The sequence below is a fragment of the Elgaria multicarinata genome, chromosome 12, assembly GCF_023053635.1.
Source record: "Elgaria multicarinata webbii isolate HBS135686 ecotype San Diego chromosome 12, rElgMul1.1.pri, whole genome shotgun sequence".
NCBI classification, from domain to species: domain Eukaryota; kingdom Metazoa; phylum Chordata; class Lepidosauria; order Squamata; family Anguidae; genus Elgaria; species Elgaria multicarinata.
The window spans coordinates 7,275,969-7,348,057 of NC_086182.1; the positions used below are offsets into that span (position 1 = coordinate 7,275,969).

The 72,089-nt window shown below is 45.5% G+C and overlaps 2 pseudogenes; both read left to right on the top strand.

The window, feature by feature from the left end:
- Positions 1 to 1,126: 1,126 nt before the first annotated feature.
- On the top strand, positions 1,127 to 9,957 carry LOC134407602 (pituitary homeobox 3-like; annotated as a pseudogene).
- Positions 9,958 to 14,137: 4,180 nt separating this feature from the next.
- LOC134407603 (pituitary homeobox 3-like) lies at positions 14,138 to 51,810 on the top strand (annotated as a pseudogene).
- The last annotated feature ends 20,279 nt before the right edge of the window (positions 51,811 to 72,089 follow it).

Genomic DNA, 72,089 nt, shown 5'->3' on the forward strand with positions numbered 1-72,089 from the left:
TCTCGGGCAGGCATACATACATACACACACACACACACACACACACACACACACACATACACACACCCTTGTTTGCAAGTACTTTCTCCCTTGCTGCCATTTCTGCCTAGGATTCCCTACTAGAACACCTGCTCCAAGCCACCACTTTCATGGAAACATAATGTTGGAAGGAATCTCGGAAGTCACTCAGTCCAGCCCCTTGCTCAGTGAAGGATCTGCTAGTCTTCCATTCAAACAAAAGCCAAAAGGGACTTCAAGTGATTATGTTTGAAAACATCTCAGCATCCCAGATTAGGCCTTTCTCTCTAGAGGTCAGGATGGAGAACATTGATTGTGAAGATGTGTTTCCTACCAGGTAGGGTGAACCACTAACTCTTCCCTGCCTAGCTCAGTTCTTGGTGGCAGCCCTTGGTCTGCTCTTCCAGCTTCCACCATGACATCATCTTTCATCATCATATTCCACTTTGAATATTCTCCTTGCCCCCACCTCACAATCCCCAGGGTTACCATAGGGACGGACATAAACAATTTTGCATCATCGCAATCCTATTCCTTACTGGACATTTGATCAGTTAGGAGCGTTGGAGTTAGTCTCTTCAGAGATTGGCAAATATTTTTGACAGTCGCCTTATCTGGAAATTTGCTTTCGTGATGGCAGGTAGGAAATTGTGCCCTCTTGGCATTTAGAAGGATCCTTCTCTTTTCCAGGGGGCTGATGGAGAGACAACAGCTGTGAGATTACGGATCCATAGTTCATGGGGGATAAAGTTTTGGGGCAGGTTAGAGAAGGTAAAATGTGAGAGCAGCGATAAGAGAAAGTGGAACAAGGAAGAAGCAACTCCACAGCCATAGTCTTGGGCACAATCCAGCAAAATCAGCCATGACCCCCCCAGTCCCAGCAATGCCAAGGGGCTTCAGTTAGCCATGCCTAAGGGTAGCACCGGACTTTCAGTGGGAATTAGTCTTGACTAACATTTCCTGTGCCCTCAATGACTTCATTTCATTCTGATGCATTGGTTTACTTATTTCTGTACTACAATAAAGGTACAAAGCACTTTATTGAATAAGCAAACTAGACAGATCCCTGCCCCAAGGAGTTGCAATGTAAATTTTGCCAGTGGGAGCAATGACACAGGAAGATGAGGAAATGCACACAGACTATGGCAGGTCCTACTTCGTTTTGGTCAAGGAGGTGCGTTTTAAAGCTGACCGAAGGTGGTGCCAATTCTGTAGAAAACGTTAACGCAATCTGCCCTCTCCTCATGTGGTCCCAGGCTTTCCAACTAGCATTAAGGGATAATTAAAAACAAACAAACAAACATCTCCCACAGGGCTGTGGAACAGGGCAGGAGACTTTGGGGCAGTTCAGAGTGGTAGAGTCAAGAATGTACATGTGAATAAAGTCATCCATGAATGGATTCCTGAAAAGGCTTTAAAAGACAACCCCTCCGGCTGGGGTTTCCCATGTCTGTAACTGCACGCCACATGGTAGCTTTCGAGAAAGTGTCCAAGGGAGCTGGGAGCTCTTCCGTTTTAATTATTCCAGAGCAAAAACTTCTGGAAAGACAAAGAATGTTGGGAAAAGAGTAATCTTTAAATAAATAGTGCTCTATAACAAGAATCGTTCATAGTTTTAATAGGTGAATTTAAAAAGAGAGGTTTATTTAGCTGGTGCCCACGTCTGCACGAAATATTCAGATTAATCCATTCACATTTGGGAGAAGCCTTCAGTGTACACAAATGCATATTTCTCATGCTTGTTGTGGTTTGACTTACTCTTGGGCTCCGCTAACGGACTCCCCTCCCGGCACCTTCCGTTCAGGCCAACTGCCCGTCCCTTTGGACTCCTTTCACATCATAACATTCTGTGGCTTGGTAGAATCTTGGGGTTACCGTGGGGACAGCAGTAATCCAGTCCATAAGGTCCCAGTTCCATGGGTCCCTTTTTACTGGAAGCTGGCTTGAGTCAACTCCTCAGAACAGGTTGCTCTGAGGACTTGTCAAAATATTTTGCCTTGATAATACTGGCAAAGTTGCTTAAAGAGATCAGAACTATCAATTTCATCATCATCATCGTCGTCGTCATCGTCGCCCATCCTATTGCCAGCACATGCATATTAAGACAGCAAAGTCTTAATATGGTGCTGACAAGAGTATAATGTTGGTACGAGGTGGACCTTGCTGAGAACGTTCCACTATTGGGACAACCACCAAAAGGGCTTTTTTCCTTGTTGCCATCTCTTGGACTTCCCTTGGAGAAGGTATTCAGAGGGTAAGTGTCTTGAGCATCAACCCCTCACAAAAACACAAAAACCCTTTATGGGAGCCTTGTGAGGAGCACTGAAATGATGTCTGTGAACACTCAAGACCAGCTAAATCTATTCAATTGCCCTAAGGGCTGACAGTTGCTCAGGCTGATCAAGAGGTACAATTGTTAATTCCCCTGCCCATTTCATTTGTGTTATAGATCAAGCCCCAAATCCACAGCCACAGGAAGGCTCAAACCGTCAACCTCAGAGCATCCCAGTGGTGACTGCCAGCTCTACAGTGGGAGGAGGTCCTCACAACATCTATGGAACATCCATGCCATGTCTGAGCTCCGCCTGGCTGCAGCCTTCAATCTCAGCTCTGCCCATCCGGCTGAACCCAGGGAGTGCCAGCACCTACAGCTCCCTGCCTCCACAAACATCTCACCTGCAGGGAGTTTTGAGGAATCAGAATCAGCTGCAGATTCCCAGCTCAGCAGTTCTTTACCCTCCTGCCCATGGGTGGGGAGCCACTGGCCACCTCCCTGGGCCGTTCTATGGGGCACCAACATCTCAGTACAGAGGCCTTCCCAGTGCCAGCCCCGTGGAGCAGCTGTATGCCCCCTCCCACCTCCATCCTGGGGCCAGTCTTCAGCTAGTGCAGATACAGCCTCCCAGGCAAGGACATGTCCAGCCAGCCTCTTTCCAGCCTCTGTACAACCATGTGACCTTGGCCTCCATACCTTTTAGAGAGAGGAATCCCGTCGTTCAGGCGGACAGAGCTGTCCCTGCATCACCAGCCCCAAACAACAAAGTGGTTTTGGTTCTCAAAGAGGTGGAGCCACGAACCGTTGTGACACCTGCTCCAGACAGAGGGTGTTACGCAGCACCATCAAAACCCAGCAATGCCAGAGCAACAGAAGCAGGCGCCACAGGTATGGATGACCTTTGCAAGGAGTGCAAGTCCATAGGGACACCCATCCCAGGCCCAATTTACATAGCTGATGATGGCAGCTCTCCAGCTGCAAAGCCAAAGGATAAGGGGAAAAACAAGAGGCGAAAATCTCAGACCAGTAAGTGCAAAAGTCCAGATGATGGAAAACTGAGCCATGAAGGGAGGGCGCATGAGATTATCAGCAAACGAAAATGTAATGATCCCGGATCGAAAAACGTCAGCAAAATCCCCAGGATCTCTGTGGAGCCAGGAGCCAGTAAATTGAATTCTGATAAAAGCCAGTCCAATAATCTACCTTCAAAGGCACCTCAGACTAAGGGGAAAAGAAAAGTGGTTTCATTTGAAGGAGAACTTTTACAAAAAAGCCCTGGAACAAATCGGGAGTCACATATATCTAAACACTCAAAATATGAGGGAACAGAAAGCACTCTGGGATGTGAGGAAAAATGGACCAGCCACAAGCATGAGAACAAGACACTACAGCATGTGCTATCTGAGGCAAAGGGAGGGAAAAAGCTTCCCCAGAAGAGAGACCAAACATTGCCAAAGAAGGGGAAAATAGAAGTCTCCGTATCCGGACCTGATCTTTTGAGAAAACTACAGAAAAGTCTTGAGGTAGACCTGAGCAGTTCCCAATCCAACAATTTGCAGACAGGTAAGAATGATTCAAAGTACGGGGGAAATCAGTCACAAGGCAAAGGCAAGGCAAAGGTAGACGTGAATCTCCCTGCGGTTAAAGGGGTAAAAAAAGATGCCCAAATGGAACGGGAAAAGGCTTTGGAGCAAATGCCTAGGCGCAATCTAGCTTTGCGCATGATGGACTCTGTGCAGGTCTTCTACCCCCTGGGGAAGAACAAAGCTCCATCCCCCCGTATTAAGAAGATTCCTCCAATTAGTTCTTCCAGCACAATCCCCGAAAAGCCGTCCACCGCAACAGCAAGACCTCCGTCTAAACCACTTGCAAGGCCGCCACCGAGCTCACTATCCAAAGCACCACCTGGCTCCTTGCCAAAGGCCCCATCCAGTTCACTGACGAGACAACAACCAGCTTTACTGGCTAAGCCACTGGTACAGCCAGTGAGGAAGCCAGGGCCGAAACTGATGCTTGACCCATCATTCCTGCAACCATATGAGCCAAAGCCATCGTCCTCTCAGGTCTCCCAAGCCAGCGGGCGGAGAGCGCAGGCCAGAGGGGCTGGGAAATCAGCTGGTCTCTCTTCCAGGCCAGCTGTTGTTGTAGCAGGATGCGGGTGGACACCCATCAGCGCGTGCTCCTCGACGCTCGTGAAACGTCAGCCTCCGGGTGACGACCCTTCTGCATCCCCACCGTACGAAGGGGCGACATTCATCCCGTGGAGAACGCCCCCTGATGACCTGGAAATTTCGGAACCTATAACAGAAGAACAACGACCCATCAGAGAAATGATGAAGCGACGAGCTCAGAGGGAGAGGGAGGAGGCAGCGCGCTGGACATCGGTGGGGCGAGTGCAGTTTTTTGTGGCGCGGGAGAAAGAAATGGACATATCCATTCGGTACGGCTACCCTCGGCGGTAATGAGCACAAGCACCCCGCTTTATTGACCAGGAGGGCGAACAGAAGAGTCACTTTTTCATAATTTCCCTTTTTGCACTAAACTGTCATCTTAATTATGAATCTTATTGTTGTTTTTATATAAGGGCCGGTAAAATGTCCGTATCTGCTTCAGTTCAGTATATTAAAAGCTTGAAAGCAGTATATTAGAAGCATTGGACTGGCTTCTATACTAGGACTTATTGTATGTTTATATCTCCTTTACATAGTTCAGTGTTTAAATCTATAGCTGGGCTCCTTAATGTTTAGATCAATTTTCCTACTAGAGATCATAATGGGACATATAAATTAATATTTATATATGCATTTATTATTATTATTTACCTTAGGTGCTTGCTCTATTGCTTTATTCAATTTATATCTTTATGCCTAGTTTTTATTTAATAACACTTTTTACATTCTATGAATGAAACTTGTTTCTACTACTTTTGAAGATCATTTTATATTATATAATTGTATATTTATATACACATAAAATAATATTAGTATTATAAAAGTATTGTTGAATAAAGTTAATATTATGATCTTTTTATATGCTTTACACTTAATATTTCCTACTAGTTATGTTACTTTAAACAATTTCATATGAATTGCATTACAGGCATGAAAGTGATTCATATTCTAGGTTATATTTTAATGTATTAAAATCTTTGTTTGTGGATTATGTTAAAAATGATAAAAGTAGTTAGTAGTTTAGGGTGGATTCCTGCATTGAGCAGGGGGGTTGGACTCGATGGCCTTGTAGGCCCCTTCCAACTCTGCTATTCTATGATGCTATGATTCTATGATTCTATGCGTTGCAGCAGGTAGCGTTTCACAGGGGCCACAGTTATCTTCAAGTTTGTTGCTTCCAAACCTTAAAAAAGAATGGTCCTATCCTCATGTGAACACAAGCACCTTTCAATCCCAGTTGTGCTAAATCAGGAGTCCCAGGTTTTGGGGGCCTGTGGGCACATCTGGCCTTTGAAAAATGCTCTCTGTGAGTGGCTAGTTACAAACTGGATGCCGGAGGGGGAAGTGGCCAGTCAAAACACCTTGGGAGTGGAACTTTCTGTCTCATAAGAACATCAGAAGAGCCCTGATGCTGGATCAGACTGAGGGTCCATCTAGTCCAGCACTCTGTTCACACAGCCAAGAACCAACAAAGCAGGACATGGTGCAACAGCACCCTCCCACCCATGTTCCCCAGCAACTGGTGCACACAGGCTTACTGCCTCGGATACTGGTAGTACATAGCCATCAGTACTAGTAGCCACTGAAAGCCTTCTCCTTCAGGAATTTATCCAACCCCCTTTTAAAGCCATCCAAATTGGTGGCCATCATTACATCTTGTGGTGGTGAATTCCATAGTTTTAACTATGCACTGTGTGAAGTCTTTTTATTTATCCTGAATCTCCCACCAATCAGCTTCATGGGGTGACCCCATTGGGTTCTAGTATTTTGAGAGAGGAAGAAAAATGTCTCCCTCTCCACGTTCTCCACACCATGCATCATTTTGTACACCTCTGTCACGTCTCTTCTTAGCCTCCTTTCTGCCAAGCTAAATAATCCCAGTTGTTGTAAACTTCTGTCATAGGGCAGATGGTCCAGCTCCTTGAGCATTTTAGTTGCCCCTTTCTGCGCTTTTTCCAGCTCTATAATATCATTTTTAGGTGCAGTGACCAGAACCGTACACAGTATTCTAAGTGTGGTGACACCATAGATTTGTATAAAGGCAGTATAATACTGGCAGTTTTATTCTCAATCCCTTTGCTTATAATGCCTAACATGGAGTTTGCCTTCTTTACAGCAGCCGCACACTGGGTAGATATTTTCATCGAGCTTTTCCACCACAATCCCAAGATCTCTTTCTTGTTCGGTCACTGCCAGCTCTAATCCCATTGGGTTATACTTGAAGTTGGGTTTTTTTTGCCCCAACGTGCATCACCTTACACTTGCTTACATTGAACCCCATCTGCCATTCGGACGCCCACTCTCCCAGCTTGGAGAGATCCCTTTGGAGCTCTTCACAATCCCTTTGTGTTTTAACAACCTAAAATAATTTGGTGTCATTGACAAACTTGGCCACTTCACTGCTCACTCCTAATTCCAGATCATTTATGAACAAGTTGAAAAGAATTGGTCCCAATCCCAATCCCTATGGGACCCCACTATTTACTTCCCTCCATCGGGAGAATTGACCATTTATTCCTACTCCCTGCTTTCTGTCCTTTTAGCTTCATCACACCAGGGTTATACTGTGCAATCACTGCGAATTGCGTGCAAAGGACTCTGAAGTTTTCCAGTTTATAATCTGCTTTGACCGTGAAGTACTCCCATGCATCCTACTTTAATTGTGCTTCATATATAAAAGAATCGTCCTATTTTGCTACCTCTTTAGGAGCGAATCTTTTATTGTTCTCTGAACGGCCACTGGGGGCGCAGGATGATTTGAAATATTTAAAGTACAAATTAAACAAAAGCTTACATCTGCGTAAGTTTTAAAGCTAAAGACACCAAAATAGGCACAGTAACAGATATTAAGGAGGGCTTTAAGCATACCAAATTTGAATCAGATTGGGTCATCTGTTGATTTATTATTATTTTTTTACATTTCTCCTTTCCTGGTATGCAAAGGATCTTAAGAGTGCTGCTGCCCGGGGTGAGATTTAGCTAACAACAACAATGACAGATTTACACTATGGGGATAATTTGAGGGAAATGGGTACGTGGGATGAAGACCTTAAAATACTGGGAGAATAAAAGGGTCTTCACCTGGCATCTAAAAGAATATAGTGAAGGTGCCAGGCGAACCTCCTTAGGGAGCTCATTCCACAGCCGGGGTCCCACAGCAGAGAAGGCCCGACTCCTGGTATCCATCTGCCTCACTTCCGTTGGCAGGGGCACACGGAAAAGGACCCCTGAGGATGACATTAGGGTCCGGACAGGTACGTACATATGGGAGGAGGCATTCCTTCAGATAGCCTGGCCCCAAGCCATTTAGGGCTTTAAATGTTCATACCAGCACTTTGAATCAGGCCCGGACCTGGACTGGCAGCCAGTGAAGCTGGAAAAGGACTGGCGTGATGTGGTCTTGTCGGCCAGTCTCTGTTAGGAACCATGCTGCCCTGTTTTGTACCAGTTGAAGTTTCCGGACTGTTTTCAAAGACTACCCCACGTATAACACGTTGCAGTAATCCTAATGAGAGGTTATGAGAGCATGGATAACTGTAGCTAGGCTATCTCCGTTAAGATAAGGGTGCAGTTGGTATATCAGCCTAAGTAGATAAAAGGTGCTCTTTGCCACTGAGTTCACTTGTGCCTCAAGTGACAGCTCTGGATCCAAGAGCACCCCCAAACAATGAAGCCGATCCTTTAGGGAGAGTGCAACCCCCTTCAGAACAGGGTGAACATCACCTAGCAAGACAGGCGAACCACCCGCTAACAGTACCTCCGTCTTGACTGGATTGAGTCTCAGGCCGTAGCTAGACCTAAGGTTTATACCAGGATCATCCCGGGTTCGCCCCTGCCTGAGCACTGGATCCCCTGTGTGTCACCTAGATGAACAGGTCTGACCCCTGGACGATCCAGGGATAAACCTTCAGTCTAGCTATGGCCTATGGCTTGCCGCTAACCTAGATGTAAAGGAGGAAGCAGAATCACAATGAGAGCAAGGAAGAACCAAACACTCTTATCCGCTTTCAACTGTCTCAAAGCACACCGAAGAGCCAACAATACAAACTCCAAAAGTGGGATGGGATCCCTGAGTGCGTTCAAGCTCAAGCTTTGCTTGTTGACTAGAATTTCTCTTTTTGAAACGCAAAAGGTAGGTTTCTCAGCATCGATTTCGGGGCGCCCCAAATCGCAGTCAGGGCGTCCCAAACGTTAAGTGTGGATCCGCCCCGAAAGGACCTCCAGATCCTCCTGTTTTGAGGGCTGAGTGATATGCAGAGATATCCCAGGATAGTCCCTGCCACCCAAGATTAAACCCCCACCCCCGTGTGTCTGGGCATGCTGGGCTGCAGTCCCCCATTTTTATTTTCTAAGAATGCCTGTGGGGTCCACATCGGATTCTTGGGCAAGATGATGCTGGAAGGCTATCTTATTTTGCAGCATGCCAGTCTCCTAGTTTTAAAAAAAAACACCACCTTTCTAAATTAACATCTTTTTTAAAATATATATATCAGGAAGTGTAGGGAGATTGGCAGGCACTATGTCGTAGACCCCAGTATTAGTGCCTAACCTACATTTCTCCAAGTTATTCTCCTCTTGTGCTGGTCTCACCCAACTCCCATTAAGAGAATGCACACCATCATGTTGGAAGTGGCTTCCTGGCCTCGTCTGTCAGGGGTGCAGATATTGCAGAAAGAATTTAAACACTGCCTTTAAGAGTACAGTTTTCTACCTCCCTCCCTCTCTCTCTCTCTCTCTCTCTCTCTCTCTCTCTTTGTCACTACTTATGTTAGTCACATTTTTTTGACTGGAGATGTCCATTGCAAAGTTCAGAAAAGTGCGAATTTCAAAGGATAATGGATTTTCAGTTTGGTTTGTGTATTCCTTTAAAAGTGCAATATTAGGCAAAGTCTCCTAAACACTGCCTTTAAGGGTACAGTTTTCTCCCTCCCTCTCTCTCTCTCTCTCTCTGTCTCTGTCTTTCTCTCTCTCTTTCTCTCTCTAGGTTTGGTTTAAGAACCGGAGAGCCAAGTGGCGGAAGAAGGCGCGCCACCAGCAGACGGAGCTCTGCAAAGGCCCTTCGGCTCGCAGCTCAGCGGTTTGCCTGGGAGCCCTTCTGAGGACCTCTACCCAAGCTATGCCTACAGCTCCTGGGCCCCCAAGGGACTGCATGCCACCCCCATGCATGGCAAAGGGTTCCAGCTCTTCAACTCCATGAACCTCGATTCCTTTCCACCCCAGGGTGTGTTTCCTGGAGCTGCAGGAGCCTCCGTGCCTGGCGTCCCCTCTCTGGAGTCCTTCAACAGCCTGGCAAGCCCTCCTGGGCCTGCTGTCTCAAACGTATGGCACTGGTGCTTCTTCCCCGTACATGTACAGGGACCCCTGCAGCGCAAGCCTGGCTGGGTTGAGGCTCAGAGCGAAACAGCCCCAGCTGCCGCCCCTCAACTGTGGCTCTCCTCCAAAGCCAGCCGTCACCCCAGCTCCAGCCAGTATAATTTGGACAGGCCAGTGTGACGTTGTGGCCCAAAAGGAGGGCCACTGTTGTGCCCTCTTCAGACTCTTACCATGAGCTTCCCTCTGTAAGTTCAGGGGAGGAGGGAGGGTGGGTGGGATCCACCAGTTCTGGAAAGAAGGGCTTCTATTTCCATGCAGATTTTTCAGAAGTGCTCAGTTTTCTCCAACTGACTAAAGCATCAAAATGAGTGAGAATCAGTATTTTTAGCTTTTTAAAGTTTTTTGTTTTTTTAATTTGTTTTTTAATGTGATAGCAATTTTGGGAAGGTGCAAACTTTTTCTCCAAAATGTGCTCCCATCTGCACGGGGGGTTGCGAACGGGGCAGTCCTTGATCTGGGATGCCTGGGATTCGGGGGCCTCTCGCTTTTCTTCTGAGGAGGACTGTTCCAGTAGGGGCAAGACGTCTCTCGATTTGCAAACGGTGGCCGAAGTAAAAATTACATTACCAAAACACGATATCTGGGGAGAAAAAAAGCAATTTGTCACCAATCATATCAATAGAATACAATAAGAAAGAAGCAACCATTCAATAAACATAGATTAGATTCAGTATTACTGGGAAATAGCCAGTACAGAGCAAAGTGAAAATCAACAGACCAAAAAGTAAACAACAATAAAGGCAATCCACACGACTTATGTTGGTCACATTTTTTTGACTGGAGATGTCCATTGCAAAGTTCAGAAAAGTGCGAATTTCAAAGGATAATGGATTTTCAGTTTGGTTTGTGTATTCCTTTAAAAGTGCAATATTAGGCAAAGTCACATTAAATGAGAACTGGACTAATTTCTCCGCCATCCCTACAAGTAAGTTCACCCTCCGAGAGCGACCTACCATGGTTGTCCACAGAAATTTTTCAGGTGGTGGGTTGGGGAAGCTGGTGAGTGATTATAATTCATACACATCAGCCTCGCTTCTCCTCATGTGTCTGCACATGTTTTGTTGCTTAGAATCATATACCATGATCCTACACTCTGTGTAGGACAGTAATTCCTACACAGAGTGTTGGGAAATCCTCGGAATTTGTCAGCATGTAGATGTATACTATATTCTAGGTAATTTGTACACATCAATGTGAGAGTTGGAGTGCCTGGTTTTAAAGGGCAAGCTAGATATAGTGGGTTTATTGGAAACCTGATGGAATAAGAACATAAGAAGAGCCGTGTTGGATCAGATCAAGGGTCCATCTAGTCCAGCACTCTGTCCACACAGTGGCCAACCAGCTGTTGACCAGGGACAACAAAGCAGGACATGGTGCAGCAGCACCCTCCCGCCCATGTTCCCCAGCAACTGGTGCACACAGGCTTCCTGCCTCGAATACTGGAAGTTGCACATAGCCATCAGAACTAGCCTTCTCCTCCAGGAATTTATCCCGCCCCTTTTAGACCCATCACCACATCTTGTGGTGGCAAATTCCATAGTTTCAATATGCACTGTGTGAAGAAGTACGTCCTTTTATCTGTCCTGAATCTCCTACTAATCATGGGATGATCCCAGGTCCTAGTATTATGGGAGAGGGAGAAAAGTGTCTCCATGTCCACATTCTCTGCACCATGCATAATTTTGTACACTTCTATCATGTCTCCCCCTTCCATTCTTTTTTCCAAGCTAAACAATCCCAGCTGCTTTAATCTTCCCTTGTAGGGGAATTGCTCCAGCCCCTTCATCGTTTTAGTTACCATTTTCTGCACTTTTTCCAGGTCTACAATATATATATATATTTAGGTGTACAAAATCATGCATGGTTCTATGCATGTCTACTCAGAAATAAGCCCCAGTGCAACAGCTTCCTAGGATGCAACGGGGACACGCTACGAATGAGTCTTCTATGGCAGGAACCAAAGAGCCCGTTCCTAGTGTGCTTTTCCTTTCTGTTTTTTTTTCTGGTGGCGTAGGGACCCCACATTATTTGTGTCCCCACTTTAAGGCTTTCCACTTCATAGGAAGGGGTGTGGTCTGAGAAGAAGACTCTGGACTAAGGCATAAAAGGCTTCCGTCGATTCACAGATTTTGATGAACCAAATTGCTCACTGGGAGCTGTCCTAGGTGCTGCAACATCCAGCTGACCTTGCTGTCCACTGGTGGGCTCCTGCTTCAGACTAGAAAAGGGTGTTGTGAAAAAGAGGTGCTGAAAAAGTTGCAGACACCAACTCCGAGGAGGGATTGCACTAAAAAGTGGTTACTTCAAATTACAGATTTCATCTTTAAGATTCTTTATTTATTACATTTCTGTACTGCCTAGTAGCCAAAGCTCTCTGGGTGTTTTACAAAAGATTAAAAATGTAACAATGCAATGTAAAATATAAAATAAAAACATTTACATACAAAAACAATTTAAAACAATCAACCCTAAAAACCACAAGATGGGTTAAAAACCCCGTGGTACTCACAAGAAATGTATGAACCAAAGCGGACATCTCTGCAATCGTCATTTCATCACTATCCATCCAAGATATTACTGCAGGGGTGCTCAACCTACAGCCCCCTCTTTTCCCTGCAGATCAGCTGATCAGCGAGGCTTTGGGGGAAAGACTGCCACTATTAGCAATACTGAGACAGTAATCCAGATTGGTGGGGGAGGAAGCTTTCTTCACCACTAAGCAGGGAAACTTCATTCTTATCTCTGATCAGAGAATGAAGATAAAAGTGTTTTAAAAGCATTTAAAAAACAGGGGAAGGCTGAACAAGACCATTTATTTATTTATCACTAGGATCTCAGGGCGGTGTACAAATACAATTATACAACAATATAGAACAGTAAATATACACAGCGAAAAACACATTAAACCATTAATCAAGCTGAAAGCAGTATAGAATATAAAAGCAGTAAAACCAATTAAAACCATGTGCAAGCTTGGTGAATTTAGCCATCAAGGCTTTGTTAAAAAGCCATGACTTTACTTGGTGCCGGAATAAAGTCAGCGTCGGTGCCAGTTGGGCCTCCAGGGGGAGGGCATTCCATAGCCGGGGCGCCACAACAGAGAAAGCCCTCTCCCATGTCCCACCATAGCATATGTCTTGTGTTGGTGGGACGTGGAGGAGGGTTCCTCCAACAGATCTCAAGTCTCGGGCAGGCATACATACACATACACACACACACACACACACACACACACACACACACACACACACACCCTTGTTTGCAAGTACTTTCTCCCTTGCTGCCATTTCTGCCTAGGATTCCCTACTAGAACACCTGCTCCAAGCCACCACTTTCATGGAAACATAATGTTGGAAGGAATCTCGGAAGTCACTCAGTCCAGCCCCTTGCTCAGTGAAGGATCTGCTAGTCTTCCATTCAAACAAAAGCCAAAAGGGACTTCAAGTGATTATGTTTGAAAACATCTCAGCATCCCAGATTAGGCCTTTCTCTCTTGAGGTCAGGATGGAGAACATTGATTGTGAAGATGTGTTTCCTACCAGGTAGGGTGAACCACTAACTCTTCCCTGTCTAGCTCAGTTCTTGGTGTGCTCTTCCAGCTTCCACCATGACATCATCTTTCATCATCATATTCCACTCTGAATATTCTCCTTGCCCCCACCTCACAATCCCCAGGGTTACCATAGGGACGGACATAAACAATTTTGCATCATCACAATCCTATTCCTTACTGGACATTTGATCAGTTAGGAGCGTTGGAGTTAGTCTCTTCAGAGATTGGCAAATATTTTTGACAGTCGCCTTATCTGGAAATTTGCTTTCGTGATGGCAGGTAGGAAATTGTGCCCTCTTGGCATTTAGAAGGATCCTTCTCTTTTCCAGGGGGCTGATGGAGAGACAACAGCTGTGAGATTATGGATCCATAGTTCATGGGGGATAAAGTTTTGGGGCAGGTTAGAGAAGGTAAAATGTGAGAGCAGCGATAAGAGAAAGTGGAACAAGGAAGAAGCAACTCCACAGCCATAGTCTTGGGCACAATCCAGCAAAATCAGCCATGACCCCCCCAGTCCCAGCAATGCCAAGGGGCTTCAGTTAGCCATGCCTAAGGGTAGCACCGGACTTTCAGTGGGAATTAGTCTTGACTAACATTTCCTGTGCCCTCAATGACTTCATTTCATTCTGATGCATTGGTTTACTTATTTCTGTACTACAATAAAGGTACAAAGCACTTTATTGAATAAGCAAACTAGACAGATCCCTGCCCCAAGGAGTTGCAATGTAAATTTTGCCAGTGGGAGCAATGACACAGGAAGATGAGGAAATGCACACAGACTATGGCAGGTCCTACTTCGTTTTGGTCAAGGAGGTGCGTTTTAAAGCTGACCGAAGGTGGTGCCAATTCTGTAGAAAACGTTAACGCAATCTGCCCTCTCCTCATGTGGTCCCAGGCTTTCCAACTAGCATTAAGGGATAATTAAAAACAAACAAACAAACATCTCCCACAGGGCTGTGGAACAGGGCAGGAGACTTTGGGGCAGTTCAGAGTGGTAGAGTCAAGAATGTACATGTGAATAAAGTCATCCATGAATGGATTCCTGAAAAGGCTTTAAAAGACAACCCCTCCGGCTGGGGTTTCCCATGTCTGTAACTGCACGCCACATGGTAGCTTTCGAGAAAGTGTCCAAGGGAGCTGGGAGCTCTTCCGTTTTAATTATTCCAGAGCAAAAACTTCTGGAAAGACAAAGAATGTTGGGAGAAAAGTAATCTTTAAATAAATAGTGCTCTGTAACAAGAATCGTTCATAGTTTTAATAGGTGAATTTAAAAAGAGAGGTTTATTTAGCTGGTGCCCACGTCTGCACGAAATATTCAGATTAATCCATTCACATTTGGGAGATGCCTTCAGTGTACACAAATGCATATTTCTCATGCTTGTTGTGGTTTGACTTACTCTTGGGCTCCGCTAACGGACTCCCCGCCCGGCACTTTCCGTTCAGGCCAACTGCCCATCCCTTTGGACTCCTTTCACATCATAACATTCTGTGGCTTGGTGGAATCTTGGGGTTACCGTGGGGACAGCAGTAATCCAGTCCATAAGGTCCCAGTTCCATGGGTCCCTTTTTACTGGAAGCTGGCTTGAGTCAACTCCTCAGAACAGGTTGCTCTGAGGACTTGTCAAAATATTTTTGCCTTGATAATACTGGCAAAGTTGCTTAAAGAGATCAGAACTATCAATTTCATCATCGTCATCGTCGTCATTGTTATCATTATCATCAAGAAATCTTACTCAAAAAGGACTCAATCCAATTTACAAGTTTAAAACACAACATTTAAAGCAATTAACCATTCAAATAGCACTGCCCCGTAAAAAACGAAAACATTAATGACAACCATAAACAGTTCAATTGACTTATGAAACAGCCCATCCTATTGCCAGCACATGCATATTAAGACAGCAAAGTCTTAATATGGTGCTGACAAGACGACAATGTTGGTACGAGGTGGACCTTGCTGAGAACGTTCCACTATTGGGACAACCACCAAAAAGGCTTTTTTCCTTGTTGCCATCTCTTGGACTTCTCTTGGAGAAGGTATTCAGAGGGTAAGTGTCTTGAGCATCAACCCCTCACAAAAACACAAAAACCCTTTATGGGAGCCTTGTGAGGAGCACTGAAATGATGTCTGTGAACACTCAAGACCAGCTAAATCTATTCAATTGCCCTAAGGGCTGACAGTTGCTCAGGCTGATCAAGAGGTACAATTGTTAATTCCCCTGCCCATTTCATTTGTGTTATAGATCAAGCCCCAAATCCACAGCCACAGGAAGGCTCAAACCGTCAACCTCAGAGCATCCCAGTGGTGACTGCCAGCTCTACAGTGGGAGGAGGTCCTCACAACATCTATGGAACATCCATGCCATGTCTGAGCTCCGCCTGGCTGCAGCCTTCAATCTCAGCTCTGCCCATCCGGCTGAACCCAGGGAGTGCCAGCACCTACAGCTCCCTGCCTCCACAAACATCTCACCTGCAGGGAGTTTTGAGGAATCAGAATCAGCTGCAGATTCCCAGCTCAGCAGTTCTTTACCCTCCTGCCCATGGGTGGGGAGCCACTGGCCACCTCCCTGGGCCGTTCTATGGGCCACCAACATCTCAGTACAGAGGCCTTCCCACTGCCAGCCCCGTGGAGCAGCTGTATGCCCCCTCCCACCTCCATCCTGGGGCCAGTCTTCAGCTAGTGCAGATACAGCCTCCCAGGCAAGGACATGTCCAGCCAGCCTCTTTCCAGCCTCTGTACAACCATGTGACCTTGGCCTCCATACCTTTTAGAGAGAGGAATCCCGTCGTTCAGGCGGACAGAGCTGTCCCTGCATCACCAGCCCCAAACAACAAAGTGGTTTTGGTTCTCAAAGAGGTGGAGCCACGAACCGTTGTGACACCTGCTCCAGACAGAGGGTGTTACGCAGCACCATCAAAACCCAGCAATGCCAGAGCAACAGAAGCAGGCTCCACAGGTATGGATGATCTTTGCAAGGAGTGCATTCACCTTCTGAAGGGTATCTCCTGTTGCTTACGTGCTTCTCCTAGCCGTATAGTTACCAAGGTTTTTCAGAGGGATTTGTCCACACTCTCCTGTTCTTTTCTGGACGTTTTGGGTACATATTGATCTCTGGGGTGATAATCCAAACTAGGCCTAGCCAATGTGCCCAGGGACTGGCACATGTACTGTAAGATTCACTTCTGGAGCTTGTGCAATGTGACTGCCTTCTCTGGCAGATGGCATCTGTTGTCTTCTGGACAGTATTGAATGAGTTTCATATTTCATATAACTTTATTGCATATTAGCCACTGGGCCATTCGCAAACAGATAACACAATAACATACCCACCGCGAACTTGCCACAAGCCAGCGGAAGTGCTACAAATAAGAGTAACTAGGATAACAATCGTCCAGGTTATATTTACAATGTTAACCAACATATAGTATTGGATATTAAAATTAATCGTTTGAGACAATCAGTAGTTCCCGGGCCTCCATCACCCGGTGTACAAATTTCGCAGTCCTAAAAGATATATAATAGTCTGTACCAGCCAAAAGAGTAAGGACTACCCCTTTAGAAGTCATGAAATTAAACCTGGGAATTAAAGGCTCCAGGTATTGTTTCCTCAGCTCCGCATACCTTGGGCACTCAGCTAGGAAATGAATTATATCCTCGGCTTTAGGGCAACCTGCTGGGCAATCTACATTGGGGCTAGGGTGCTTTTTAAAGCATGCCTTCACCTCCATCAGCAGGAGGGAATTTAGCCTGCACCGAGTAAATAGCCATCTCAGCTCTTGTGGCATTCCAGAAGTTAAATATAGGGGAGCCTTTCCCGGAGCAGTAATGATACTCTTATAGAGCCCATTTGAGCGGCTCACTTCGACCGCTGCCACAGATGACTGAATATCACAGTCATACAGCCTTCTGGCAATCTCATCCTTGGCCCCGTCAAACCCCCTCGTAAGGAGGAATGCTTGCGAGAAACCCAATTTGGAGATGGAGTGTCTCATCCTGTCTGCCCATGAATCCTTCCCCATATCGTCATATGTGGACAGCACCAATGGAGGGGCCAGGTGAAACACTATCTTTAACCAGAAGGATATAGCTGCTTCTTAGCATCAATGTATGGATTGAGAGACATGCAGTTTCCTATACCCTGAGATGTAGATCTAGGAACTCCAAGGGTCCTGGATGGAAATTTGTGCTGTACTACTGCTAATGGTGTGATATCTCCATGGGCCCAAATGGGAGCTCCATACAGAATCTGAGGGAGTAGTTTGCTTTTAAGCAGTTGTAACAGTGGTGCTATCCACTGACCTCCTGCTCCAGCTGCGAAGAGGAAAATGGCATTAGCTGTTACATTGGCCGCTGAGGCTGCTGCACCCAAATGCTCAGACCAGGATCCGGAGCTTTGAAAAGTTACACCTAAGTATTTATATTTATTCACCTGATCAAGAGGGTGACTGTCTAACTGCCAATGATATACTTTCCTCCTTTTCCCAGAAACTAAGATTTTGGTTTTATCATGATTAACCTGAAGGGCTTCCTTCTTGCAATATACGCTTAGCGCTCTCAACATCCTGCGCATCCCCACTTGCGTATGTGATAGGAGAACAGCGTCGTCTGCATACAATAGCACCGAAATGTTCCTATCCTTTAGGCGGGGTGGGAAGAAGTTATGACTAGTTAGGGTAGGGACAATATTATTTAAATAGAGATTGAATAAAAGGGGAGCTAGCAGGCATCCCTGGCGAACTCCTTTATTGGTAGGGATGGGGTCTGATAGGTCACCGTCCGCGGAGGATCTCACGCATAAGCTAGAGTTTTGGTGCAGCCCCTGTATTCTCCTGAGTAGCCTCTGGTCAATGTTTAAGAGTGAGAGCCTCTGCCAAAGGCGGGGACGCTGTATAGAGTCAAAAGCCGCTTTAAAATCTACAAATGCTGCGAAAAGTGAGTGATAAGGAGGGGCTGTGTATTTCCCAACTAGATGTTTTAGTAAGAAGCAGTGGTCTATTGTAGATCTGCCACTTTGAAAACCTGCTTGTTCTTCGGCCAGGAGGTTTTCATCGGCCACCCACAATTCCAATTTATCAAGAAGATGTCTTGCGTATAGTATGCTGGAAATATCCAGCAGGCTAATGGGGCGATAATTTTTAGGCTCTGACTTGCTCCCTTTTTTATAAATGGGCACCACTATTGCCACTGACCAATCTTTGGGAAATTTGCTAGATCTGTCAATTGTAGTAAATAGGGCTGCCAACACTGGTATCCACCAGTGAGGGTAGTCCAACGGGAAGTCTGGTGGGATACTGTTCCTCCCCGGGGCCTTACCCCTCTTTAGCTTTCCTATCAGGGCGGCTAGTTCTTCACAGGTGACGGGGGCCCAGCTATTCGACAGCAGATCTTCCTCCTGCAGAGGGGGTAAGCAGGCAGATTCGTCATAAAGGAGCGATCGGAAGTGGAGTTCCCATTCCTGAGTGGTAATAGCGGTATCCATAGTGGGGGTCTCAGAATGTCTTATAGTTGAGATAAGGTGCCAGAATCTGGAGCTGTCATTGCTTTCAAGTGCTGAAGACAGTTCTGCCCATTTCGTACTAATATATTCCCGCTTCTTATCTCTGACTAGCATTTTGTAGTTCTTACGCAGTGCCAGGTAGGAAGGGGGTAGCGGGACTATATCCATATCTCTTAGAAGTTTATGTTGTTTGTTAATTTCCCTTTTGAGTTGTCTGCAGGCCCCGTCAAACCATGGGTTACCCGCCTTTAGCCTCTGTTTTTTTGGGTAGACTTTCCGTAGTAGCTGTGGCTCAGTTGCCGCTGTGATCTGGGCGTAGGAATCTATTACTATCTCTGGGTCATTAGAACTGAGCAGCGTGTTTCTCAGGACCTGAAGATTCGCAGAGCACCATAGGTCTTCCAAGGCTCTTAAGTCCACGTTTGCCCATCTTCGACGGCATATTACATAGCTGCCTGAACTTCGGATTGCAGTTTTATTTCCATTGTTTTCCAAAGCTTTTTTTACGTATCCCAACTGTACGATCAAAGGCTGATGGTCATTACGTGGGTAGGTGTCAACCTTAAAGGACATTATCTCTCCTAATGCTGCTGGCGAGGCTGCAACGTAGTCAATAACACTGGCGCCTAGGTGGTTAATGAACGTGAACTCGCCTTTCCTGTCCTCGGGGCAGGAGCCATTAAGGACAATAAGTCCAGTTTGAAGAATCGTTTGAACAAACCTCTTCCCTTGTATATTTATTGTTGAGTCCTTAGAATGTCTATCCTCTGTAAATGGAAGGTCATCCGGTATAAAGTAGAATAGTTGTTTTATTGCGGACCAGTCCGTACCTATCCGAGCATTGAAGTCACCTGCTAAAATCAGAAGAGCTTCAGGAAACTGAATTTGCAAGGACAGTAAATACTCAGGGAGATTCTCCCAAGTGTCCTCGCTATAGTGGGCCGATTTCCAGGGGGGGATATAAACATTTACCAGAATATATGATGTAGAGTTAATTTTTAAAAAATATGGCCAATGCCAGAGATTGTAACTTACTAATAAGGTAACTTTCACAGTTCAGAACTGATGAAATACAACAGGCTAGACCCCCCCCCCATGGTCGCCCTGTGACTTTACCAGGAGTTGCAGGAATTGCATAAGTTTTATAATTTCTCAGGCAAATATCCCCAACACACCAAGTCTCTTGTAGGAGTATTATATCAAAGGATCTGAGGTAGCTGCTGAAGGTGGGATCGGTTTTTTTGTTGGCCCATCCTGAGATATTCCATGAGACACAATTTATTGGGGTTCGGCCAACTTTATTTTGTCAGGAGGGGTAATCAGGTGTTATCCGCTCTATCAAGGGGTCCATTTGTACAGAGCCATTTGAAGAAAGGTGAGCTTTTTGTGGTGGATTTGCCTTATGTTGGAATTCTGACACTGGGATCGCTGGAATGTTGATTTTGGCTACCACTATTTTCTGATGACTTTGTGGTATCTGTTGGACATTTTTATCGTTAGGAAAGGTCTTGGTAGTGCCTAAAGAGGTTATGGGATCCAGAATATCATTACCTTTGAGTGAGAGGCTGTAAGGGGCAAGAGGCTTGGGCACTGCTCCCGATGAAGCCTGCTCAGCACCTCCTATGTTGGTGGATGGATAATCCAACACCTGAGACGTTAAGTCAATGAGCATCTCTGAGTTAGATCGGTCTGAAACTTTGCGATGACTAGTTTGAATTGTGGATGGTTGTATGGAAAGTTTCCTTCTGAGCACCTGTCTAATCAGTGGCGTTTGTAGAGTGGTTTTAAAGACTCTTCTTACCCGGACACCAAATTTGGCCAGCCGGTCGTTTGCTGAAAGAATTTCTCTCGCCAGTGCTGAAGAGCTAAAGGTTGCTACGCATCTCCCAAGATGGAAATTACCTGGGAGTGTAATTAGGGCACAGATACTCCTTGGATGAATTTTCATATTTAGCAGTACGTTTAAATTATTCGCCACCCTGATTTTCCCTTGCCAGCTTGGAGGCACACCATTTGGGAACGGAGAGATCTCAAAGGCCACCTGGTTTGGCACTAGCATTAAATTCCCCTAGGTTTCAGATTTTTTTGATTCTGTTGATTCTCTGCCTTCTGCTGGGCTCAAATTGTTTTGGATCTGAGGAAACAATCTGGTCGGAGGGGCCCTAGGCTGGTGGGCCTGTGCTTTTTTGCTCCTTTGATTTGTTTCTTGAGTTAGATTTACATCTTGCTCTGTTCTGGACCGCAGATCCTTAAGAAGCTGGAGTATCTCATCAAGTTGTTTTATGCCTTTAACGATGGGGGATAATTTATCATCTATATCTCTTAGAGTCCCGAAAATATTAGTAAGAGTTTTGGCAATTAAAAAGCTCTGGTCCACCATTTCGTCAATGATTGATTCCTTTACATTCCTAGGGTGTGAACCAGACGCTACTTGCTCTTCCTCATTTATTCCCAACTCACAATCCTCTTTTTCTCTCCCTTGATGCTCATCATTTTCTTCCGTTGAGGTGGCCAAGACTGCAAACTGATTTGTAGTTAAAATGGGGAATGAGGGGGAGCTAGGATTGTCGGGCAAGAAGTTGTCAATTTTTAATTGCTTTGAGAGAGGGAATGTTGGGGACTCAGGTTGGTCTCTCCTCCTCTCATTCTTGCTTCTCATTTCTAACAGAGTTAGCAGAATCGTTTAACATACAGAGATTGTAAACCTTTGAAAACCTTTACCGGAGAAGAGAACTAGACATAAAATTTAAATACAAACACAAACTAGTAGATTAGCAGCTGTGGTTTCTCAAGACGCCGGTGTTCTATCGGTGGACGTTTGCAATGAGTCAGCTAAATTTGACCTTGAGACGGCCAGCATTCCGCTACAAAGCATATGTGATAGCCGAAGATAAATATAATATGCGATTTAAAAGCTTGAAGGTTGATAAAACAAGGTTGATTTAAAAGCTAGAAGGTTGATAAAACAATTAAAACAGTTAAAATTAGTTACGATAAACAGCAGAAGGAGTCAGATAACCAGCAAGTACGTCCTCGGCCGCAAGGTGGACCTTGCTGAGAACGTTCCACTATTGGGGCAACCACCAAAAAGGCTTTTTTCCTTGTTGCCATCTCTTGGACTTCCCTTGGAGAAGGTATTCAGAGGGTAAGTGTCTTGAGCATCAACCCCTCACAAAAACACAAAAACCCTTTATGGGAGCCTTGTGAGGAGCACTGAAATGATGTCTGTGAACACTCAAGACCAGCTAAATCTATTCAATTGCCCTAAGGGCTGACAGCTGCTCAGGCTGATCAAGAGGTACAATTGTTAATTCCCCTGCCCATTTCATTTGTGTTATAGATCAAGCCCCAAATCCACAGCCACAGGAAGGCTCAAACCGTCAACCTCAGAGCATCCCAGTGGTGACTGCCAGCTCTACAGTGGGAGGAGGTCCTCACAACATCTATGGAACATCCATGCCATGTCTGAGCTCCGCCTGGCTGCAGCCTTCAATCTCAGCTCTGCCCGTCCGGCTGAACCCAGGGAGTGCCAGCACCTACAGCTCCCTGCCTCCACAAACATCTCACCTGCAGGGAGTTTTGAGGAATCAGAATCAGCTGCAGATTCCCAGCTCAGCAGTTCTTTACCCTCCTGCCCATGGGTGGGGAGCCACTGGCCACCTCCCTGGGCCATTCTATGGGCCACCAACATCTCAGTACAGAGGCCTTCCCAGTGCCAGCCCCGTGGAGCAGCTGTATGCCCCCTCCCACCTCCATCCTGGGGCCAGTCTTCAGCTAGTGCAGATACAGCCTCCCAGGCAAGGACATGTCCAGCCAGCCTCTTTCCAGCCTCTGTACAACCATGTGACCTTGGCCTCCATACCTTTTAGAGAGAGGAATCCCGTCGTTCAGGCGGACAGAGCTGTCCCTGCATCACCAGCCCCAAACAACAAAGTGGTTTTGGTTCTCAAAGAGGTGGAGCCACGAACCGTTGTGACACCTGCTCCAGACAGAGGGTGTTACGCAGCACCATCAAAACCCAGCAATGCCAGAGCAACAGAAGCAGGCGCCACAGGTATGGATGATCTTTGCAAGGAGTGCATTCACCTTCTGAAGGGTATCTCCTGCTGCTTACGTGCTTCTCCTAGCCGTATAGTTACCAAGGTTTTTCAGAGGGATTTGTCCACACGCTCCTGTTCTTTTCTGGACGTTTTGGGTACATATTGATCTCTGGGGTGATAATCCAAACTAGGCCTAGCCAATGTGCCCAGGGACTGGCACATGTACTGTAAGATTCACCTCTGGAGCTTGTGCAATGTGACTGCCTTCTCTGGCAGATGGCATCTGTTGTCTTCTGGACAGCATTGAATGAGTTTCTGAGTGGCAGAATGCTTGAAAACTGGTATTCTATGGGAATTTCATTCTCTTGTTCCAGGGTTTGAAGCGTCACAAGGAAACGAGGGGACAGCATCAGAAATCATCCACTTGACCGGTGTTCCGACATCTCAGGCGCCCCAGGAACCAGTTCTATTAAATCAAGCCCAAGTTCAGAACACTGCGCTGAATGGTGAGCGTTGAAAATTCAGATGACGAGTCTCTACCCCAGTGTGGTTTGCTGGTTGTATGCCTCTTCAGGGCACAGACTCACCTAACTTTTCCTAATGTCAGTTTCCTTTGGGCCTCGAGGAATGCAGCTCACTGAGGATCTCTATTAGGGGATGGAAAATGCGCAGATAATTGACAGGGACCTGCTGGACCCAACTAATTTGCAGGATTTCCCCTGCTTTATTTCCTTTCCCAATATTGTGTGTTTCTTTATTTAATGTTGAGATTTTAAAATTGCCCCCCACCAGAAAGAGAAACACGAAAGGCATCAATAGGGTAAACTGGCAACAGCTTTATTAACATGACATAGTCGGCAACTAGAGGAAACAGCTTAACCAACAGCTAACGGCTTTCCAGTACAGGCCCCTTTATTTCAGGTGAGAGGTGGCAGAACAATTCTCCTGCTTTCCACCTGATCTGGGCGATTCCCCTCTCTTGAAGCCTCAGGTACACTCCCTCCCTGCCTACACTGGAACTGCGAGCAATACCAAAAGGAAGATGGCCCATCAGCCACATTAAGGACAGCAAGGCTCCCCCACCTCCCCCACAGCATGAAGTAGGTGAAAAGGGAGCTCACTAGATGCCAGTTGCAAGGCTTCCCAAAAAGTCCTGCTGAGCCCCAGAACCAGTGAGTCCTCCCATGGCGCACTGCCTATGGAGGGTTGCGTGAGAAATGGTCTGAGGAGGTTGGAGGCAGATCGTCCCATGTTTCTGAGAGGAGACTCTTCAAGTCCTTGAAAAGTCGTCACACAGAGGAGGGCCAGGATCTCTTCTCGATCATCCCAGAGTACAGGACACAGAATAACGGGCTCAAGTTACAGGAAGCCAAATTGCGGCTGGACAGCAGGAAAAACTTCCTGACTGTTAGAGCAGTACGACAGTGGAACCAGTTACCTAGGGAGGTTGTGGGCTCTCCCACACTAGAGGCCTTCAAGAGGCAGCTGGACAACCCTCTGTCAGGGATGCTTTAAGATGGATTCCTGCATTGAGCAGGGGGTTAGACTCAATGGCCTTATAGGCCCCTTCCAACTCTACTATTCTATGGCTCTCCTGTACAGGGGGTAGGGGAATCCCATCCCACAGAGGACCAGTGAGCAGGTGGAGCACCTCTCTAAATTATGGGAATGTGAGAGTTGCTGACACTTTCTCCCAGCAAAGTAGATTCTTTCTCTTGTAATCATGGGCTTGTTCTCTCTCTTTCAGTGTTGGACACTCATCCTGGCGCACAGAGGGACCTGCAGCCACCTCCCCCCAGGCCAGAAGGTGCAGATTCAATGGATGTGAACCAGCTTCTAGATCTGCTTAATGAGCTTCCTGACATTGAGCAGCTGATGGCAACCATTGAGCCTCTCCTTTTGGACTGCCTATTGCCATCTCTGGGCCATAAGGAGGAGGCAGAAGAGAAAACCACAGAGCCCTGCCTCCCAGAGGAAGCTGTGGAGATAGCAGAGTCCCAAAGAGTCAGCAGCCAATCCCAGGATCTCTTGGGATTGGCTTTGGGCACTCTGGATAGCACAATACCTGAAGAGACTCATATCTGTCTGCCAACTGGTCAAGAGCTGCACACAACCAATCTCCGTAGCTCAGATGACAAAGATTCAGGGGTGCCAGGATCCCAGCAGTCATGCCTCCGGGCACATGAAATGAATCCTAGAGTGCCCGCAGCCTACAAGGGCTCAGCTATTGAGCTAAAGGAGGCCAGAATAGTACTAGTCCCACTATTTCAGGAGGAGAAAAAAATGGACAAGTCCATAGGGACACCCATCCCAGGCCCAATTTACATTGTTGATGATGGCAGCTCTCCAGCTGCAAAGCCAAAGGATAAGGGGAAAAACAAGAGGCGAAAATCTCAGACCAGTAAGTGCAAAAGTCCAGATGATGGAAAACTGAGCCATGAAGGGAGGGCACATGAGATTATCAGCAAACGAAAATGTAATGATCCCGGATTGAAAAACGTCAGCAAAATCCCCCGGATCTCTGTGGAGCCAGGAGCCAGTAAATTGAATTCTGATAAAAGCCAGTCCAATAATCTACCTTCAAAGGCACCCCGGACTAAGGGGAAAAGAAAAGTAGTTTCATTTGAAGGAGAACTTTTACAAAAAAGCCCTGGAACATATCGGGAGTCACATATACCTGAAGAGACCCATATCTGTCTCTCAACTGGTCAAGAGCTGCACACAACCAATCTCCGTAGCTCAGATGACAAAGATTCAGGGGTGCCAGGATCCCAGCAGTCATGCCTCCGGGCACATGAAATGAATCCTAGAGTGCCCGCTGCCTACAAGGGCTCAGCTATTAAGCTAAAGGAGGCCAGAATAGTACTAGTCCCACTATTTCAGGAGGAGAAAAAAATGGACAAGTCCATAGGGACACCCATCCCGGGCCCAATTTACATTGTTGATGATGGCAGCTCTCCAGCTGCAAAGCCAAAGGATAAGGGGAAAAACAAGAGGCGAAAATCTCAGACCAGTAAGTGCAAAAGTCCAGATGATGGAAAACTGAGCCATGAAGGGAGGGCGCATGAGATTATCAGCAAACGAAAATGTAATGATCCCGGATCGAAAAACGTCAGCAAAATCCCCAGGATCTCTGTGGAGCCAGGAGCCAGTAAATTGAATTCTGATAAAAGCCAGTCCAATAATCTACCTTCAAAGGCACCCCAGACTAAGGGGAAAAGAAAAGTAGTTTCATTTGAAGGAGAACTTTTACAAAAAAGCCCTGGAACATATCGGGAGTCACATATACCTGAAGAGACTCATATCTGTCTGCCAACTGGTCAAGAGCTGCACACAACCAATCTCCGTAGCTCAGATGACAAAGATTCAGGGGTGCCAGGATCCCAGCAGTCATGCCTCCGGGCACATGAAATGAATCCTAGAGTGCCCGCAGCGTACAAGGGCTCAGCTATTGAGCTAAAGGAGGCCAGAATAGTACTAGTCCCACTATTTCAGCAGGAGAAAAAAATGGACAAGTCCATAGGGACACCCTAAGCCGTCCACCGCAACAGCAAGACCTCCGTCTAAACCACTTGCAAGGTCGCCACCGAGCTCACTATCCAAAGCACCACCTGGCTCCTTGCCAAAGGCCCCATCCAGTTCACTGACGAGACAACAACCAGCTTTACTGGCTAAGCCACTGGTACAGCCAGTGAGGAAGCCAGGGCCGAAACTGATGCTTGACCCATCAGCGAACAGAAGAGTCACTTCTTCATAATTTCCCTTTTTGCACTAAACTGTCATCTTAATTATGAATCTTATTGTTGTTTTTATATAAGGGCCGGTAAAATGTCCGTATCTGCTTCAGTTCAGTATATTAAAAGCATGAAAGCAGTATATTAGACGCATTGGACTGGCTTCTATATTAGGACTTATTGTCTATGTTTATATCTCCTTTACATATTTCAGTGTTTAAATCTATAGCTGGGCTCTATTATTATTATTTACCTTGAGTGCTTGCTCTATTGCTTTACTCAATTTATATCGTCATGCCTAGTTTTCATTTAATAACACTTTTTACGTTCTATGAATGAAACTTGTTTCTACTACTTTTGAAGATCATTTTATATTATATAATTGTATATTTATATACACATAAAATAATATTAGTATTATAAAAGTATTGTTGAATAAAGTTAATATTATGATCTTTTTATATGCTTTACACTTAATATTTCCTACTAGTTATGTTACTTTAAACAATTTCATATGAATTGCATTACAGGCATGAAAGTGATTCATATTCTAGGTTATATTTTAATGTATTAAAATCTTTATTTGTGGATTATGTTATTTAAAAATGATAAAAGTAGTTAGATTTCTTTTCTCATGTTTATATTATGTTGGTATTTTATTACAGGGATGGAAGAGGTATTATTTATTAGTTTTATTTTATTAAAGAGCTGCTTGTACATCCCTTTACCTGTGTGTGAGCCATGTTGAATTCAATGGGAGTTACTTCTGAGTAGACAGGTATAGAATTTACCCATCGTTGTGATTTGCCCCTGCTTTGGGATTAGAATTTCAGTTCCTACTTCTACCTGATTAACCTTATTAGCAGGAATAAAAATAAGCTTACCACAGACTTCGAAAGAGATAGACGTACTTACCCATCCTAGGATGTCAAGTCTGATTAAAGAAGTCTTGCTGAAGTGTGTGTGTGGGGGGGGGTTGCAATCAATTAATTGATTAATCAGTCAAATCTGCATAATAGCTTATGACTAGGTCAACAGTTTTGAGGGGAACAGCACCCTCCCACCCATGTTCCCCAGCAACTGGTGCACACAGGCTTACTGCCTCGGATACTGGTAGTACATAGCCATCAGTACTAGTAGCCACTGAAAGCCTTCTCCTTCAGGAATTTATCCAACCCCCTTTTAAAGCCATCCAAATTGGTGGCCATCATTACATCTTGTGGTGGTGAATTCCATAGTTTTAACTATGCACTGCGTGAAGTCTTTTTATTTATCCTGAATCTCCCACCAATCAGCTTCATGGGGTGACCCCATTGGGTTCTAGTATTTTGAGAGAGGAAGAAAAATGTCTCCCTCTCCACGTACTCCACACCATGCATCATTTTGTACACCTCTGTCACGTCTCTTCTTAGCCTCCTTTCTGCCAAGCTAAACAATCCCAGTTGTTGTAACCTTCCGTCATAGGGCAGATGGTCCAGCTCCTTGAGCATTTTAGTTGCCCCTTTCTGCGCTTTTTCCAGCTCTATAATATCATTTTTAGGTGCAGTGACCAGAACCGTACACAGTATTCTAAGTGTGGTGACACCATAGATTTGTATAAAGGCAGTATAATACTGGCAGTTTTATTCTCAATCCCTTTGCTTATAATGCCTAACATGGAGTTTGCCTTCTTTACAGCAGCCGCACACTGGGTAGATATTTTCATCGAGCTTTTCCACCACAATCCCAAGATCTCTTTCTTGTTCGGTCACTGCCAGCTCTAATCCCATTGGGTTATACTTGAAGTTGGTTTTTTTTTGCCCCAACGTGCATCACCTTACACTTGCTTACATTGAACCCCATCTGCCATTCGGACGCCCACTCTCCCAGCTTGGAGAGATCCCTTTGGAGCTCTTCACAATCCCTTTGTGTTTTAACAACCTAAAATAATTTGGTGTCGTTGACAAACTTGGCCACTTCACTGCTCACTCCTAATTCCAGATCATTGATGAACAAGTTGAAAAGAATTGGTCCCAATCCCAATCCCTATAGGACCCCACTATTTACTTCCCTCCATCGGGAGAATTGACCATTTATTCCTACTCTCTGCTTTCTGTCCTTTTAGCTTCATCACACCAGGGTTATATTGTGCAATCACTGCGAATTGCGTGCAAAGGACTCTGAAGTTTTCCAGTTTATAATCTGCTTTGACCGTGAAGTACTCCCATGCATCCTACTTTAATTGTGCTTCATATATAAAAGAATCGTCCTATTTTGCTACCTCTTTAGGAGCGAATCTTTTATTGTTCTCCGAACGGCCACTGGGGGCGCAGGATGATTTGAAATGTTTAAAGTACAAATTAAACAAAAGCTTACATCTGCGTAAGTTTTAACGCTAAAGACACCAAAATAGGTACAGTAACAGATATTAAGGAGGGCTTTAAGCATACCATATTTGAATCAGATTGGGTCATCTGTTGATTTTTTATTATTTTTTTACATTTCTCCTTTCCTGGTATGCAAAGGATCTTAAGAGTGCTGCTGCCCGGGGTGAGATTTAGCTAACAACAACAATGACAGATTTACACTATGGGGATCATTTGAGGGAAATGGGTACGTGGGATGAAGACCTTAAAATACTGGGAGAATAAAAGGGTCTTCACCTGGCATCTAAAAGAATATAGTGAAGGTGCCCGGCGAACCTCCTTAGGGAGCTCATTCCACAGCCAGGGTCCCACAGCAGAGAAGGCCCGACTCCTGGTATCCATCTGCCTCACTTCCGTTGGCAGGGGCACACGGAAAAGGACCCCTGAGGATGACATTAGGGTCCAGACAGGTACGTACATATGGGAGGAGGCATTCCTTCAGATAGCCTGGCCCCAAGCCATTTAGGGCTTTAAATGTTCATACCAGCACTTTGAATCAGGCCCGGACCTGGACTGGCAGCCAGTGAAGCTGGAAAAGGACTGGCGTGATGTGGTCTTGTCGGCCAGTCTCTGTTAGGAACCATGCTGCCCTGTTTTGTACCAGTTGAAGTTTCCGGACTGTTTTCAAAGACTACCCCACGCATAACACGTTGCAGAAATCCAAATGAGAGGTTATGAGAGCATGGATCACTGTAGCTAGGCTATCTCCGTCAAGATAAGGGTGCAGTTGATATATCAGCCTAAGTAGATAAAAGGTGCTCTTTGCCACTGAGTTCACTTGTGCCTCAAGTGACAGCTCTGGATCCAAGAGCACCCCCAAACAATGAAGCCGATCCTTTAGGGAGAGTGCAACCCCCTTCAGAACAGGGTGAACATCACCTAGCAAGACAGGCGAACCACCCGCTAACAGTACCTCCGTCTTGACTGGATGGAGTCTCAGTTTATTGGCCCGCATCCAGTCCATTACCGTGCCCAGGCACTGGTTCAGAACATCCACTGCCTCACCTGGGTTTGATGAAAAGGAGAGGTTGAGCTGGGTGTCATCCGCATATTGATGACACCTCAACCCACATCTCCAGATAACCTCCCCCAGCGGTTTCATGTAAATGTTAAACAGCGTAGGGGATAAAATAGAGCCCTGTGGAACCCCATGGCCTAAATGCCATGGCACAGAGCAATAATTCCCCAGCACCACCTTCTGAAATCAGCCATCCAAGTAGGAGTGGAACCACTGCAACACAGTGCCTCCAACTCCTAGCCCAGACAACCTATCCAGAAGGATACCATGGTTGATGGTATCGAAAGCTGCTGAGAGGTCCAAGAGAATCAACAGGGTTGCACTCCCACTGTCCCTCTCCTGCCAAAGGTCATCCCACAGGGCGACCAAGGCAGTTTCCATTCCAACACCAGGCCTGAAGCCCCGTTGAAATGGATCCAGATAATCCGTTTCATTCAAGAGTGCCTGGAGTTGTCCTGTAACCACCCGCTCAAGCACCTTGCCCAGGAAGGGGATATTAGCCACCGGCCTGTAATTGTTAACATCCTCTGGGTCCAGGCTAGGCTTCTTCAGGAGTGGTCTAATTACTGCCTCTTTTATTTATTTACTATACTTGTATACCGCTCCACATCCAAAAGATTTCAGAACAGTGAATGGCAGATAGGATATACTGCAAGACGTCTGAGTTTAGTATCATTCAGAATCTGTCTTTTCTGATGCACAGAAATTCCTTACCGTCTTCCTCACCTTACCTGGATTAGACCGCATCCAGTCCATTCCCAGTTCCAAATATTTCCAGAACTTCACTTGATGCCCATGAAAAAGGAGAAACAGAGCTGTGAGTCCCCAGCAAACGGAGGAGGATGCAGCCTAAATCTCCGAATGACTCCTCATTTGGTAGTTTCATGCAGATGTGGAAAGCACAGGAGACAAGAAGGGAGTTAAAGAGCAGCCTCCCAGCTCCACTTTCTCAAACCAACCGTCCAAGTGGGACTGGAACCACTGAAGTACAGCCCATCCCGATCCAGGAGAATGCGCAGGTCCACATTCCCGGTCCTTGTCTTGGCATGTGGCACCCACCAAGGTGATCCAGGCAGTTACCATGCTGAAAGCAAGTCCTGAAGTGGATCACAAGCATCAGTTTCATCCAACAGTGACTGGATTTGCCTGGCAACCTCTATGACCTCACTGAAGTGTTAAGCCTGTGCTTGGACTATACCACTGTAGATTGTAGAGGGTTGGGTAAAGGGCATTCTCACTGGCTACAACACTTGCATCAGAGAACTCTGAATTCCATAGGAATTTGAATTATTTTCACATCACATAAGATGAACGACTTATCCAGGGCTAAATCTCTGAATTACCCCTCACTCGGCATGTAAATGTGGGAGACGAAAAGGACCCCTGTTGTATTGTGACATCACAGGAATGGAGATATGACAACCCATAACCAGGTCTCAAGCCAGATTGAAATGGATCTAGATAATCTGTCTCATCCAGGAATCCCTGGAGTTGAGAGGTTTGTTGGTACCACTTTATTCCAGAAAAGGCTTTTTAACATAAAAAGTTGACAAATTTAAATCAAAGCAAAAGGGACTTTTGCCTGCCTAGCATGACAAAAGAGGGCAGGGCTCTTGCAGCTTTAACAGTTGTGATGAAGAGGGACTTTCAGACACCAGGTGCTGCGTGCATACAAGTGACACCTGCTGGAATTCCCTTTTCAGTGTAACTGTTAAAGATACAGGAGCCCTGTCCTCCTTTCCATATGGTCAACCTAATGTATCCAACCTTTTTATAATTTGGCCAATTTATAGTTCTCACCAGATAGATTCACCATGCAAAGCTTGAGGCAGCTGGGACAAATCATCTTGATTTTGTAGTGACTGAAATGTTCAGCGCATTCTCATTTGCTACAGCGATTATATTGGGGAACTCAGAATTCCACAGCAATTCTATCTATTTTCACATCAATATCACACGGGCATTAAATGAAAATGAAAACACCTGCACCAATATGTATTGGGAGTGGTGGTTTATTCTAGGGCAGAATGAACTCTAAGTTCATGTGGGGTATGAACTCACAACAGGTCCAGCCAGGCTGCCATCCAATGGAGTAGTCACCCTACTCACCCTTTATCCTCTGCAACGGCTTCTGTTGCAGAGGTTGCTTAAGTCAATGGAGAACGTGTACCCCAATGGCAGAAAGATTAAAAACTGCTTTTCTACAGCGATTTCGGTCTGCCATGTTGACTTCTTGGATCCTCTCCAGAGCTCCAGTTTCTCACTTATAGAACTATGTTCGTTGATGAGCTTGAAAAGTGCACAACCATGAATAAACTTACCTTGAAAGCGACCCACCCCTGAAGTCCACCCCAAACCCCATCCTCCAAATGGATATGCACAATCTGGTGCTTTTGGTTTCTCCCAAGTGTACATGCAGAACAGCCACTGGTGCAAGGGCCTGCCCTACTTTCTCAAACGCTTCTGCCTCTGGGCTGGTCCATCTCAGTTATGATCAGCAGTGTCAACTACCCCACTGGAAGCAACTACACAGGTTTCCTCTGGGATGTGTACACAGAGCAGAATGTGATGTGTACACAGCAGAAAGACACTGGGAAATGGACTTGTGCAAACCTAATTGAAATGAAAGGGGACAGGTGCAGAATTTCCTGATGGACTGGGTTGCAAGGGTCAGACCTGTCTCCTTCCTTCTCTGCTGCTCTTGATAGCACCCAAAATTCACCTCCTCACCTTCCCACATATAGGCTTGGTTCTGAATTGGGTACACCTTAATCCTCCCCTCTTCTCCATCCAATTGTAAGATTACTCCTGGGTTTACCACCTTCCGGCGAAGACTGATCACCCCAGAAGTGGAGGCAAATTGACTAGCAGTGTTCAGCCCAAAGATTCTGTATGCTCTCCAACGGCCAAGATACTAACAGAGGTCTAAAAGGATTTGAACAGATCATGATTTCCAGACTTGCTTTACTTTGGAAAACAAACTCATCTGAGGTCATATTAGCTTTCCTACACTTTGGTTCCAGACTTCCCAGGAGCCCTTGCAAGAAGGCAAGAAGTATCTGCTGGCAGGCAGGCTTGACAAGAACACCAGAGCTGCCTCAAACCTATTTGCTCATCCTTCACTTACCCTTCATCTCTTTTCCAGTACGGCCTTCTCCTTTCTTTTTTCATGCCTGCTTGGCTTTACAACTTTCCTGGCATTCCTGACCCTGGTAAAGATCATATTAACTCTCCAAATTATAGGCCAATTTAATCAATGAGGATGCTAAAATATTAAATGCCAATTCTTGCTAATGGACTTCAGCATGTGATGCACACATCGGCCCTGTTCAGAAGACACCTTAAACCACGGCTTTAACCACAGTGAATAAGGCTTTTTGTCTTATGAACAGGGCCATCAGGGCAATCCTGATCAAGTAGGATTTATTCACCAAAGGCAGGATGCAGATAATTTAAGGCTTGTAGTAAATCTGACAGATAATAATAATAATAATAATTATAATAATAATAATAATAATAATAATATGGAATTGGCAACAGTTATTTCACTTGATGCTGAGACTTTGGGCGGAAAATGGCTTCCTGCAGGAATTTTTGAAATGGATTAGAATTTTATCTCTCTGTCCTGCATTATGAGTTATGACAAATGGAATTCTTTCAAGTTTTTTTCTGTTTAGAAAAAGGCAACAGGCAGGCTGTCCTCATATATATATATATATATATATATATATATATATATATATATTTCAATGATCTCTTCCACACTAGAGGCCTTCAAGAGGCAGCTGGACAGCCCTCTGTCAGGGATGCTTTAAGGTGGATTCTCATATCCTTGAGACTCTTTAAGTCTCATATCCTATATTGAATTGAATCTTTATTGCTTGTTAGCCAACTAGGCCATTCACAAACAAATAAAAGTGGCAAAATAACATATTAACATAATAACATAATAGCATATCCATACTCCATCACACCACAATCAGAAGAATAATACAAGCTAGTAATATAAAACTGATAGTAGGCTCAATTGCAGTACCAGTACTGGCCCGCAAGTAAGATTAGTAAAATTTAATCCTATATGGCAAACAGAAGCTTCCGTACCTCCAGCCTTTAAGGCCATCGAGTCCAACCCCTGCTCAATGCAGGAATCCACCCTAAAGCATACGTTACAGATGGTTCTCCAGCCGCCTGTTGAAGGCCTCTAGTGTGGGAGAGGCCGCAACCTCCCTAAGTAACTGGTTCCATCAATCTTCTCTTCTCCAGGCTAAACATGCCCAGTTGTTTCAGTCTCTTCATGGAGTTTCGTTTCCAAACCCCTGATCATCCTGGGTGCCCTCCTCTGAACCTCTCCAGCTTGTCTCCATCATTCTTACTATATCAGCTATATTGGAACATTATACTTTACTTCGGGCGTTTGCGGCCTCTCCCACACTAGAGGCCTTCAACAGGCAGCTGGAGAACCATCTGTAACGTATGCTTTAGGGTGGATTCCTGCATTGAGCAGGGGTTGGACTCGATGGCCTTATAGGCCCCTTCCAGCTCTACTATTCTATGATTAAAAATGAATTGCTGTGATTCAGGGGGCTATGACAGTTTTGTTCATTTATTTATAAGGGTGGAAATGGTACAGTAACTTTCAGAATTGTATCAAACTTATTCAGTGCCCCCAATGTCTAGCTGAACACCTAGAAACTTATTCAATGAACAAAAAACCTACGGTTTATAGAACAACGTTAAGGCCGTTAAGGCCACTGGTTGTGCTGCGACGATCCATCATTGCAAGTCAGTATGTCCCATGGTCAGGAATGCTGGGACAGCAGGATGGGGAATGTAGGGCGGCGCCTCCAGGCAAGCCCCCACCCCCACCCCACCCCGCTTACCTGCTCTGTCGTCGTTGGGCCCGGGCTTGAACTGAGCGCCCTGGTGCACCTGGAAGCAAGGCCACACTTGCAGCCTTGCTTCTGGGTGGACCCAGGGGCTCAATTCAAGCCTGGGCCGGGCGACGACGGAGCAGGTAAGAACACCCCCACACACACACCTGGCCCCTTACCTGGACCTGCTGCCACCGCTGCACAAAGTGCGGCAGCTCCAGCCAACCCCCCTCCTGCCTGGCCCCTTACCTGGAGCCGCCACTGCACAAACTGTTGCGGTGGCAGCTCCAGGCAAGCCCCCCCCCCCGCACCCCACCACTTGCCTTCTCCGTCATGGCCTGACCCGTGCTTGAATCGAGCCCCTGAGTCCACCCAGAAGCAAGGCTGCAGGTGCGGACTTGCTTCCGGGTGGACCAGGGCACTCAATTCAAGCCGGGGCCCAGCTACAATGGAGCAGGTAAGTGGGGTGGGCTGGGCTGGGGCCTTGCCTGGAGCCGTTGCTGCAGTTTGCACAGCAGTGGCAGTGGGTCTAGGTGAGGGCCCAGGCAGGAGGGGGTTGCTTACCTGCTCCCTCGTCCCCGGGCCCAGGCTTGAATTGAGCTTCCGGATGGACCAGGGTGCTCAGTTCAAGACCGGGCCCAATGACGATGGAACACGTAAGTGGGTTGGGGCTTACCTGGCAGCAGGGCCAGGCAGGAGGGGGTGGGGTTTCTTACCTGCTCCGTCGTCGCAGTCCAACACCTTTGGAGGGCACCAGGTTGGGGAAGGGCTGCTCTAAACAAAAAAAGAAGTAGGTGGCTCTAAGTTGTTCGTCATCAGTTTTCCACAACCCCACAGTCACCTCTGCATATCCTATTCTCCATCCTGTCCTCATGGTTTATCTGCTTTGGCAGAATGAGAATTTCACTGGTACTTTCTGCCTCCTTGGGGAGAGATGTGGCGTTAAGGCTGGTGAGCCTTAACTCCCAATTTCCCCGCTTTTTGGTGCTTTTTGGTGGAAAAGTGTACGTCCTTAATGTTGTTTTGTAAACCGTAGGTTTTTTGTTCATTGAATACATATATACAATAGAACAATAATGTTTAATATACAAAAATAAAATAAAGGTTAACAATAATATTGCATTAAAAGTGCAACCTCAAATTGCATAAGAACAAATATCTAACAAGAACAACGTGAAGTAAAAAGGCCAAACGCGTTTCAACACAAGGTCTTCATCACAAGGTCAATGCTAAAATGCAATATACAGAAAAGACATGTTATATAATATTCAAGCAGGGTCAAAAGGACTAAACACAGTTTACTGATTCTTGTTTGGAATTAAGACAAAAGGGTGTGAGTATCAGACAGAGCAGTTAACATCTGTAAGTAAACTTTTTGATGTACTGCTCTAGAGTGAGACCTACAATGGATTTTCCATTAATAACACGGGACTGCCATATGTATCACTGCGTAAATATTCTATCATTTTCCTTAGGAAGCCCTACATTTTTTCAAATGGGAGTGACATCTTCTACCACATAACTGTGGGAATTATAAAGTCAGGCCAATTAAGTCTCCAGGAAGCATACAGCAGCCCGGTAAGTTAACTGCTCTGTTTTCCAGTTTATAATCTGCTTTGACTGTGAAGTACTCCCATGCATCCTACTTGAATTGTGCTTCTTAGACAAAAGAAGCGTCGTAGTTTACTACCCCTTTAAGAGCGAATCATTTGTTGTTCTCTGACCACCTCTCACTGTAGAGCTAGCAGGCCATCTAGTCCAACCCTCTGCTCAATGCAGGAATCCACCCTAAAGCATCCCTGACAGATGCTTGTCCAGCTGCCTCTTGAAGGCCTCTAGTGTGGGAGAGCCCACAACCTCCCTAGGTAACTGATTCCACCGTCACACTGCTCTAACAGTCAGGAAGTTTTTCCTGATGTCCAGCCGGAATCTGGCTTCCTTTAACTTGAGCCCGTTATTCCGTGTCCTGCACTCTGGGAGGATCGAGAAGAGATCCTGGACCTCCTCTGTGTGACAACCTTTTAAGTATTTGAAGAGTGCTTACATGTCTCCCCTCAATCTTCTCTTCTCCAGGCTAAACATGCCCAGTTCTTTCAGTCTCTCTTCATAGGGCTTTGCTTCTAGACCCCTGATCATCCTGGTTGCCCTCTTCTGAACACGCTCCAGCTTGTCTGCGTCCTTCTTGAATTATGGAGCCCAGAACTGGACACAATACTCTAGATGAGGCCTAACCGGGGCCGAATAGAGAGGAACCAGTACCTCACGTGATTTGGAAGCTATACTTCTATTAATGCAGCCCAAAATAGCATTTGCTATTGATTTATAAAACCAGTCACCTCCACTCCTGTGCCATCTTCACTGCCAGCCAAGAAACACGCTGTCAGGCAGGAATCTACAAGTGGTCGATGCCTTGAATTTCTTTCGAGAGACCCTTTCCCAGCTGTTTTAACAAACTGGTGCAAAACGAGTCACGAAGAAGCCACGCAGTCAATCCTGTGTCTACACACAGCAGGAGAGCGCAGGAGGGTCAGCAGCACTGCTAGTCCAACCGGGGTGGGGTGGGGCTCTGCCAGGGCAATTGGAATATTAATGGTAAACTGCTTAATGGAGTTATACTACTAAAAGCACAACATGGGATTTAGAAGAAATCTCAGTTGTCTGAAGGAATGGTAGAGGCTCGATAGGCGAGGGATTCCCCGCCCACTGTGCAAACAAACAACCCCTGCTTTAGTAGTGAATGAGAGATGAACAGAAAAAAAAGGGGGAATCATTTGCCCTTATCTCTTCTTCCTTAGAGGCTTCCATAGAGTGCATCGGTTGACATGAGGGGAGAGTGCCTCTGAGCATGCACTATCCCTCACCAGGGAGCCACTTTGGCTGGCTCCACCTTATAATCTGCTTTGACTGTGAAGTACTCCCATGCATCCTGCTTTGATTGTGCTATAAAGGGAAAAGTCTCACTGTATTTAGCCACTAGTTTTCGAGCGTATCTTCCGAGCGGCCACTGGGGCACAGGAGCAGGATTTGAAAAAAATTAAAACAAATGCTTACATCTGCGTAAGCTTTAAAGATAGAAACATCAAAATTGGCACAGTAATAGATATTAAGGAGAGCTTTAAGCATACCAAATTTGAATCGGATTGGGTCATCCGTTGATTTTTTATGATTTTTTTACATTTCCTCCATTAAACCCTCTTCCTGGTATGCAAAGCGCTGCTGCTTGGGGTACAGCAACAACGACTAAAGCTAAATGCTGTAGGGGATAATTTGAAGGAAACAGATACGTGGGATGAAACTCATAGAAATGCAATAAATAAATAAATAAGATGCGGGATTAGCATCTCTATTGGGAACAGCCTGAAATGGGGCTTCCCTAAAGCTGTGTGGGCCTTTACTGGGGGAGGGGGGCTGATATCAAGAGGAAATGAAGGGGATTGGTGGAGAAAGACCCATCTCTGCCCTTTCCTTCCACTTTGCATTTTCATGAAAAAAATTAAGCAAGTGGAGGGACAGGAATGAGAAGACGCCCTTGCCATTGTGAGTCATATTTAAACATGTCTGAAATGCATTGTGGAGATGTATTGCGGAAGATAGCTCCATCCCCACGTTTTAACCTGATGTGAAAAATTATATTCATTGTAACAAATTCCCAAAGGTGCATCGTGATCCCAGCACAATCCTGCACCCAAGCTGGTAAGAAAGCCTCACCTGGAGGGGATCTACACTACTGCTTTTAAAGCGCTTTAAAGCACTTTGAAAACGTTTTGAAACCTGTATATGCAGTGTGTCCTGGGCCCCAACAGTTGTCAAAACTGTTATAAAGCGCTTTAAAGCAGTAGTGTAGATCCTGTCCTAGAAAAGCTCTGTGTCTTCAGGTTGTCTTAATTAACTGCCAGAGCAATAAACAGACTTGCTCTGTCTTAATCAAGCAATATATACTCTTTTCTGGCCAATGATTTCAGCAGATGTGCTGAAAAGGTGAAAACAGTAGGCAAAAAACTCACCTTATCTCAAGTATTCCTTTGATCATGGCAAGTGAGGAATTATACCGTCTCAGTGTACAATCACATATTGCATAAAGGTATCTTCTCATTTGTAGCAGACGGTCATCAGAGAAGTTGGAAGTACATTTGCAAACCCCTGTCTTCTGCTTAAAACAGTTGGAGGGTACAGAGAGTACACCTGAAAGGGAGAAATGGCAAGCAGGCAGCTCCCATTTCTTTCTGCTTTCTCCCCGACCAAGCTTCTTTCTGGTCTCTGAGTTCTGCTTGGGGGGGGGGGCGTCCTCTTGGGTAGTTGTACAAACTTAGAAGCTTCCACCATAACAAACTTCTGATTCAGAAAGCAAATGAATAAGCCTTGTGCTCAGCCACTTCCTCCCCCTCTCCCTCCTCTCACACACTCCTCTCCTTCTACCTCCAAATTAGTGGGAAACCATCTTGCCTGACTTGGATGATATTGCAGACTATGGCCGTAGCTAGACCTAAGGTTTATACCAGGATCATCCCGGGTGTCTCAAACGTAGGGCACTGGTGCTTCTTCCCCGTACATGTACAGGGACCCCTGCAGCGCAAGCCTGGCTGGGTTGAGGCTCAGAGCGAAACAGCCCCAGCTGCCGCCCCTCAACTGTGGCTCTCCTCCAAAGCCAGCCGTCACCCCAGCTCCAGCCAGTATAATCTGGACAGGCCAGTGTGACGTTGTGGCCCAAAAGGAGGGCCACTGTTGTGCCCTCCTCAGACTCTTACCATGAGCTCCCCTCTGTAAGTTCAGGGGAGGAGGGAGGGTGGATGGGATCCACCAGTTCTGGTGGAAAGAAGGGCTTCTCTTTCCATGCAGATTTTTCAGAAGTGCTCAGTTTTCTCCAACTGACTAAAGCATCAAAATGAGTGAGAATCAGTATTTTTAGCTTTTTAAAGTTTTTTGTTTTTTTAATTTGTTTTTTAATGTGATAGCAATTTTGGGAAGGTGCAAACTTTTTCTCCAAAATGTGCTCCCATCTGCACTGGGGTTTGCGAACGGGGCAGTCCTTGATCTGGGATTCGGGGGCCTCTCGCTTTTCTTCTGAGGAGGACTGTTCCAGTAGGGGCAAGACGTCTCTCGATTTGCAAACGGTGGCCGAAGTAAAAATTACATTATCCAAACACGATATCTGGGGAGAAAAAAAGCAATTTGTCACCAATCATATCAATATAATACAATAAGAAAGAAGCAACCATTCAATAAACATAGATTAGATTCAGTATTACTGGGAAATAGCCAGTACAGAGCAAAGTGAAAATCAACAGACCAAAAAGTAAACAACAATAAAGGCAATCCACACTACTTATGTTGGTCACATTTTTTTGACTGGAGATGTCCATTGCAAAGTTCAGAAAAGTGCGAATTTCAAAGGATAATGGATTTTCGGTTCGGTTCGTGCATTCGTTTAAAAGTGCAATATTAGGCAAAGTCACATTAAATGAGAACTGGACTAATTTCTCCGCCATCCCTACAAGTAAGTTCACCCTCCGAGAGCGACCTACCATGGTTGTCCACAGAAATTTTTCAGGTGGTGGGTTGGGGAAGCTGGTGAGTGATTATAATTCATACACATCAGCCTCGCTTCTCCTCATGTGTCTGCACATGTTTTGTTGCTTAGAATCATATACCATGATCCTACACTCTGTGTAGGACAGTAATTCCTACACAGAGTGTTGGGAAATCCTCGGAATTTGTCAGCATCCTTTCTGTGTTTTTTTTCCTGGTGGCGTAGGGACCCCACATTTTTTGTATCCCCACTTTAGGGCATTCCACTTCATAGGAAGGGGTGTGGTCTGAGAAGAAGGCTCTGGACTAAGGCATAAAAGGCTTCCGTCGATTCACAGATTTTGATGAACCAAATTGCTCACTGGGAGCTGTCCTAGGTGCTGCAACATCCAGCTGACCTTGCTGTCCACTGGTGGGCTCCTGCTTCAGACTAGAAAAGGGTGTTGTGAAAAAGAGGTGCTGAAAAAGTTGCAGACACCAACTCCAAGGAGGGATTCCACTAAAAAGTGGTTACTTCAAATTATATATTTCATCTTTAAGATTCTTTATTTATTACATTTCTGTACTGCCTAATAGCCAAAGCTCTCTGGGTGTTTTACAAAAGATTAAAAATGTAACAATGCAATGTAAAATAAAAAATAAAAACATTTACATACAAAACAATTTAAAACAATCAACCCTAAAAACCACAAGATGGGTTAAAAACCCCGTGGTACTCACAAGAAATGTATGAACCAAAGCGGACATCTCTGCAATCGTCATTTCATCACTATCCATCCAAGATATTACTGAAGGGGTGCTCAACCTACAGCCCCCTCTTTTCCCTGCAGATCAGCTGATCAGTGAGGCTTTGGGGAAAAGACTGCCACTATTAGCAATACTGAGACAGTAATCCAGATTGGTGGGGGAGGAAGCTTTCTTCACCACTAAGCAGGGAAACTTCATTCTTATCTCTGATCAGAGAATGAAGATAAAAGTGTTTTAAAAGCATTTAAAAAACAGGGGAAGGCTGAACAAGACCATTTATTTATTTATCACTAGGATCTCAGGGCGGTGTACAAATACAATTATACAACAATATAAAACAGTAAATATACACAGCTAAAAACACATTAAACCATTAATCAAGCTGAAACCAGTATAGAATATAAAAGCAGTAAAACCAATTAAAACCATGTGCAAGCTTGGTGAATTTAGCCATCAAGGCTTTGTTAAAAAGCCATGACTTTACTTGGTGCCGGAATAAAGTCAGCGTCGGTGCCAGTTGGGCCTCCAGGGGGAGGGCATTCCATAGCTGGGGCGCCACAACAGAGAAAGCCCTCTCCCATGTCCCACCATAGCATATGTCTTGTGTTGGTGGGACGTGGAGGAGGGTTCCTCCAACAGATCTCAAGTCTCGGGCAGGCATACATACACACACACACACACACACACACACACACCCTTGTTTGCAAGTACTTTCTCCCTTGCTGCCATTTCTGCCTAGGATTCCCTACTAGAACACCTGCTCCAAGCCACCACTTTCATGGAAACATAATGTTGGAAGGAATCTCGGAAGTCACTCAGTCCAGCCCCTTGCTCAGTGAAGGATCTGCTAGTCTTCCATTCAAACAAAAGCCAAAAGGGACTTCAAGTGATTATGTTTGAAAACATCTCAGCATCCCAGATTAGGCCTTTCTCTCTAGAGGTCAGGATGGAGAACATTGATTGTGAAGATGTGTTTCCTACCAGGTAGGGTGAACCACTAACTCTTCCCTGTCTAGCTCAGTTCTTGGTGGCAGCCCTTGGTCTGCTCTTCCAGCTTCCACCATGACATCATCTTTCATCATCATATTCCACTTTGAATATTCTCCTTGCCCCCACCTCACAATCCCCAGGGTTACCATAGGGACGGACATAAACAATTTTGCATCATCGCAATCCTATTCCTTACTGGACATTTGATCAGTTAGGAGCGTTGGAGTTAGTCTCTTCAGAGATTGGCAAATATTTTTGACAGTCGCCTTATCTGGAAATTTGCTTTCGTGATGGCAGGTAGGAAATTGTGCCCTCTTGGCATTTAGAAGGATCCTTCTCTTTTCCAGGGGGCTGATGGAGAGACAACAGCTGTGAGATTACGGATCCATAGTTCATGGGGGATAAAGTTTTGGGGCAGGTTAGAGAAGGTAAAATGTGAGAGCAGCGATAAGAGAAAGTGGAACAAGGAAGAAGCAACTCCACAGCTATAGTCTTGGGCACAATCCAGCAAAATCAGCCATGACCCCCCAGTCCCAGCAATGCCAAGGGGCTTCAGTTAGCCATGCCTAAGGGTAGCACCGGACTTTCAGTGGGAATTAGTCTTGACTAACATTTGCTGTGCCCTCAATGACTTCATTTCATTCTGACGCATTGGTTTACTTATTTCTGTACTACAATAAAGGTACAAAGCACTTTACAGAGTAGAATAAGCAAACTGGACAGATCCCTGCCCCAAGGAGTTGCAATGTAAATTTTGCCAGTGGGAGCAATGACACAGGAAGATGAGGAAATGCACACAGACTATGATAGGTCCTATTTCGTTTTGGTCAAGGAGGTGCGTTTTAAAGCTGACCGAAGTGGTGCCAATTCTGTAGAAAACGTTAACGCAATCTGCCCTCTCCTCATGTGGTCCCAGGCTTTCCAACTAGCATTAAGGGATAATTAAAAACAAACAAACAAACATCTCCCACAGGGCTGTGGAACAGGGCAGGAGACTTTGGGGCAGTTCAGAGTGGTAGAGTCAAGAATGTACATGTGAATAAAGTCATCCATGAATGGATTCCTGAAAAGGCTTTAAAAGACAACCCCTCCGGCTGGGGTTTCCCATGTCTGTAACTGCACGCCACATGGTAGCTTTCGAGAAAGTGTCCAAGGGAGCTGGGAGCTCTTCCATTTTAATTATTCCAGAGCAAAAACTTCTGGAAAGACAAAGAATGTTGGGAGAAAAGTAATCTTTAAATAAATAGTGCTCTGTAACAAGAATCGTTCATAGTTTTAATAGGTGAATTTAAAAAGAGAGGTTTATTTAGCTGGTGCCCACGTCTGCACGAAATATTCAGATTAATCCATTCACATTTGGGAGATGCCTTCAGTGTACACAAATGCATATTTCTCATGCTTGTTGTGGTTTGACTTACTCTTGGGCTCCGCTAACAGACTCCCCGCCCGGCACCTTCCGTTCAGGCCAACTGCCCGTCCCTTTGGACTCCTTTCACATCATAACATTCTGTGGCTTGGTAGAATCTTGGGGTTACCGTGGGGACAGCAGTAATCCAGTCCATAAGGTCCCAGTTTCATGGGTCCCTTTTTACTGGATGCTGGCTTGAGTCAACTCCTCAGAACAGGTTGCTCTGAGGACTTGTCAAAATATTTTGCCTTGATAATACTGGCAAAGTTGCTTAAAGAGATCAGAACTATCAATTTCATCATCATCGTCGTCGTCGTCGTCGTCGCCCATCCTATTGCCAGCACATGCATATTAAGACAGCAAAGTCTTAATATGGTGCTGACAAGAGTATAATGTTGGTACGAGGTGGACCTTGCTGAGAATGTTCCACTATTGGGACAACCACCAAAAGGGCTTTTTTCCTTGTTGCCATCTCTTGGACTTCCCTTGGAGAAGGTATTCAGAGGGTAAGTGTCTTGAGCATCAACCCCTCACAAAAACACAAAAACCCTTTATGGGAGCCTTGTGAGGAGCACTGAAATGATGTCTGTGAACACTCAAGACCAGCTAAATCTATTCAATTGCCCTAAGGGCTGACAGTTGCTCAGGCTGATCAAGAGGTACAATTGTTAATTCCCCTGCCCATTTCATTTGTGTTATAGATCAAGCCCCAAATCCACAGCCACAGGAAGGCTCAAACCGTCAACCTCAGAGCATCCCAGTAGTGACTGCCAGCTCTACAGTGGGAGGAGGTCCTCACAACATCTATGGAACATCCATGCCATGTCTGAGCTCCGCCTGGCTGCAGCCTTCAATCTCAGCTCTGCCCATCCGGCTGAACCCAGGGAGTGCCAGCACCTACAGCTCCCTGCCTCCACAAACATCTCACCTGCAGGGAGTTTTGAGGAATCAGAATCAGCTGCAGATTCCCAGCTCAGCAGTTCTTTACCCTCCTGCCCATGGGTGGGGAGCCACTGGCCACCTCCCTGGGCCGTTCTATGGGGCACCAACATCTCAGTACAGAGGCCTTCCCAGTGCCAGCCCCGTGGAGCAGCTGTATGCCCCCTCCCACCTCCATCCTGGGGCCAGTCTTCAGCTAGTGCAGATACAGCCTCCCAGGCAAGGACATGTCCAGCCAGCCTCTTTCCAGCCTCTGTACAACCATGTGACCTTGGCCTCCATACCTTTTAGAGAGAGGAATCCCGTCGTTCAGGCGGACAGAGCTGTCCCTGCATCACCAGCCCCAAACAACAAAGTGGTTTTGGTTCTCAAAGAGGTGGAGCCACGAACCGTTGTGACACCTGCTCCAGACAGAGGGTGTTACGCAGCACCATCAAAACCCAGCAATGCCAGAGCAACAGAAGCAGGCGCCACAGGTATGGATGACCTTTGCAAGGAGTGCAAGTCCATAGGGACACCCATCCCAGGCCCAATTTACATAGCTGATGATGGCAGCTCTCCAGCTGCAAAGCCAAAGGATAAGGGGAAAAACAAGAGGCGAAAATCTCAGACCAGTAAGTGCAAAAGTCCAGATGATGGAAAACTGAGCCATGAAGGGAGGGCGCATGAGATTATCAGCAAACGAAAATGTAATGATCCCGGATCGAAAAACGTCAGCAAAATCCCCAGGATCTCTGTGGAGCCAGGAGCCAGTAAATTGAATTCTGATAAAAGCCAGTCCAATAATCTACCTTCAAAGGCACCTCAGACTAAGGGGAAAAGAAAAGTGGTTTCATTTGAAGGAGAACTTTTACAAAAAAGCCATGGAACAAATCGGGAGTCACATATATCTAAACACTCAAAATATGAGGGAACAGAAAGCACTCTGGGATGTGAGGAAAAATGGACCAGCCACAAGCATGAGAACAAGACACTACAGCATGTGCTATCTGAGGCAAAGGGAGGGAAAAAGCTTCCCCAGAAGAGAGACCAAACATTGCCAAAGAAGGGGAAAATAGAAGTCTCCGTATCCGGACCTGATCTTTTGAGAAAACTACAGAAAAGTCTTGAGGTAGACCTGAGCAGTTCCCAATCCAACAATTTGCAGACAGGTAAGAATGATTCAAAGTACGGGGGAAATCAGTCACAAGGCAAAGGCAAGGCAAAGGTAGACGTGAATCTCCCTGCGGTTAAAGGGGTAAAAAAAGATGCCCAAATGGAACGGGAAAAGGCTTTGAAGCAAATGCCTAGGCGCAATCTAGCTTTGCGCATGATGGACTCTGTGCAGGTCTTCTACCCCCTGGGGAAGAACAAAGCTCCATCCCCCCGTATTAAGAAGATTCCTCCAATTAGTTCTTCCAGCACAATCCCCGAAAAGCCGTCCACCGCAACAGCAAGACCTCCGTCTAAACCACTTGCAAGGCCGCCACCGAGCTCACTATCCAAAGCACCACCTGGCTCCTTGTCAAAGGCCCCATCCAGTTCACTGACGAGACAACAACCAGCTTTACTGGCTAAGCCACTGGTACAGCCAGTGAGGAAGCCAGGGCCGAAACTGATGCTTGACCCATCATTCCTGCAACCATATGAGCCAAAGCCATCGTCCTCTCAGGTCTCCCAAGCCAGCGGGCGGAGAGCGCAGGCCAGAGGGGCTGGGAAAACAGCTGGTCTCTCTTCCAGGCCAGCTGTTGTTGTAGCAGGATGCGGGTGGACACCCATCAGCGCGTGCTCCTCGACGCTCGTGAAACGTCAGCCTCCGGGTGACGACCCTTCTGCATCCCCACCGTACGAAGGGGCGACATTCATCCCGTGGAGAACGCCCCCTGATGACCTGGAAATTTCGGAACCTATAACAGAAGAACAACGACCCATCAGAGAAATGATGAAGCGACGAGCTCAGAGGGAGAGGGAGGAGGCAGCGCGCTGGACATCGGTGGGGCGAGTGCAGTTTTTTGTGGCGCGGGAGAAAGAAATGGACATATCCATTCGGTACGGCTACCCTCGGCGGTAATGAGCACAAGCGCCCCGCTTTATTGACCAGGAGGGCGAACAGAAGAGTCACTTCTTCATAATTTCCCTTTTTGCACTAAACTGTCATCTTAATTATGAATCTTATTGTTGTTTTTATATAAGGGCCGGGAAAATGTCCGTATCTGCTTCAGTTCAGTATATTAAAAGCATGAAAGCAGTATATTAGAAGCATTGGACTGGCTTCTATATTAGGACTTATTGTATGTTTATATCTCCTTTACATAGTTCAGTGTTTAAATCTATAGCTGGGCTCCTTAATGTTTAGATCAATTTTCCTACTAGAGATCATAATGGGACATATAAATTAATATTTATATATGCATTTATTATTATTATTTACCTTAGGTGCTTGCTCTATTGCTTTATTCAATTTATATCGTTATGCCTAGTTTTTATTTAATAACACTTTTTACATTCTATGAATGAAACTTATTTCTACTACTTTTGAAGATCATTTTATATTATATAATTGTATATTTATATACACATAAAATAATATTAGTATTATAAAAGTATTGTTGAATAAAGTTAATATTATGATCTTTTTATATGCTTTACACTTAATATTTCCTAATAGTTATGTTACTTTAAACAATTTCATATGAATTGCATTACAGGCATGAAAGTGATTCATATTCTAGGTTATATTTTAATGTATTAAAATCTTTATTTGTGGATTATGTTAAAAATGATAAAAGTAGTTAGTAGTTTAGGGTGGATTCCTGCATTGAGCAGGGGGGTTGGACTCGATGGCCTTGTAGGCTCCTTCCAACTCTGCTATTCTATGATGCTATGATTCTATGATTCTATGCGTTGCAGCAGGTAGCGTTTCACAGGGGCCACAGTTATCTTCAAGTTTGTTGCTTCCATACCTTAAAAAAGAATGGTCCTATCCTCATGTGAACACAAGCACCTTTCAATCCCAGTTGTGCTAAATCAGGAGTCCCAGGTTTTGGGGGCCTGTGGGCACATCTGGCCTTTGAAAAATGCTCTCTGTGAGTGGCTAGTTACAAACTGGATGCCGGAGGGGGAAGTGGCCAGTCAAAACACCTTGGGAGTGGAACTTTCTGTCTCATAAGAACATCAGAAGAGCCCTGATGCTGGATCAGACTGAGGGTCCATCTAGTCCAGCACTCTGTTCACACAGCCAAGAACCAACAAAGCAGGACATGGTGCAACAGCACCCTCCCACCCATGTTCCCCAGCAACTGGTGCACACAGGCTTACTGCCTCGGATACTGGTAGTACATAGCCATCAGTACTAGTAGCCACTGAAAGCCTTCTCCTTCAGGAATTTATCCAACCCCCTTTTAAAGCCATCCAAATTGGTGGCCATCATTACATCTTGTGGTGGTGAATTCCATAGTTTTAACTATGCACTGTGTGAAGTATTTTTATTTATCCTGAATCTGCCACCAATCAGCTTCATGGGGTGACCCCATTGGGTTCTAGTATTTTGAGAGAGGAAGAAAAATGTCTCCCTCTCCACATTCTCCACACCATGCATCATTTTGTACACCTCTGTCACGTCTCTTCTTAGCCTCCTTTCTGCCAAGCTAAATAATCCCAGTTGTTGTAAACTTCTGTCATAGGGCAGATGGTCCAGCTCCTTGAGCATTTTAGTTGCCCCTTTCTGCGCTTTTTCCAGCTCTATAATATCATTTTTAGGTGCAGTGACCAGAACCGTACACAGTATTCTAAGTGTGGTGACACCATAGATTTGTATAAAGGCAGTATAATACTGGCAGTTTTATTCTCAATCCCTTTGCTTATAATGCCTAACATGGAGTTTGCCTTCTTTACAGCAGCCGCACACTGGGTAGATATTTTCATCGAGCTTTTCCACCACAATCCCAAGATCTCTTTCTTGTTCGGTCACTGCCAGCTCTAATCCCATTGGGTTATACTTGAAGTTGGTTTTTTTTTGCCCCAACGTGCATCACCTTACACTTGCTTACATTGAACCCCATCTGCCATTCGGACGCCCACTCTCCCAGCTTGGAGAGATCCCTTTGGAGCTCTTCACAATCCCTTTGTGTTTTAACAACCTAAAATAATTTGGTGTCGTTGACAAACTTGGCCACTTCACTGCTCACTCCTAATTCCAGATCATTGATGAACAAGTTGAAAAGAATTGGTCCCAATCCCAATCCCTATGGGACCCCACTATTTACTTCCCTCCATCGGGAGAATTGACCATTTATTCCTACTCTCTGCTTTCTGTCCTTTTAGCTTCATCACACCAGGGTTATACTGTGCAATCACTGCGAATTGCGTGCAAAGGACTCTGAAGTTTTCCAGTTTATAATCTGCTTTGACCGTGAAGTACTCCCATGCATCCTACTTTAATTGTGCTTCATATATAAAAGAATCGTCCTATTTTGCTACCTCTTTAGGAGCGAATCTTTTATTGTTCTCCGAACGGCCACTGGGGGCGCAGGATGATTTGAAATGTTTAAAGTACAAATTAAACAAAAGCTTACATCTGCGTAAGTTTTAAAGCTAAAGACACCAAAATAGGCACAGTAACAGATATTAAGGAGGGCTTTAAGCATACCAAATTTGAATCAGATTGGGTCATCTGTTGATTTATTATTATTATTTTACATTTCTCCTTTCCTGGTATGCAAAGGATCTTAAGAGTGCTGCTGCCCGGGGTGAGATTTAGCTAACAACAACAATGACAGATTTACACTATGGGGATAATTTGAGGGAAATGGGTGCGTGGGATGAAGACCTTAAAATACTGGGAGAATAAAAGGGTCTTCACCTGGCATCTAAAAGAATATAGTGAAGGTGCCAGGCGAACCTCCTTAGGGAGCTCATTCCACAGCCGGGGTCCCACAGCAGAGAAGGCCCGACTCCTGGTATCCATCTGCCTCACTTCCGTTGGCAGGGGCACACGGAAAAGGACCCCTGAGGATGACATTAGGGTCCGGACAGGTACGTACATATGGGAGGAGGCATTCCTTCAGATAGCCTGGCCCCAAGCCATTTAGGGCTTTAAATGTTCATACCAGCACTTTGAATCAGGCCCGGACCTGGACTGGCAGCCAGTGAAGCTGGAAAAGGACTGGCGTGATGTGGTCTTGTCGGCCAGTCTCTGTTAGGAACCATGCTGCCCTGTTTTGTACCAGTTGAAGTTTCCGGACTGTTTTCAAAGACTACCCCACGTATAACACGTTGCAGTAATCCTAATGAGAGGTTATGAGAGCATGGATCACTGTAGCTAGGCTATCTCCGTCAAGATAAGGGTGCAGTTGGTATATCAGCCTAAGTAGATAAAAGGTGCTCTTTGCCACTGAGTTCACTTGTGCCTCAAGTGACAGCTCTGGATCCAAGAGCACCCCCAAACAATGAAGCCGATCCTTTAGGGAGAGTGCAACCCCCTTCAGAACAGGGTGAACATCACCTAGCAAGACAGGCGAACCACCCGCTAACAGTACCTCCGTCTTGACTGGATGGAGTCTCAGGCCGTAGCTAGACCTAAGGTTTATACCAGGATCATCCCGGGTTCGCCCCTGCCTGAGCACTGGATCCCCTGTGTGTCACCTAGATGAACAGGTCTGACCCCTGGACGATCCAGGGATAAACCTTCAGTCTAGCTATGGCCTATGGCTTGCCGCTAACCTAGATGTAAAGGAGGAAGCAGAATCACAATGAGAGCAAGGAAGAACCAAACACTCTTATCCGCTTTCAACTGTCTCAAAGCACACCGAAGAGCCAACAATACAAACTCCAAAAGTGGGATGGGATCCCTGAGTGCGTTCAAGCTCAAGCTTTGCTTGTTGACTAGAATTTCTCTTTTTGAAACGCAAAAGGTAGGTTTCTCAGCATCGATTTCGGGGCGCCCCAAATCGCAGTCAGGGCGTCCCAAACGTTAAGTGTGGATCCGCCCCGAAAGGACCTCCAGATCCTCCTGTTTTGAGGGCTGAGTGATATGCAGAGATATCCCAGGATAGTCCCTGCCACCCAAGATTAAACCCCCACCCCCGTGTGTCTGGGCATGCTGGGCTGCAGTCCCCCATTTTTATTTTCTAAGAATGCCTGTGGGGTCCACATCGGATTCTTGGGCAAGATGATGCTGGAAGGCTATCTTATTTTGCAGCATGCCAGTCTCCTAGTTTAAAAAAAAAACACCACCTTTCTAAATTAACATCTTTTTTAAAATATATATATCAGGAAGTGTAGGGAGATTGGCAGGCACCATGTCGTAGACCCCAGTATTAGTGCCTAACCTACATTTCTCCAAGTTATTCTCCTCTTGTGCTGGTCTCACCCAACTCCCATTAAGAGAATGCACACCATCATGTTGGAAGTGGCTTCCTGGCCTCGTCTGTCAGGGGTGCAGATATTGCAGAAAGAATTTAAACACTGCCTTTAAGAGTACAGTTTTCTACCTCCCTCCCTCTCTCTCTCTCTCTCTCTCTCTCTTTCTCACTACTTATGTTAGTCACATTTTTTTGACTGGAGATGTCCATTGCAAAGTTCAGAAAAGTGTGAATTTCAAAGGATAATGGATTTTCAGTTTGGTTTGTGTATTCCTTTAAAAGTGCAATATTAGGCAAAGTCTCCTAAACACTGCCTTTAAGGGTACAGTTTTCTCCCTCCCTCTCTCTCTCTCTCTCTCTGTCTCTGTCTCTCTCTCTCTCTTTCTCTCTCTAGGTTTGGTTTAAGAACCGGAGAGCCAAGTGGCGGAAGAAGGCGCGCCACCAGCAGATGGAGCTCTGCAAAGGCCCTTCGGCTCGCAGCTCAGCGGTTTGCCTGGGAGCCCTTCTGAGGACCTCTACCCAAGCTATGCCTACAGCTCCTGGGCCCCCAAGGGACTGCATGCCACCCCCATGCATGGCAAAGGGTTCCAGCTCTTCAACTCCATGAACCTCGATTCCTTTCCACCCCAGGGTGTGTTTCCTGGAGCTGCAGGAGCCTCCGTGCCTGGCGTCCCCTCTCTGGAGTCCTTCAACAGCCTGGCAAGCCCTCCTGGGCCTGCTGTCTCAAACGTATGGCACTGGTGCTTCTTCCCCGTACATGTACAGGGACCCCTGCAGCGCAAGCCTGGCTGGGTTGAGGCTCAGAGCGAAACAGCCCCAGCTGCCGCCCCTCAACTGTGGCTCTCCTCCAAAGCCAGCCGTCACCCCAGCTCCAGCCAGTATAATTTGGACAGGCCAGTGTGACGTTGTGGCCCAAAAGGAGGGCCACTGTTGTGCCCTCTTCAGACTCTTACCATGAGCTTCCCTCTGTAAGTTCAGGGGAGGAGGGAGGGTGGGTGGGATCCACCAGTTCTGGAAAGAAGGGCTTCTCTTTCCATGCAGATTTTTCAGAAGTGCTCAGTTTTCTCCAACTGACTAAAGCATCAAAATGAGTGAGAATCAGTATTTTTAGCTTTTTAACGTTTTTTGTTTTTTTAATTTGTTTTTTAATGTGATAGCAATTTTGGGAAGGTGCAAACTTTTTCTCCAAAATGTGCTCCCAACTGCACTGGGGGTTGCGAACGGGGCAGTCCTTGATCTGGGATGCCTGGGATTCGGGGGCCTCGTGCTTTTCTTGTGAGGAGGACTGTTCCAGTAGGGGCAAGACGTCTCTCGATTTGCAAACGGTGGCCGAAGTAAAAATTACATTATCAAAATACGATATCTGGGGAGAAAAAAAGCAATTTGTCACCAATCATATCAATATAATACAATAAGAAAGAAGCAACCATTCAATAAACATAGATTAGATTCAGTATTACTGGGAAATAGCCAGTACAGAGCAAAGTGAAAATCAACAGACCAAAAAGTAAACAACAATAAAGGCAATCCACACGACTTATGTTGGTCACATTTTTTTGACTGGAGATGTCCATTGCAAAGTTCAGAAAAGTGCGAATTTCAAAGGATAATGGATTTTCGGTTCGGTTCGTGCATTCGTTTAAAAGTGCAATATTAGGCAAAGTCACATTAAATGAGAACTGGACTAATTTCTCCGCCATCCCTACAAGTAAGTTCACCCTCCGAGAGCGACCTACCATGGTTGTCCACAGAAATTTTTCAGGTGGTGACTTGGGGAAGCTGGTGAGTGATTATAATTCATACACATCAGACTCGCTTCTCCTCATGTGTCTGCACATGTTTTGTTGCTTAGAATCATATACCATGATCCTACACTCTGTGTAGGACAGTAATTCCTACACAGAGTGTTGGGAAATCCTCGGAATTTGTCAGCATGTAGATGTATACTATATTCTAGGTAATTTGTACACATCAATGTGAGAGTTGGAGTGCCTGGTTTTAAAGGGCAAGCTAGATATAGTGGGTTTATTGGAAACCTGATGGAATAAGAACATAAGAAGAGCCGTGTTGGATCAGATCAAGGGTCCATCTAGTCCAGCACTCTGTCCACACAGTGGCCAACCAGCTGTTGACCAGGGACCAACAAAGCAGGACATGGTGCAGCAGCACCCTCCCGCCCATGTTCCCCAGCAACTGGTCCACACAGGCTTCCTGCCTCGAATACTGGAAGTTGCACATAGCCATCACAACTAGCCTTCTCCTCCAGGAATTTATCCCACCCCATTTAGACCCATCACCACATCTTGTGGTGGCGAATTCCATAGTTTCAATATGCACTGTGTGAAGAAGTACGTCCTTTTATCTGTCCTGAATCTCCTACTAATCATGGGATGATCCCGGGTCCTAGTATTATGGGAGAGGGAGAAAAGTGTCTCCATGTCCACTTTCTCTGCACCATGCATAATTTTGTACACTTCTATCATGTCTCCCCCTTCCATTCTTTTTTCCAAGCTAAACAATCCCAGCTGCTTTAATCTTCCCTTGTAGGGGAATTGCTCCAGCCCCTTCATCGTTTTAGTTACCATTTCCTGCACTTTTTCCAGGTCTACAATATATATATATATATATATATATATATATATATATATATAGGTGTACAAAATCATGCATGGTTCTATGCATGTCTACTCAGAAATAAGCCCCAGTGCAACAGCTTCCTAGGATGCAACGGGGACACGCTACGAATGAGTCTTCTATGGCAGGAACCAAAGAGCCCGTTCCTAGTGTGCTTTTCCTTTCTGTTTTTTTTCCTGGAGGCGTAGGGACCACACATTATTTGTGTCCCCACTTTAAGGCTTTCCACTTCATAGGAAGGGGTGTGGTCTGAGAAGAAGACTCTGGACTAAGGCATAAAAGGCTTCCGTCGATTCACAGATTATGATGAACCAAATTGCTCACTGGGAGCTGTCCTAGGTGCTGCAACATCCAGCTGACCTTGCTGTCCACTGGTGGGCTCCTGCTTCAGACTAGAAAAGGGTGTTGTGAAAAAGAGGTGCTGAAAAAGTTGCAGACACCAACTCCGAGGAGGGATTGCACTAAAAAGTGGTTACTTCAAATTACAGATTTCATCTTTAAGATTCTTTATTTATTACATTTCTGTACTGCCTAGTAGCCAAAGCTCTCTGGGTGTTTTACAAAAGATTAAAAATGTAACAATGCAATGTAAAATATAAAATAAAAACATTTACATACAAAAACAATTTAAAACAATCAACCCTAAAAACCACAAGATGGGTTAAAAACCCCGTGGTACTCACAAGAAATGTATGAACCAAAGCGGACATCTCTGCAATCGTCATTTCATCACTATCCATCCAAGATATTACTGCAGGGGTGCTCAACCTACAGCCCCCTCTTTTCCCTGCAGATCAGCTGATCAGTGAGGCTTTGGGGGAAAGACTGCCACTATTAGCAATACTGAGACAGTAATCCAGATTGGTGGGGGAGGAAGCTTTCTTCACCACTAAGCAGGGAAACTTCATTCTTATCTCTGATCAGAGAATGAAGATAAAAGTGTTTTAAAAGCATTTAAAAAACAGGGGAAGGCTGAACAAGACCATTTATTTATTTATCACTAGGATCTCAGGGCGGTGTACAAATACAATTATACAACAATATAAAACAGTAAATATACACAGCGAAAAACACATTAAACCATTAATCAAGCTGAAAGCAGTATAGAATATAAAAGCAGTAAAACCAATTAAAACAATGTGCAAGCTTGGTGAATTTAGCCATCAAGGCTTTGTTAAAAAGCCATGACTTTACTTGGTGCCGGAATAAAGTCAGCGTCGGTGCCAGTTGGGCCTCCAGGGGGAGGGCATTCCATAGCCGGGGCGCCACAACAGAGAAAGCCCTCTCCCATGTCCCACCATAGCATATGTCTTGTGTTGGTGGGACGTGGAGGAGGGTTCCTCCAACAGATCTCAAGTCTCGGGCAGGCATACATGCACACACACACACACACACACACACACACACACACACACACCCTTGTTTGCAAGTACTTTCTCCCTTGCTGCCATTTCTGCCTAGGATTCCCTACTAGAACACCTGCTCCAAGCCACCACTTTCATGGAAACATAATGTTGGAAGGAATCTCGGAAGTCACTCAGTCCAGCCCCTTGCTCAGTGAAGGATCTGCTAGTCTTCCATTCAAACAAAAGCCAAAAGGGACTTCAAGTGATTATGTTTGAAAACATCTCAGCATCCCAGATTAGGCCTTTCTCTCTAGAGGTCAGGATGGAGAACATTGATTGTGAAGATGTGTTTCCTACCAGGTAGGGTGAACCACTAACTCTTCCCTGTCTAGCTCAGTTCTTGGTGGCAGCCCTTGGTCTGCTCTTCCAGCTTCCACCATGACATCATCTTTCATCATCATATTCCACTTTGAATATTCTCCTTGCCCCCACCTCACAATCCCCAGGGTTACCATAGGGACGGACATAAACAATTTTGCATCATCGCAATCCTATTCCTTACTGGACATTTGATCAGTTAGGAGCGTTGGAGTTAGTCTCTTCAGAGATTGGCAAATATTTTTGACAGTCGCCTTATCTGGAAATTTGCTTTCGTGATGGCAGGTAGGAAATTGTGCCCTCTTGGCATTTAGAAGGATCCTTCTCTTTTCCAGGGGGCTGATGGAGAGACAACAGCTGTGAGATTACGGATCCATAGTTCATGGGGGATAAAGTTTTGGGGCAGGTTAGAGAAGGTAAAATGTGAGAGCAGCGATAAGAGAAAGTGGAACAAGGAAGAAGCAACTCCACAGCTATAGTCTTGGGCACAATCCAGCAAAATCAGCCATGACCCCCCAGTCCCAGCAATGCCAAGGGGCTTCAGTTAGCCATGCCTAAGGGTAGCACCGGACTTTCAGTGGGAATTAGTCTTGACTAACATTTGCTGTGCCCTCAATGACTTCATTTCATTCTGACGCATTGGTTTACTTATTTCTGTACTACAATAAAGGTACAAAGCACTTTATTGAATAAGCAAACTAGACAGATCCCTGCCCCAAGGAGTTGCAATGTAAATTTTGCCAGTGGGAGCAATGACACAGGAAGATGAGGAAATGCACACAGACTATGGCAGGTCCTACTTCGTTTTGGTCAAGGAGGTGCGTTTTAAAGCTGACCGAAGTGGTGCCAATTCTGTAGAAAACGTTAACGCAATCTGCCCTCTCCTCATGTGGTCCCAGGCTTTCCAACTAGCATTAAGGGATAATTAAAAACAAACAAACAAACATCTCCCACAGGGCTGTGGAACAGGGCAGGAGACTTTGGGGCAGTTCAGAGTGGTAGAGTCAAGAATGTACATGTGAATAAAGTCATCCATGAATGGATTCCTGAAAAGGCTTTAAAAGACAACCCCTCCGGCTGGGGTTTCCCATGTCTGTAACTGCACGCCACATGGTAGCTTTCGAGAACGTGTCCAAGGGAGCTGGGAGCTCTTCCATTTTAATTATTCCAGAGCAAAAACTTCTGGAAAGACAAAGAATGTTGGGAGAAAAGTAATCTTTAAATAAATAGTGCTCTGTAACAAGAATCGTTCATAGTTTTAATAGGTGAATTTAAAAAGAGAGGTTTATTTAGCTGGTGCCCACGTCTGCACGAAATATTCAGATTAATCCATTCACATTTGGGAGATGCCTTCAGTGTACACAAATGCATATTTCTCATGCTTGTTGTGGTTTGACTTACTCTTGGGCTCCGCTAACGGACTCCCCGCCCGGCACTTTCCGTTCAGGCCAACTGCCCATCCCTTTGGACTCCTTTCACATCATAACATTCTGTGGCTTGGTAGAATCTTGGGGTTACCGTGGGGACAGCAGTAATCCAGTCCATAAGGTCCCAGTTCCATGGGTCCCTTTTTACTGGAAGCTGGCTTGAGTCAACTCCTCAGAACAGGTTGCTCTGAGGACTTGTCAAAATATTTTTGCCTTGATAATACTGGCAAAGTTGCTTAAAGAGATCAGAACTATCAATTTCATCATCATCATCGTCGTCGTCGTCATTGTTATCATCATCATTAAGAAATCTTTCTCAAAAAGGACTGAATCCAATTTACAAGTTTAAAACACAACATTTAAAGCAATTAACCATTCAAATAGCACTGCCCCATAAAAAACTAAAACATTAATGACCACCATAAACAGTTCAATTGACTTATGAAACAGCCCATCCTATTGCCAGCACATGCATATTAAGACAGCAAAGTCTTAATATGGTGCTGGCAAGAGTATAATGTTGGTACGAGGTGGACCTTGCTGAGAACGTTCCACTATTGGGACAACCACCAAAAAGGCTTTTTTCCTTGTTGCCATCTCTTGGACTTCCCTTGGAGAAGGTATTCAGAGGGTAAGTGTCTTGAGCATCAACCCCTCACAAAAACACAAAAACCCTTTCTGGGAGCCTTGTGAGGAGCACTGAAATGATGTCTGTGAACACTCAAGACCAGCTAAATCTATTCAATTGCCCTAAGGGCTGACAGTTGCTCAGGCTGATCAAGAGGTACAATTGTTAATTCCCCTGCCCATTTCATTTGTGTTATAGATCAAGCCCCAAATCCACAGCCACAGGAAGGCTCAAACCGTCAACCTCAGAGCATCCCAGTGGTGACTGCCAGCTCTACAGTGGGAGGAGGTCCTCACAACATCTATGGAACATCCATGCCATGTCTGAGCTCCGCCTGGCTGCAGCCTTCAATCTCAGCTCTGCCCATCCGGCTGAACCCAGGGAGTGCCAGCACCTACAGCTCCCTGCCTCCACAAACATCTCACCTGCAGGGAGTTTTGAGGAATCAGAATCAGCTGCAGATTCCCAGCTCAGCAGTTCTTTACCCTCCTGCCCATGGGTGGGGAGCCACTGGCCACCTCCCTGGGCCGTTCTATGGGCCACCAACATCTCAGTACAGAGGCCTTCCCAGTGCCAGCCCCGTGGAGCAGCTGTATGCCCCCTCCCACCTCCATCCTGGGGCCAGTCTTCAGCTAGTGCAGATACAGCCTCCCAGGCAAGGACATGTCCAGCCAGCCTCTTTCCAGCCTCTGTACAACCATGTGACCTTGGCCTCCATACCTTTTAGAGAGAGGAATCCCGTCGTTCAGGCGGACAGAGCTGTCCCTGCATCACCAGCCCCAAACAACAAAGTGGTTTTGGTTCTCAAAGAGGTGGAGCCACGAACCGTTGTGACACCTGCTCCAGACAGTGGGTGTTACGCAGCACCATCAAAACCCAGCAATGCCAGAGCAACAGAAGCAGGCGCCACAGGTATGGATGATCTTTGCAAAGAGTGCATTCACCTTCTGAAGGGTATCTCCTGTTGCTTACGTGCTTCTCCTAGCCATATAGTTACCAAGGTTTTTCAGAGGGATTTGTCCACACTCTCCTGTTCTTTTCTGGACGTTTTGGGTACATATTGATCTCTGGGGTGATAATCCAAACTAGGCCTAGCCAATGTGCCCAGGGACTGGCACATGTACTATAAGATTCACCTCTGGAGCTTGTGCAATGTGACTGCCTTCTCTGGCAGATGGCATCTGTTGTCTTCTGGACAGTATTGAATGAGTTTCATATTTCATATAACTTTATTGCATATTAGCCACTGGGCCATTCGCAAACAGATAACACAATAACATACCCACCGCGAACTTGCCACAAGCCAGCGGAAGTGCTACAAATAAGAGTAACTAGGATAACAATCGTCCAGGTTATATTTACAATGTTAACCAACATATAGTATTGGATATTAAAATTAATCGTTTGAGACAATCAGTAGTTCCCGGGCCTCCATCGCCCGGTGTACAAATTTTGCAGTCCTAAAAGATATATAATAGTCTGTACCAGCCAAAAGAGTAAGGACTACCCCTTTAGAAGTCATGAAATTAAACCTGGGAATTAAAGGCTCAAGGTATTGTTTCCTCAGCTCCGCATACCTTGGGCACTCAGCTAGGAAATGAATTATATCCTTGGCTTTAGGGCAACCTGCTGGGCAATCTACATTGGTGCTAGGGTGCTTTTTAAAGCGTGCCTTCACCTCCATCAGCAGGAGGGAATTTAGCCTGCACCGAGTAAATAGCCATCTCAGCTCTTGTGGCATTCCAGAAGTTAAATATAGGGGAGCCTTTCCCGGAGCAGTAATGATACTCTTATAGAGCCCATTTGAGCGGCTCACTTCGACCGCTGCCACAGATGACTGAATATCACAGTCATACAGCCTTCTGGCAATCTCATCCTTGGCCCCGTCAAACCCCCTCGTAAGGAGGAATGCTTGCGAGAAACCCAATTTGGAGATGGAGTGTCTCATCCTGTCTGCCCATGAATCCTTCCCCATATCGTCATATGTGGACAGCACCAATGGAGGGGCCAGGTGAAACACTATCTTTAACCAGAAGGATATAGCTGCTTTTAGCATCAATGTATGGATTGAGAGACATGCAGTTTCCAATATCCTTAGATGTAGATCTAGGAACTCCAAGGGTCCTGGATAGAAATTTGTGCTGTACTACTGCTAATGGTGTGATATCTCCATGGGCCCAAATGGGAGCTCCATACAGAATCTGAGGGAGTAGTTTGCTTTTAAGCAGTTGTAACAGTGGTGCTATCCACTGACCTCCTGCTCCAGCTGTGAAGTGAAAAATGGCATTAGCTGTTACATTGGCCGCTGAGGCTGCTGCACCCAAATGCTCAGACCAGGATCCGGAGCTTTGAAAAGTTACACCTAAGTATTTATATTTATTCACCTGATCAAGAGGGTGACTGTCTAACTGCCAATGATATACTTTCCTCCTTTTCCCCAAAACTAAAATTTTGGTTTTATCATGATTAACCTGAAGGGCTTCCTTCTTGCAATATACGCTTAGCGCTCTCAACATCCTGCGCATCCCCACTTGCGTATGTGATAGGAGAACAGCGTCGTCTGCATACAATAGCACCGAAATGTTCCTATCCTTTAGGCGGGGTGGGAAGAAGTTATGACTAGTTAGGGTAGGGACAATATTATTTAAATAGAGATTGAATAAAAGGGGAGCTAGCAGGCATCCCTGGCGAACTCCTTTATTGGTAGGGATGGGGTCTGATAGGTCACCATCCGCGGAGGATCTCACGCATAAGCTAGAGTTTTGGTGCAGCCCCTGTATTCTCCTGAGTAGCCTCTGGTCAATGTTTAAGAGTGAGAGCCTCTGCCAAAGGCGGGGACGGTGTATAGAGTCAAAAGCCGCTTTAAAATCTACAAATGCTGCGAAAAGTGAGTGATAAGGAGGGGCTGTGTATTTCCCAACTAGATGTTTTAGTAAGAAGCAGTGGTCTATTGTAGATCTGCCACTTTGAAAACCTGCTTGTTCTTCGGCCAGGAGGTTTTCATCGGCCACCCACAATTCCAATTTATCAAGAAGATGTCTTGCGTATAGTTTGCTGGAAATATCCAGCAGGCTAATGGGGCGATAATTTTTAGGCTCTGACTTGCTCCCTTTTTTATAAATGGGCACCACTATTGCCACTGACCAATCTTTGGGAAATTTGCTAGAACTGTCAATTGTAGTAAATAGGGCTGCCAACACTGGTATCCACCAGTGAGGGTAGTCCAACAGGAAGTCTGGTGGGATACTGTTCCTCCCCGGGGCCTTACCCCTCTTTAGCTTTCTTATCAGGGCGGCTAGTTCTTCACAGGTGACGGGGGCCCAGCTATTCGACAGCAGATCTTCCTCCTGCAGAGGGGGTAAGCAGGCAGATTCATCATAAAGGAGCGATCGGAAGTGGAGTTCCCATTCCTGAGTGGTAATAGTGGGGGTCTCAGAATGTCTTATAGTTGAGATAAGGTGCCAGAATCTGGAGCTGTCGTTGCTCTCAAGTGCTGAAGACAGTTCTGCCCATTTCGTACTAATATATTCCCGCTTCTTATCTCTGACTAGCATTTTGTAGTTCTTACGCAGTGCCAGGTAGGAAGGGGGTAGCGGGACTATATCCATATCTCTTAGAAGTTTATGTTGTTTGTTAATTTCCCTTTTGAGTGGTCTGCAGGCCCCGTCAAACCATGGGTTACCCGCCTTTAGCCTCTGTTTTTTTGGGTAGACTTTCCGTAGTAGCAGTGGCTCAGTTGCCGCTGTGATCTGGGCGTAGGAATCTATTACTATCTCTGGGTCATTAGAACTGAGCAGCGTGTTTCTCAGGACCTGAAGATTCGCAGAGCACCATAGGTCTTCCAAGGCTCTTAAGTCCACGTTTGCCCATCTTCGACGGCATATTACATAGCTGCCTGAACTTCGGATTGCAGTTTTATTTCCATTGTTTTCCAAAGCTTTTTTTACGTATCCCAACTGTACGATCAAAGGCTGATGGTCATTACGTGGGTAGGTGTCAACCTTAAAGGACATTATCTCTCCTAATGCTGCTGGCGAGGCTGCAACGTAGTCAATAACACTGGCGCCTAGGTGGTTAATGAACGTGAACTCGCCTTTCCTGTCCTCGGGGCAGGAGCCATTAAGGACTATAAGTCCAGTTTGAAGAATCGTTTGAACAAACCTCTTCCCTTGTATATTTATTGTTGAGTCCTTAGAATGTCTATCCTCTGTAAATGGAAGGTCATCCGGTATAAAGGAGAATAGTTGTTTTATTGCGGACCAGTCCGTACCTATCCGAGCATTGAAGTCACCTGCTAAAATCAGAAGAGCTTCAGGAAACTGAATTTGCAAGGACAGTAAATACTCAGGGAGATTCTCCCAAGTGTCCTCGCTATAGTGGGCCGATTTCCAGGGGGGGGATATAAACATTTACCAGAATATATGATGTAGAGTTAATTTTTAAAAAATATGGCCAATGCCAGAGATTGTAACTTACTAATAAGGTAACTTTCACAGTTCAGAACTGATGAAATACAACAGGCTAGACACTCCCATGGTCGCCCTGTGACTTTACCAGGAGTTGCAGGAATTGCATAAGTTTTATAATTTCTCAGGCAAATATCCCCAACACACCAAGTCTCTTGTAGGAGTATTATATCAAAGGATCTGAGGTAGCTGCTGAAGGTGGGATCGGTTTTTTTGTTGGCCCATCCTGAGATATTCCATGAGACACAATTTATTGGGGTTCGGCCAACTTTATTTTGTCAGGAGGGGTAATCAGGTGTTATCCGCTCTATCAAGGGGTCCATTTGTACAGAGCCATTTGAAGAAAGGTGAGCTTTTTGTGGTGGATTTGCCTTATGTTGGAATTCTGACACTGGGATCGCTGGAATGTTGATTTTGGCTACCACTATTTTCTGATGACTTTGTGGTATCTGTTGGACATTTTTATCGTTAGGAAAGGTCTTGGTAGTGCCTAAAGAGGTTATGGGATCCAGAATATCATTACCTTTGAGTGAGAGGCTGTAAGGGGCAAGAGGCTTGGGCACTGCTCCCGATGAAGCCTGCTCAGCACCTCATATGTTGGTGGATGGATAATCCAACACCTGAGACGTTCAGTCAATGAGCATCTCTGAGTTAGATCGGTCTGAAACTTTGCGATGACTAGTTTGAATTGTGGATGGTTGTATGGAAAGTTTCCTTCTGAGCACCTGCCTGATCAGTGGCGTTTGTAGAGTGGTTTTAAAGACTCTTCTTACCCGGACACCAAATTTGGCCAGCCGGTCGTTTGCTGAAAGAATTTCTCTCGCCAGTGCTGAAGAGCTAAAGGTTGCTATGCATCTCCCAAGATGAAAATTACCTGGGAGTGTAATTAGGGCACAGATACTCCTTGGATGAATTTTCATATTTAGCAGTACGTTTAAATTATTTGCCACCCTGATTTTCCCTTGCCAGCTTGGAGGCACACCATTTGGGAACGGAGAGATCTCAAAGGCCACCTGGTTTGGCACTAGCATTAAATTCCCCCTAGGTTTCAGATTTTTTTGATTCTGTTGATTCTCTGCCTTCTGCTGGGCTCAAATTGTTTTGGATCTGAGGAAACAATCTGGTCGGAGGGGCCCTAGGCTGGTGGGCCTGTGCTTTTTTGCTCCTTTGATTTGTTTCTTGAGTTAGATTTACATCTTGCTCTGTTCTGGACCGCAGATCCTTAAGAAGCTGGAGTATCTCATCAAGTTGTTTTACGCCTTTAACGATGGGGGATAATTTATCATCTATATCTCTTAGAGTCCCGAAAATATTAGTAAGAGTTTTGGCAATTAAAAAGCTCTGGTCCACCATTTCGTCAATAATTGATTCCTTTACATTCCTAGGGTGTGAACCAGACGCTACTTGCTCTTCCTCATTAATTCCCAACTCACAATCCTCTTTTTCTCTCCCTTGATGCTCATCATTTTCTTCCGTTGAGGTGGCCAAGAATGCAAACTGATTTGTAGTTAAAATTGGGAATGAGGGGGAGCTAGGATTGTCGGGCAAGAAGTTGTCAATTTTTAATTGCTTTGAGAGAGGGAATGTTGGGGACTCAGGTTGGTCTCTCCTCCTCTTATTCTTGCTTCTCATTTCTAACAGAGTTAGCAGAATCGTTTAACATACAGAGATTGTAAACCTTTGAAAACCTTTACCGGAGAAGAGAACTAGACATAAAATTTAAATACAAACACAAACTAGTAGATTAGCAGCTGTGGTTTCTCAAGACGCCGGTGTTCTATCGGTGGACGTTTGCAATGAGTCAGCTAAATTTGACCTTGAGACGGCCAGCATTCCGCTACAAAGCATATGTGATAGCCGAAGATAAATATAATATGCGATTTAAAAGCTTGAAGGTTGATAAAACAAGGTTGATTTAAAAGCTAGAAGGTTGATAAAACAATTAAAACAGTTAAAATTAGTTACGATAAACAGCAGAAGGAGTCAGATAACCAGCAAGTACGTCCTCGGCCGCAAGGTGGACCTTGCTGAGAACGTTCCACTATTGGGACAACCACCAAAAAGGCTTTTTTCCTTGTTGCCATCTCTTGGACTTCCCTTGGAGAAGGTATTCAGAGGGTAAGTGTCTTGAGCATCAACCCCTCACAAAAACACAAAAACCCTTTATGGGAGCCTTGTGAGGAGCACTGAAATGATGTCTGTGAACACTCAAGACCAGCTAAATCTATTCAATTGCCCTAAGGGCTGACAGTTGCTCAGGCTGATCAAGAGGTACAATTGTTAATTCCCCTGCCCATTTCATTTGTGTTATAGATCAAGCCCCAAATCCACAGCCACAGGAAGGCTCAAACCGTCAACCTCAGAGCATCCCAGTGGTGACTGCCAGCTCTACAGTGGGAGGAGGTCCTCACAACATCTATGGAACATCCATGCCATGTCTGAGCTCCGCCTGGCTGCAGCCTTCAATCTCAGCTCTGCCCGTCCGGCTGAACCCAGGGAGTGCCAGCACCTACAGCTCCCTGCCTCCACAAACATCTCACCTGCAGGGAGTTTTGAGGAATCAGAATCAGCTGCAGATTCCCAGCTCAGCAGTTCTTTACCCTCCTGCCCATGGGTGGGGAGCCACTGGCCACCTCCCTGGGCCGTTCTATGGGCCACCAACATCTCAGTACAGAGGCCTTCCCGGTGCCAGCCCCGTGGAGCAGCTGTATGCCCCCTCCCACCTCCATCCTGGGGCCAGTCTTCAGCTAGTGCAGATACAGCCTCCCAGGCAAGGACATGTCCAGCCAGCCTCTTTCCAGCCTCTGTACAACCATGTGACCTTGGCCTCCATACCTTTTAGAGAGAGGAATCCCGTCGTTCAGGCGGACAGAGCTGTCCCTGCATCACCAGCCCCAAATAACAAAGTGGTTTTGGTTCTCAAAGAGGTGGAGCCACGAACCGTTGTGACACCTGCTCCAGACAGTGGGTGTTACGCAGCACCATCAAAACCCAGCAATGCCAGAGCAACAGAAGCAGGCGCCACAGGTATGGATGATCTTTGCAAGGAGTGCATTCACCTTCTGAAGGGTATCTCCTGTTGCTTACGTGCTTCTCCTAGCCATATAGTTACCAAGGTTTTTCAGAGGGATTTGTCCACACTCTCCTGTTCTTTTCTGGACGTTTTGGGTACATATTGATCTCTGGGGTGATAATCCAAACTAGGCCTAGCCAATGTGCCCAGGGACTGGCACATGTACTATAAGATTCACCTCTGGAGCTTGTGCAATGTGACTGCCTTCTCTGGCAGATGGCATCTGTTGTCTTCTGGACAGCATTGAATGAGTTTCTGAGTGGCAGAATGCTTGAAAACTGGTATTCTATGGGAATTTCATTCTCTTGTTCCAGGGTTTGAAGCTTCACAAGGAAACGAGGGGACAGCATCAGAAATCATCCACTTGACCGGTGTTCCGACATCTCAGGCGCCCCAGGAACCAGTTCTATTAAATCAAGCCCGAGTTCAGAACACTGCGCTGAATGGTGAGCGTTGAAAATTCAGATGACGAGTCTCTACCCCAGTGTGGTTTGCTGGTTGTATGCCTCTTCAGGGCACAGACTCACCTAACTTTTCCTAATGTCAGTTTCCTTTGGGCCTCGAGGAATGCAGCTCACTGAGGATCTCTATTAGGGGATGGAAAATGCGCAGATAATTGACAGGGACCTGCTGGACCCAACTAATTTGCAGGATTTCCCCTGCTTTATTTCCTTTCCCAATATTGTGTGTTTCTTTATTTAATGTTGAGATTTTAAAATTGCCCCCCACCAGAAAGAGAAACACGAAAGGCATCAATAGGGTAAACTGGCAACAGCTTTATTAACATGACATAGTCGGCAACTAGAGGAAACAGCTTAACCAGCAGCTAACAGCTTTCCAGTACAGGCCCCTTTATTTCAGGTGAGAGGTGGCAGAACAATTCTCCTGCTTTCCACCTGATCTGGGCGATTCCCCTCTCTTGAAGCCTCAGGGACACTCCCTCCCTGCCTACACTGGAACTGCCAGCAATACCTAAAGGAAGATGGCCCATCAGCCACATTAAGGACAGCAAGGCTCCCCCACCTCCCCCACAGCATGAAGTAGGTGAAAAGGGAGCTCACTAGATGCCAGTTGCAAGGCTTCCCAAAAAGTCCTGCTGAGCCCCAGAACCAGTGAGTCCTCCCATGGCGCACTGCCTATGGAGGGTTGCGTGAGAAATGGTCTGAGGAGGTTGGAGGCAGATCGTCCCATGTTTCTGAGGGGAGACTCTTCAAGTCCTTGAAAAGTCGTCACACAGAGGAGGGCCAGGATCTCTTCTCGATCATCCCAGAGTACAGGACACAGAATAACGGGCTCAAGTTACAGGAAGCCAAATTGCGGCTGGACAGCAGGAAAAACTTCCTGACTGTTAGAGCAGTACCACAGTGGAACCAGTTACCTAGGGAGGTTGTGGGCTCTCCCACACTAGAGGCCTTCAAGAGGCAGCTGGACAACCCTCTGTCAGGGATGCTTTAAGATGGATTCCTGCATTGAGCAGGGGGTTAGACTCAATGGCCTTATAGGCCCCTTCCAACTCTACTATTCTATGGCTCTCCTGTACAGGGGGTAGGGGAATCCCATCCCACAGAGGACCAGTGAGCAGGTGGAGCACCTCTCTAAATTATGGGAATGTGAGAGTTGCTGACACTTTCTCCCAGCAAAGTAGATTCTTTCTCTTGTAATCATGGGCTTGTTCTCTCTCTTTCAGTGTTGGACACTCATCCTGGCGCACAGAGGGACCTGCAGCCACCTCCCCCCAGGCCAGAAAGTGCAGACTCAATGGATGTGAACCAGCTTCTAGATCTGCTTAATGAGCTTCCTGACATTGAGCAGCTGATGGCAACCATTGAGCCTCTCCTTTCGGACTGCCTGTTCCCATCTCTGGGCCGTAAGGAGGAGGCAGAAGAGAAAACCACAGAGTCCTGCCTCCCAGAGGAAGCTGTGGAGATAGCAGAGTCCCAAAGAGTCAGCAGCCAATCCCAGGATCTCTTGGGATTGGCTTTGGGCACTCTGGATAGCACAATACCTGAAGAGACTCATATCTGTCTGCCAACTGGTCAAGAGCTGCACACAACCAATCTCCGTAGCTCAGATGACAAAGATTCAGGGGTGCCAGGATCCCAGCAGTCATGCCTCCGGGCACATGAAATGAATCCTAGAGTGCCCGCAGCCTACAAGGGCTCAGCTATTGAGTTAAAGGAGGCCAGAATAGTACTTGTCCCACTATTTCAGGAGGAGAAAAAAATGGACAAGTCCATAGGGACACCCATCCCGGGCCCAATTTACATTGTTGATGATGGCAGCTCTCCAGCTGCAAAGCCAAAGGATAAGGGGAAAAACAAGAGGCGAAAATCTCAGACCAGTAAGTGCAAAAGTCCAGATGATGGAAAACTGAGCCATGAAGGGAGGGCGCATGAGATTATCAGCAAACGAAAATGTAATGATCCCGGATCGAAAAACGTCAGCAAAATCCCCAGGATCTCTGTGGAGCCAGGAGCCAGTAAATTGAATTCTGATAAAAGCCAGTCCAATAATCTACCTTCAAAGGCACCTCAGACTAAGGGGAAAAGAAAAGTGGTTTCATTTGAAGGAGAACTTTTACAAAAAAGCCCTGGAACATATCGGGAGTCACATATACCTGAAGAGACTCATATCTGTCTCTCAACTGGTCAAGAGCTGCACACAACCAATCTCCGTAGCTCAGATGACAAAGATTCAGGGGTGCCAGGATCCCAGCAGTCATGCCTCCGGGCACATGAAATGAATCCTAGAGTGCCCGCTGCCTACAAGGGCTCAGCTATTAAGCTAAAGGAGGCCAGAATAGTACTAGTCCCACTATTTCAGGAGGAGAAAAAAATGGACAAGTCCATAGGGACACCCATCCCGGGCCCAATTTACACAGTTGATGATGGCAGCTCTCCAGCTGCAAAGCCAAAGGATAAGGGGAAAAACAAGAGGCGAAAATCTCAGACCAGTAAGTGCAAAAGTCCAGATGATGGAAAACTGAGCCATGAAGGGAGGGCGCATGAGATTATCAGCAAACGAAAATGTAATGATCCCGGATCGAAAAACGTCAGCAAAATCCCCAGGATCTCTGTGGAGCCAGGAACCAGTAAATTGAATTCTGATAAAAGCCAGTCCAATAATCTACCTTCAAAGGCACCTCAGACTAAGGGGAAAAGAAAAGTGGTTTCATTTGAAGGAGAACTTTTACAAAAAAGCCCTGGAACATATCGGGAGTCACATATACCTGAAGAGACCCATATCTGTCTGCCAACTGGTCAAGAGCTGCACACAACCAATCTCCGTAGCTCAGATGACAAAGATTCAGGGGTGCCAGGATCCCAGCAGTCATGCCTCCGGGCACATGAAATGAATCCTAGAGTGCCCGCAGCGTACAAGGGCTCAGCTATTGAGCTAAAGGAGGCCAGAATAGTACTAGTCCCACTATTTCAGCAGGAGAAAAAAATGGACAAGTCCATAGGGACACCCTAAGCCGTCCACCGCAACAGCAAGACCTCTGTCTAAACCACTTGCAAGGCCGCCACCGAGCTCACTATCCAAAGCACCACCTGGCTCCTTGCCAAAGGCCCCATCCAGTTCACTGACGAGACAACAACCAGCTTTACTGGCTAAGCCACTGGTACAGCCAGTGAGGAAGCCAGGGCCGAAACTGATGCTTGACCCATCAGCGAACAGAAGAGTCACTTCTTCATAATTTCCCTTTTTGCACTAAACTGTCATCTTAATTATGAATCTTATTGTTGTTTTTATATAAGGGCCGGTAAAATGTCCGTATCTGCTTCAGTTCAGTATATTAAAAGCATGAAAGCAGTATATTAGAAGCATTGGACTGGCTTCTATATTAGGACTTATTGTCTATGTTTATATCTCGTTTACATATTTCAGTGTTTAAATCTATAGCTGGGCTCTATTATTATTATTTACCTTGAGTGCTTGCTCTATTGCTTTACTCAATTTATATCGTCATGCCTAGTTTTCATTTAATAATACTTTTTACATTCTATGAATGAAACTTGTTTCTACTACTTTTGAAGATCATTTTATATTATATAATTGTATATTTATATACACATAAAGTAATATTAGTATTATAAAAGTATTGTTGAATAAAGTTAATATTATGATCTTTTTATATGCTTTACACTTAATATTTCCTACTAGTTATGTTACTTTAAACAATTTCATATGAATTGCATTACAGGCATGAAAGTGATTCATATTCTAGGTTATATTTTAATGTATTAAAATCTTTATTTGTGGATTATGTTATTTAAAAATGATAAAAGTAGTTAGATTTCTTTTCTCATGTTTATATTATGTTGGTATTTTATTACAGGGATGGAAGAGGTATTATTTATTAGTTTTATTTTATTAAAGAGCTGCTTGTACATCCCTTTACCTGTGTGTGAGCCATGTTGAATTCAATGGGAGTTACTTCTGAGTAGACAGGTATAGAATTTACCCATCGTTGTGATTTGCCCCTGCTTTGGGATTAGAATTTCAGTTCCTACTTCTACCTGATTAACCTTATTAGCAGGAATAAAAATAAGCTTACCACAGACTTCGAAAGAGATAGACGTACTTACCCATCCTAGGATGTCAAGTCTGATTAAAGAAGTCTTGCTGAAGTGTGTGTGTGTGGGGGGGGGGTTGCAATCAATTAATTGATTAATCAGTCAAATCTGCATAATAGCTTATGACTAGGTCAACAGTTTTGAGGGGAACAGCACCCACCCACCCATGTTCCCCAGCAACTGGTGCACACAGGCTTACTGCCTCGGATACTGGTAGTACATAGCCATCAGTACTAGTAGCCACTGAAAGCCTTCTCCTTCAGGAATTTATCCAACCCCCTTTTAAAGCCATCCAAATTGGTGACCATCATTACATCTTGTGGTGGTGAATTCCATAGTTTTAACTATGCACTGCATGAAGTCTTTTTATTTATCCTGAATCTCCCACCAATCAGCTTCATGGGGTGACCCCATTGGGTTCTAGTATTTTGAGAGAGGAAGAAAAATGTCTCCCTCTCCACGTTCTCCACACCATGCATCATTTTGTACACCTCTGTCACGTCTCTTCTTAGCCTCCTTTCTGCCAAGCTAAACAATCCCAGTTGTTGTAAACTTCCGTCATAGGGCAGATGGTCCAGCTCCTTGAGCATTTTAGTTGCCCCTTTCTGCGCTTTTTCCAGCTCTATAATATCTTTTTTAGGTGCGGTGACCAGAACCGTACACAGTATTCTAAGTGTGGTGACACCATAGATTTGTATAAAGGCAGTATAATACTGGCAGTTTTATTCTCAATCCCTTTGCTTATAATGCCTAACATGGAGTTTGCCTTCTTTACAGCAGCCGCACACTGGGTAGATATTTTCATCGAGCTTTTCCACCACAATCCCAAGATCTCTTTCTTGTTCGGTCACTGCCAGCTCTAATCCCATTGGGTTATACTTGAAGTTGGGGTTTTTTGCCCCAACGTGCATCACCTTACACTTGCTTACATTGAACCCCATCTGCCATTCGGACGCCCACTCTCCCAGCTTGGAGAGATCCCTTTGGAGCTCTTCACAATCCCTTTGTGTTTTAACAACCTAAAATAATTTGGTGTCATTGACAAACTTGGCCACTTCACTGCTCACTCCTAATTCCAGATCATTGATGAACAAGTTGAAAAGAATTGATCCCAATCCCAATCCCTATGGGACCCCACTATTTACTTCCCTCCATCGGGAGAATTGACCATTTATTCCTACTCTCTGCTTTCTGTCCTTTTAGCTTCATCACACCAGGGTTATACTGTGCAATCACTGCGAATTGCGTGCAAAGGACTCTGAAGTTTTCCAGTTTATAATCTGCTTTGACCGTGAAGTACTCCCATGCATCCTACTTTAATTGTGCTTCATATATAAAAGAATCGTCCTATTTTGCTACCTCTTTAGGAGCGAATCTTTTATTGTTCTCCGAACGGCCACTGGGGGCGCAGGATGATTTGAAATGTTTAAAGTACAAATTAAACAAAAGCTTACATCTGCGTGAGTTTTAACGCTAAAGACACCAAAATAGGCACAGTAACAGATATTAAGGAGGGCTTTAAGCATACCATATTTGAATCAGATTGGGTCATCTGTTGATTTATTATTATTTTTTTACATTTCTCCTTTCCTGGTATGCAAAGGATCTTAAGAGTGCTGCTGCCCGGGGTGAGATTTAGCTAACAACAACAATGACAGATTTACACTATGGGGATAATTTGAGGGAAATGGGTACATGGGATGAAGACCTTAAAATACTGGGAGAATAAAAGGGTCTTCACCTGGCATCTAAAAGAATATAGTGAAGGTGCCAGGCGAACCTCCTTAGGGAGCTCATTCCACAGCCGGGGTCCCACAGCAGAGAAGGCCTGACTCCTGGTATCCATCTGCCTCACTTCCGTTGGCAGGGGCACACGGAAAAGGACCCCTGAGGATGACATGAGGGTCCAGACAGATACGTACATATGGGAGGAGGCATTCCTTCAGATAGCCTGGCCCCAAGCCATTTAGGGCTTTAAATGTTCATACCAGCACTTTGAATCAGGCCCGGACCTTAACTGGCAGCCAGTGAAGCTGGAAAAGGACTGGCGTGATGTGGTCTTGTCGGCCAGTCTCTGTTAGGAACCATGCTGCCCTTTTTTGTACCAGTTGAAGTTTCCGGACTGTTTTCAAAGACTACCCCACGCATAACACGTTGCAGTAATCCAAATGAGAGGTTATGAGAGCATGGATAACTGTAGCTAGGCTATCTCCGTCAAGATAAGGGTGCAGTTGGTATATCAGCCTAAGTAGATAAAAGGTGCTCTTTGCCACTGAGTTCACTTGTGCCTCAAGTGACAGCTCTGGATCCAAGAGCACCCCCAAACAATGAAGCCGATCCTTTAGGGAGAGTGCAACCCCCTTCAGAACAGGGTGAACATCACCTAGCAAGACAGGCGAACCACCCGCTAACAGTACCTCCGTCTTGACTGGATTGAGTCTCAGTTTATTGGCCCGCATCCAGTCCATTACCGTGCCCAGGCACTGGTTCAGAACATCCACTCCCTCACCTGGGTTTGATGAAAAGGAGAGGTTGAGCTGGGTGTCATCCGCATATTGATGACACCTCAACCCACATCTCCAGATAACCTCCCCCAGCGGTTTCATGTAAATGTTAAACAGCGTAGGGGATAAAATAGAGCCCTGTGGAACCC